Source organism: Falco punctatus (assembly GCF_963210335.1).
Source record: "Falco punctatus genome assembly, contig: scaffold_63, whole genome shotgun sequence".
NCBI classification, from domain to species: Eukaryota; Metazoa; Chordata; class Aves; order Falconiformes; family Falconidae; genus Falco; species Falco punctatus.
Window position 1 is genome coordinate 203,883 of NW_027660083.1, and position 72,089 is coordinate 275,971.

Genomic DNA, 72,089 nt, shown 5'->3' on the forward strand with positions numbered 1-72,089 from the left:
CCAACCGGGCGGCTGCAGTACCCAAGTATATTTCGCTAGATGGCAGCAGCGCTCACCCAACCGGGCCGCCTGCAGTACCCAAGTATATTTCGCTAGATGGCAGCAGCGCTCCACCAACAGCGCCGGCCGCAGTACCCTAATATATTTCGCTAGATGGCAGCAGCGCTCCACCAACAGGGCCGGCTGCAGTACCCAAATATATTTCGCTAGATGGCAGCAGCGCTCCACCAACAGAGCCGGCTGCAGTACCCAAATGTATTTCGCTAGATGGCAGCAGCGCTCCACCAAAAGGGGCCGGCTGCAGTACCCAAATATATTTCGCTAGATGGCAGCAGCGCTCCACCAACAGAGCCGGCTGCAGTACCCAAATATATTTCGCTAGATGGCAGCAGCGCTCCACCAACAGCGCCGGCTGCAGTACCCAAGTATATTTCGCTAGATGGCAGCAGCGCTCCACCAAAAGGGCGGCTGCAGTACCCAATTACATTTCGCTAGATGGCAGCTGCGCTCCACCAAAAGGGCGGCTGCAGTACCCAATTACATTTCGCTAGATGGCAGCAGCGCTCCACCAAAAGGGCGGCTGCAGTACCCAACTACATTTCGCTAGATGGCAGCAGCGCTCCACCAACAGGGCCGGCTGCAGTACCCAATTATATTTCGCTAGATTGCAGCAGCGCACCACCAACAGGGCCGGCTGCAGTACCCAATTATATTTCGCTAGATGGCAGCAGCGCTCCACAAACCGGGCGGCTGCAGTACCCAAATATATTTCGCTAGATGGCAGCAGCGCTCCACCAACAGGGCGGCTGCAGTACCCAAATATATTTCGCTAGATGGCAGCAGCGCTCCACCAACCGAGCGGCTGCAGTACCCAATTACATTTCGCTAGATGGCAGCAGCGCTCCACCAAAAGGGCGGCTGCAGTACCCAAATATATTTCGCTAGATGGCAGCAGAGCTCCACCAACAGGGCCGGCTGCAGTACCCAAATATATAGTACTGAGTCTAACCCTAACCCTAAGAGCCTGAGTCTAACCCTAACCCTAAGAGCCTGAGTCTAACCCTCACCCTAAGAGCCTGAGTCTAACCCTAACCCTAAGAGCCTCAGTCTAACCCTAACCCTAAGAGCCTCAGTTTAACCCTAACCCTAAGAGCCTGAGTCTAACCCTAACCCTAAGAGCCTGAGTCTAACCCTAACCCTAAGAGCCTAAATCTAACCCTAACCCTAAGAGACTAACCCTAACCCTAACCCTAAGAGTCTAACCCTAACCCTGAGTCTAACGCTAACCCTAACCCTAACCCTTAGAGTCTAACCCTAACCCTAACCCTAACCCTAACCCTAACCCTAAGAGTCTAACCCTAACCCTAACCCTAACCCTAAGAGTCTAACCCTACCCCTGAGTCTAACCCTAACCCTAACCCTAAGAGTCTAACCCTAACCCTAAGAGTCTAACCCTAACCCTAATCCTAAGAGTCTAACCCTAACCCTAACTCTAACCCTAACAGTCTAACCCTAACCCTAAGAGTCTAACCTTAACCCTAACCCTAACCCTAAGAGTCTAACCCTAACCCTAAGAGTCTAACCCTAACCCTAACCCTAACCCTAAGAGTCTAACCCTAACCCTAAGAGTCTAACCTTAACCCTAACCCTAACCCTAAGAGTCTAACCCTAACCCTAACCCTAACCCTAACCCTGACCCTAACCCTAAGAGTCTAACCCTAACCCTAACGCTAACCCTAACCCTAAGAGTCTAACCCTAACCCTACCCTAACCCTAAGAGTCTAACCCTAACCCTAAGAGTCTAACCCTAACCCTAACCCTAACCCTAAGAGTCTAACCCTAACCCTAAGAGTCTAACCCTAACCCTAAGAGTCTAACCCTAACCCTAAGAATCTAACCCTAAGAGTCTAACCCTAACCCTAACCCTAACCCTAACAGTCTAACCCTAACCCTAACCCTAACCCCGGCTGAAGAACCCAAGTATATTTCGCTAGATGGCAGCAGCGCTCCACCAACAGCGCCGGCTGCAGTACCCAAATATATTTCGCTAGATGGCAGCAGCGCTCCACCAAAAGGGCGGCTGCAGTACCCAATTACATTTCGCTAGATAGCAGCAGCGCTCCACCAACCGGGCGGCTGCAGTACCCAATTACATTTCGCTAGATGGCAGCAGCGCTCCACCAAAAGGGCGGCTGCAGTACCCAAATATATTTCGCTAGACGGCAGCAGCGCTCCACCAAAAGGGCGGCTGCAGTACCCAAGTATATTTCGCTAGATGGCAGCAGCGCTCCACCAACCGGGCGGCTGCAGTACCCAATTACATTTCGCTAGATGGCAGCAGCGCTCCACCAACCGGGCGGCTGCAGTACCCAAATATATTTCGCTAGATGGCAGCAGCGCTCCACCAACAGCGCCGGCTGCAGTACCCAAATATATTTCGCTAGATGGCAGCAGCGCTCCACCAACCGGGCGGCTACAGTACCCAAGTGTATTTCGCTAGATGGCAGCAGCGCTCACCCAACCGGGCCGCCTGCAGTACCCAAGTATATTTCGCTAGATGGCAGCAGCGCTCCACCAAAAGGGCGGCTGCAGTACCCAATTACATTTCGCTAGATGGCAGCAGCGCTCCACCAACCGAGCGGCTGCAGTACCCAATTACATTTCGCTAGATGGCAGCAGCGCTCCACCAAAAGGGCGGCTGCAGTACCCAACTACATTTCGCTAGATGGCAGCAGCGCTCCACCAACAGGGCCGGCTGCAGTACCCAATTATATTTCGCTAGATGGCAGCAGCGCTCCACCAACAGGGCCGGCTGCAGTACCCAAATATATTTCGCTAGATGGCAGCAGCGCTCCACAAACCGGGCGGCTGCAGTACCCAAATATATTTCGCTAGATGGCAGCAGCGCTCCACCAACAGCGCCGGCTGCAGTACCCAAGTATATTTCGCTAGATGGCAGCAGCGCTCCACCAACGGGGCCGCCTGCAGTACCCAATTACATTTCGCTAGATGGCAGCAGCGCTCCACAAACCGGGCGGCTGCAGTACCCAAATATATTTCGCTAGATGGCAGCAGCGCTCCACCAACAGGGCCGGCTGCAGTACCCAAATATATTTCGCTAGATGGCAGCAGCGCTCCACCAACAGCGCCGGCTGCAGTACCCAAGTATATTTCGCTAGATGGCAGCAGCGCTCCACCAAAAGGGCGGCTGCAGTACCCAAATATATAGTACTGAGTCTAACCCTAACCCTAAGAGCCTGAGTCTAACCCTAACCCTAAGAGCCTGAGTCTAACCCTCACCATAAGAGCCTGAGTCTAACCCTAACTCTAAGAGCCTCAGTCTAACCCTAACCCTAAGAGCCTGAGTCTAACCCTAACCCTAAGAGCCTCAGTCTAACCCTAACCCTAAGAGGCTAACTCTAACCCTAACCCTAAGAGACTAACCCTAACCCTAACCCTAAGAGCCTAAGTCTAACACTAACCCTAGGAGTCTAACCCTAACCCTAACCCTAACCCTAAGAGTCTAACCCTAACCCTAACCCTAACCCTAACCCTAAGAGTCTAACCCTAACCCTGAGTCTAACCCTAACCCTAACCCTAACCCTAAGAGTCTAACCCTAACCCTAAGAGTCTAACCCTAACCCTAACCCTAATCCTAAGAGTCTAACCCTAACCCTAACTCTAACCCTAACAGTCTAAGCCTAACCCTAAGAGTCTAACCCTAAGAGTCTAACCCTAACCCTAACCCTAAGAGTCTAACCCTAACCCTAACCCTAACCCTAACCCTAAGAGTCTAACCCTAACCCTAAGAGTCTAACCCTAACCCTAAAAGTCTAACCTTAACCCTAACCCTAACCCTAAGAGTCTAACCCTAACCCTAACCCTAACCCTAACCCTGACCCTAACCCTAAGAGTCTAACCCTAACCCTAACGCTAACCCTAACCCTAAGAGTCTAACCCTAACCCTACCCTAACCCTAAGAGTCTAACCCTAACCCTAAGAGTCTAACCCTAACCCTAACCCTAACCCTAAGAGTCTAACCCTAACCCTAAGAGTCTAACCCTAACCCTAACCCTAACCCTAACCCTAAGAGTCTAACCCTAACCCTAAGAATCTAACCCTAAGAGTCTAACCCTAACTCTAACCCTAACCCTAACAGTCTAACCCTAACCCTAACCCTACCCCGGCTGAAGAACCCAAGTATATTTCGCTAGATGGCAGCAGCGCTCCACCAATAGCGCCGGCTGCAGTACCCAAATATATTTCGCTAGATGGCAGCAGCGCTCCACCAAAAGGGCGGCTGCAGTACCCAATTACATTTCGCTAGATGGCAGCAGCGCTCCACCAACCGGGCAGCTGCAGTACCCAAGTATATTTCGCTAGATGGCAGCAGCGCTCCACCAAAAGGGCGGCTGCAGTACCCAATTACATTTCGCTAGATGGCAGCAGCGCTCCACCAACCGGGCGGCTGCAGTACCCAACTACATTTCGCTAGATGGCAGCAGCGCTCCACCAAAAGGGCGGCTGCAGTACCCAATTACATTTCGCTAGATGGCAGCAGCGCTCCACCAACAGCGCCGGCTGCAGTACCCAATTATATTTCGCTAGATGGCAGCAGCGCTCCACCAACCGGGCGGCCGCAGTACCAAAGTATATTTCGCTAGATGGCAGCAGCGCTCCACCAACAGCGCCGGCTGCAGTACCCAAGTATATGTCGCTAGATAGCAGCAGGACTCCACCAAAAGGGCGGCTGCAGTACCCAATTACATTTCGCTAGATGGCAGCAGCGCTCCACCAACAGGGCCGGCTGCAGTACCCAATTACATTTCGCTAGATGGCAGCAGCGCTCCACCAAAAGCGCCGGCTGTAATACCCAAATGTATTTCGCTAGATGGCAGTAGCGCTCCACCAACGGGGCCGCCTGCAGTACCCAAATATATTTCGCTAGATGGCAGCAGCGCTCCACCAACAGCGCCGGCTGCAGTACCCAAATATATTTCGCTAGATGGCAGCAGCGCTCCACAAACCGGGCGGCTGCAGTACCCAAGAATATTTCGCTAGATGGCAGCAGCGCTCCACCAACAGCGCCGGCTGCAGTACCCAAGTATATTTCGCTAGATGGCAGCAGCGCTCCACCAAAAGGGCGGCTGCAGTACCCAATTATATTTCGCTAGATGGCAGCAGCGCTCCACCAAAAGGGCGGCTGCAGTACCCAAATATATTTCGCTAGATGGCAGAAGAGCTCCACCAACAGGGCCGGCTGCAGTACCCAAATATATTTCGCTAGATGGCAGCAGCGCTCCACCAAAAGGGCGGCTGCAGTACCCAAATATATTTCGCTAGACGGCAGCAGCGCTCCACCAACAGGGCCGGCTGCAGTACCCAAATATATTTCGCTAGATGGCAGCAGCGCTCCACCAACAGCGCCGGCTGCAGTACCCAAGTATATTTCGCTAGATGACAGCAGCGATCCACCAAATGGGCGGCTGTAGTACCCAAATATATAGTACTGAGTCTAACCCTAACCCTAAGAGCCTGAGTCTAACCCTAACCCTAAGAGCCTGAGTCTAACCCTCACCCTAAGAGCCTGAGTCTAACCCTAACCCTAAGAGCCTGAGTCTAACCCTAAGAGCCTGAGTCTAACTCTCACCCTAAGAGCCTGAGTCTAACCCTAACCCTAAGAGCCTGAGTCTAACCCTAACCCTAAGAGCCTAAGTCTAACACTAACCCTAGGAGTCTAACCCTAACCCTAACCCTAACCCTAACCCTAAGAGTCTAACCCTAACCCTGAGTCTAACGCTAACCCTAACCCTAACCCTAAGAGTCTAACCCTAACCCTAAGAGTCTAACCCTAACCCTAAGAGTCTAACCCTAACCCTAACCCTAACCCTAAGAGTCTAACCCTAACCCTACCCTAACCCTAAGAGTCTAACACTAACCCTAAGAGTCTAACCCTAACCCTAACCCTAACCTTAAGAGTCTAACCCTAACCCTAAGAGTCTAACCCTAACCCTAACACTAACCCTAACCCTAAGAGTCTAACCCTAACCCTAAGAGTCTAACCCTAAGAGTCTAACCCTAACCCTAACCCTAACCCTAACAGTCTAACCCTAACCCTAACCCTAACCCCGGCTGAAGTACCCAAGTATTTTTCGCTAGATGGCAGCAGCGCTCCACCAACAGCGCCGGCTGCAGTACCCAAATATATGTCGCTAGATGGCAGCAGCGCTCCACCAACAGCGCCGGCTGCAGTACCCAAATATATTTCGCTAGATGGCAGCAGCGCTCCACCAAAAGGGCCGGCTGCAGTACCCAAATATATTTCGCTAGATGGCAGCAGCGCTCCACAAACCGGGCGGCTGCAGTACCCAAGTATATTTCGCTAGATGGCAGCAGCGCTCCACCAACAGGGCCGGCTGCAGTACCCAAGTATATTTCGCTAGATGGCAGCAGCGCTCCACCAACCGGGCGGCTGCAGTACCCAAGTATATTTCGCTAGATGGCAGCAGCGCTCCACCAACAGCGCCGGCTGCAGTACCCAAGTATATTTCGCTAGATGGCAGCAGCGCTCCACCAACAGGGCCGGCTGCAGTACCCAAATATATTTCGCTAGATGGCAGCAGCGCTCCACCAAAAGGGCGGCTGCAGTACCCAATTACATTTCGCTAGATGGCAGCAGCTCTCCACCAAAAGGGCGGCTGCAGTACCCAATTACATTTCGCTAGATGGCAGCAGCGCTCCACCAAAAGGGCGGCTGCAGTACCCAACTATATTTCGCTAGATGGCAGCAGCGCTCCACCAAAAGGGCGGCTGCAGTACCCAATTATATTTCGCTAGATGGCAGCAGCGCTCCACCAAAAGGGCGGCTGCAGTACCCAATTACATTTCGCTAGATGGCAGCAGCGCTCCACCAACAGGGCCGGCTGCAGTACCCAACTACATTTCGCTAGATGGCAGCAGCGCTCCACCAAAAGGGCGGCTGCAGTACCCAATTACATTTCGCTAGATGGCAGCAGCGCTCCACCAACCGGGCGGCTGCAGTACCCAAGTATATTTCGCTAGATGGCAGCAGCGCTCCACCAACAGGGCCGGCTGCAGTACCCAAGTATATTTCGCTAGATGGCAGCAGCGCTCCACCAAAAGGGCGGCTGCAGTACCCAATTACATTTCGCTAGATGGCAGCAGCGCTCCACCAACAGGGCCGGCTGCAGTACCCAATTATATTTCGCTAGATGGCAGCAGCGCTCCACCAACAGGGCGGCCGCAGTACCCAAATATATTTCGCTAGATGGCAGCAGCGCTCTACCAACAGCGCCGGCTGCAGTACCCAAGTATATGTCGCTAGATGGCAGCAGCGCTCCACCAAAAGGGCGGCTGCAGTACCCAATACATTTCGCTAGATGGCAGCAGCGCTCCACAAACCGGGCGGCTGCAGTACCCAAATATATTTCGCTAGATGGCAGCAGAGCTCCACCAACAGGGCCGGCTGCAGTACCCAAATATATTTCGCTAGATGGCAGCAGCGCTCCACCAACAGCGCCGGCTGCAGTACCCAAGTATATTTCGCTAGATGGCAGCAGCGCTCCACCAAAAGGGCGGCTGCAGTACCCAAATATATAGTACTGAGTCTAACCCTAACCCTAAGAGCCTGAGTCTAACCCTAACCCTAAGAGCCTGAGTCTAACCCTCACCCTAAGAGCCTGAGTCTAACCCTAACCCTAAGAGCCTCAGTCTAACCCTAACCCTAAGAGCCTCAGTCTAACCCTAACACTAAGAGCCTGAGTCTAACCCTAACCCTAAGAGCCTGAGTCTAACCCTCACCATAAGAGCCTAACTCTAACCCTAACCCTAAGAGACTAACCCTAACCCTAACCCTAAGAGTCTAACCCTAACTCTGAGTCTAACGCTAACCCTAACCCTAACCCTAACCCTAACCCTAACCCTAACCCTAACCCTAACCCTAACCCTAACCCTAACCCTAACCCTAAGAGTCTAACCCTAACCCTAACCCTAACCCTAAGAGTCTAACCCTAACCCTGAGTCTAACCCTAACCCTAACCCTAACCCTAAGAGTCTAACCCTAACCCTAAGAGTCTAACCCTAACCCTAACCCTAATCCTAAGAGTCTAACCCTAACCCTAACTCTAACCCTAACAGTCTAACCCTAACCCTAAGTGTCTAACCCTAACAGTCTAACCCTAACCCTAACCCTAACAGTCTAACCCTAACCCTAACCCTAACCCTAACCCTAAGAGTCTAACCCTAACCCTAACCCTAAGAGTCTAACCCTAACCCTAAGAGTCTAACCTTAACCCTAACCCTAACCCTAAGAGTCTAACCCTAACCCTAACCCTAACCCTAACCCTGACCCTAACCCTAAGAGTCTAACCCTAACCCTAACGCTAACCCTAACCCTAAGAGTCTAACCCTAACCCTACCCTAACCCTAAGAGTCTAACCCTAACCCTAAGAGTCTAACCCTAACCCTAACCCTAACCCTAAGAGTCTAACCCTAACCCTAAGAGTCTAACCCTAACCCTAAGAGTCTAACCCTAACCCTAAGAGTCTAACCCTAAGAGTCTAACCCTAACCCTAACCCTAACAGTCTAACCCTAACCCTAACCCTAACCCCGGCTGAAGAACCCAAGTATATTTCGCTAGATGGCAGCAGCGCTCCACCAACAGCGCCGGCTGCAGTACCCAAATATATTTCGCTAGATGGCAGCAGCGCTCCACCAAAAGGGCGGCTGCAGTACCCAATTACATTTCGCTAGATAGCAGCAGCGCTCCACCAACCGGGCGGCTGCAGTACCCAATTACATTTCGCTAGATGGCAGCAGCGCTCCACCAACAGCGCCGGCTGCAGTACCCAAATATATTTCGCTAGACGGCAGCAGCGCTCCACCAAAAGGGCGGCTGCAGTACCCAAGTATATTTCGCTAGATGGCAGCAGCGCTCCACCAACAGGGCCGGCTGCAGTACCCAAGTATATTTCGCTAGATGGCAGCAGCGCTCACCCAACCGGGCCGCCTGCAGTACCCAAGTATATTTCGCTAGATGGCAGCAGCGCTCCACCAAAAGGGCGGCTGCAGTACCCAATTACATTTCGCTAGATGGCAGCAGCGCTCCACCAAAAGGGCGGCTGCAGTACCCAATTACATTTCGCTAGATGGCAGCAGCGCTCCACCAAAAGGGCGGCTGCAGTACCCAACTACATTTCGCTAGATGGCAGCAGCGCTCCACCAACAGGGCCGGCTGCAGTACCCAATTATATTTCGCTAGATGGCAGCAGCGCTCCACCAACAGGGCCGGCTGCAGTACCCAAATATATTTCGCTAGATGGCAGCAGCGCTCCACAAACCGGGCGGCTGCAGTACCCAAATATATTTCGCTAGATGGCAGCAGCGCTCCACCAACAGCGCCGGCTGCAGTACCCAAATATATTTCGCTAGATGGCAGCAGCGCTCCACCAACCGGGCGGCTGCAGTACCCAAGTATATTTCGCTAGATGGCAGCAGCGCTCCACCAACAGGGCCGGCTGCAGTACCCAAGTATATTTCGCTAGATGGCAGCAGCGCTCCACCAAAAGGGCGGCTGCAGTACCCAATTACATTTCGCTAGATGGCAGCAGCGCTCCACCAAAAGGGCGGCTGCAGTACCCAATTACATTTCGCTAGATGGCAGCAGCGCTCCACCAAAAGGGCGGCTGCAGTACCCAACTACATTTCGCTAGATGGCAGCAGCGCTCCACCAACAGGGCCGGCTGCAGTACCCAATTATATTTCGCTAGATGGCAGCAGCGCTCCACCAACAGGGCCGGCTGCAGTACCCAATTATATTTCGCTAGATGGCAGCAGCGCTCCACCAAAAGGGCCGGCTGCAGTACCCAAATATATTTCGCTAGATGGCAGCAGCGCTCCACAAACCGGGCGGCTGCAGTACCCAAATATATTTCGCTAGATGGCAGCAGCGCTCCACCAACAGCGCCGGCTGCAGTACCCAAGTATATTTCGCTAGATGGCAGCAGCGCTCCACCAACGGGGCCGCCTGCAGTACCCAATTACATTTCGCTAGATGGCAGCAGCGCTCCACAAACCGGGCGGCTGCAGTACCCAAATATATTTCGCTAGATGGCAGCAGAGCTCCACCAACAGGGCCGGCTGCAGTACCCAAATATATTTCGCTAGATGGCAGCAGCGCTCCACCAACAGCGCCGGCTGCAGTACCCAAGTATATTTCGCTAGATGGCAGCAGCGCTCCACCAAAAGGGCGGCTGCAGTACCCAAATATATAGTACTGAGTCTAACCCTAACCCTAAGAGCCTGAGTCTAACCCTAACCCTAAGAGCCTGAGTCTAACCCTCACCATAAGAGCCTGAGTCTAACCCTAACCCTAAGAGCCTCAGTCTAACCCTAACCCTAAGAGCCTGAGTCTAACCCTAACCCTAAGAGCCTCAGTCTAACCCTAACCCTAAGAGGCTAACTCTAACCCTAACCCTAAGAGACTAACCCTAACCCTAACCCTAAGAGCCTAAGTCTAACACTAACCCTAGGAGTCTAACCCTAACCCTAACCCTAACCCTAAGAGTCTAACCCTAACCCTAACCCTAACCCTAACCCTAAGAGTCTAACCCTAACCCTGAGTCTAACCCTAACCCTAACCCTAACCCTAACCCTAAGAGTCTAACCCTAACCCTAAGAGTCTAACCCTAACCCTAACCCTAATCCTAAGAGTCTAACCCTAACCCTAACCCTAACCCTTAGAGTCTAACCCTAACCCTAACCCTAACCCTAACCCTAACCCTAAGAGTCTAACCCTAACCCTAACCCTAACCCTAAGAGTCTAACCCTAACCCTGAGTCTAACCCTAACCCTAACCCTAACCCTAAGAGTCTAACCCTAACCCTAAGAGTCTAACCCTAACCCTAACCCTAACCCTAAGAGTCTAACCCTAACCCTAACTCTAACCCTAACAGTCTAACCCTAACCCTAAGAGTCTAACCCTAAGAGTCTAACCCTAACCCTACCCTAACCCTAACAGTCTAACCCTAACCCTAACCCTAACCCTAACCCTAAGAGTCTAACCCTAACCCTAACCCTAACCCTAAGAGTCTAACCCTAACCCTAAGAGTCTAACCTTAACCCTAACCCTAACCCTAAGAGTCTAACCCTAACCCTAACCCTAACCCTAACCCTGACCCTAACCCTAAGAGTCTAACCCTAACACTACCCTAACCCTAAGAGTCTAACCCTAACCCTAAGAGTCTAACCCTAACCCTAACCCTAACCCTAAGAGTCTAACCCTAACCCTAAGAGTCTAACCCTAACCCTAACCCTAACCCTAAGAGTCTAACCCTAACCCTAAGAATCTAACCCTAAGAGTCTAACCCTAACCCTAACAGTCTAACCCTAACCCTAACCCCGGCTGAAGTACCCAAGTATATTTCGCTAGATGGCAGCAGCGCTCCACCAACAGCGCCGGCTGCAGTACCCAAATATATTTCGCTAGATGGCAGCAGCGCTCCACCAACAGGGCGGCTGCAGTACCCAATTACATTTCGCTAGATGGCAGCAGCGCTCCACCAACCGGGCGGCTGCAGTACCCAATTATATTTCGCTAGATGGCAGCAGCGCTCCACCAACAGCGCCGGCTGCAGTACCCAACTACATTTCGCTAGATGGCAGCAGCGCTCCACCAAAAAAGCCGGCTGCAGTACCCAAATATATTTCGCTAGATGGCAGCAGCGCTCCACCAACAGGGCCGGCTGCACTACCCAAGTATATTTCGCTAGATGGCAGCAGCGCTCCACCAACAGGGCCGGCTGCACTACACAAGTATATTTCGCTAGATGGCAGCAGCGCTCCACCAAAAGGGCGGCTGCAGTACCCAAGTATATTTCGCTAGATGGCAGCAGCGCTCCACCAACAGGGCCGGCTGCAGTACCCAATTATATTTCGCTAGATGGCAGCAGCGCTCCACCAACCGGGCGGCTGCAGTACCCAAGTATATTTCGCTAGATGGCAGCAGCGCTCACCCAACCGGGCCGCCTGCAGTACCCAAGTATATTTCGCTAGATGGCAGCAGCGCTCCACCAACAGCGCCGGCCGCAGTACCCTAATATATTTCGCTAGATGGCAGCAGCGCTCCACCAACAGCGCCGGCTGCAGTACCCAAATATATTTCGCTAGATGGCAGCAGCGCTCCACCAACAGAGCCGGCTGCAGTACCCAAATGTATTTCGCTAGATGGCAGCAGCGCTCCACCAAAAGGGGCCGGCTGCAGTACCCAAATATATTTCGCTAGATGGCAGCAGCGCTCCACCAACAGAGCCGGCTGCAGTACCCAAATATATTTCGCTAGATGGCAGCAGCGCTCCACCAACAGCGCCGGCTGCAGTACCCAAGTATATTTCGCTAGATGGCAGCAGCGCTCCACCAAAAGGGCGGCTGCAGTACCCAATTACATTTCGCTAGATGGCAGCAGCGCTCCACCAAAAGGGCGGCTGCAGTACCCAATTACATTTCGCTAGATGGCAGCAGCGCTCCACCAAAAGGGCGGCTGCAGTACCCAACTACATTTCGCTAGATGGCAGCAGCGCTCCACCAACAGGGCCGGCTGCAGTACCCAATTATATTTCGCTAGATGGCAGCAGCGCACCACCAACAGGGCCGGCTGCAGTACCCAAATATATTTCGCTAGATGGCAGCAGCGCTCCACAAACCGGGCGGCTGCAGTACCCAAATATATTTCGCTAGATGGCAGCAGCGCTCCACCAACAGGGCGGCTGCAGTACCCAAATATATTTCGCTAGATGGCAGCAGCGCTCCACCAACCGAGCGGCTGCAGTACCCAATTACATTTCGCTAGATGGCAGCAGCGCTCCACCAAAAGGGCGGCTGCAGTACCCAAATATATTTCGCTAGATGGCAGCAGAGCTCCACCAACAGGGCCGGCTGCAGTACCCAAATATATTTCGCTAGATGGCAGCAGCGCTCCACCAACAGCGCCGGCTGCAGTACCCAAGTATATTTCGCTAGATGGCAGCAGCGCTCCACCAAAAGGGCGGCTGCAGTACCCAAATATATAGTACTGAGTCTAACCCTAACCCTAAGAGCCTGAGTCTAACCCTAACCCTAAGAGCCTGAGTCTAACCCTCACCCTAAGAGCCTGAGTCTAACCCTAACCCTAAGAGCCTCAGTCTAACCCTAACCCTAAGAGCCTCAGTCTAACCCTAACCCTAAGAGCCTGAGTCTAACCCTAACCCTAAGAGCCTAACTCTAACCCTAACCCTAAGAGACTAACCCTAACCCTAACCCTAAGAGTCTAACCCTAACCCTGAGTCTAACGCTAACCCTAACCCTAACCCTAACCCTAACCCTAACCCTAACCCTAACCCTAACCATAACCCTAAGTGTCTAACCCTAACCCTAACCCTAACCCTAAGAGTCTAACCCTAACCCTAAGAGTCTAACCCTAACCCTAACCCTAATCCTAAGAGTCTAACCCTAACCCTAACCCTAACCCTTAGAGTCTAACCCTAACCCTAACCCTAACCCTAACCCTAACCCTAAGAGTCTAACCCTAACCCTAACCCTAACCCTAAGAGTCTAACCCTAACCCTAAGAGTCTAACCCTAACCCTAACCCTAACCCTAACCCTAACCCTAACAGTCTAACCCTAACCCTAACCCTAACCCCGGCTGAAGAACCCAAGTATATTTCGCTAGATGGCAGCAGCGCTCCACCAACAGCGCCGGCTGCAGTACCCAAATATATTTCGCTAGATGGCAGCAGCGCTCCACCAAAAGGGCGGCTGCAGTACCCAATTACATTTCGCTAGATAGCAGCAGCGCTCCACCAACCGGCCGGCTGCAGTACCCAATTACATTTCGCTAGATGGCAGCAGCGCTCCACCAAAAGGGCGGCTGCAGTACCCAAATATATTTCGCTAGATGGCAGCAGCGCTCCACCAACAGCGCCGGCTGCAGTACCCAAGTATATTTCGCTAGATGGCAGCAGCGCTCCACCAACCGAGCGGCTGCAGTACCCAATTACATTTCGCTAGATGGCAGCAGAGCTCCACCAACAGGGCCGGCTGCAGTACCCAAATATATTTCGCTAGATGGCAGCAGCGCTCCACCAACAGCGCCGGCTGCAGTACCCAAGTATATTTCGCTAGATGGCAGCAGCGCTCCACCAAAAGGGCGGCTGCAGTACCCAAATATATAGTACTGAGTCTAACCCTAACCCTAAGAGCCTGAGTCTAACCCTAACCCTAAGAGCCTGAGTCTAACCCTCACCATAAGAGCCTGAGTCTAACCCTAACCCTAAGAGCCTCAGTCTAACCCTAACCCTAAGAGCCTGAGTCTAACCCTAACCCTAAGAGCCTCAGTCTAACCCTAACCCTAAGAGGCTAACTCTAACCCTAACCCTAAGAGACTAACCCTAACCCTAACCCTAAGAGCCTAAGTCTAACACTAACCCTAGGAGTCTAACCCTAACCCTAACCCTAACCCTAAGAGTCTAACCCTAACCCTAACCCTAACCCTAACCCTAAGAGTCTAACCCTAACCCTGAGTCTAACCCTAACCCTAACCCTAACCCTAAGAGTCTAACCCTAACCCTAAGAGTCTAACCCTAACCCTAACCCTAATCCTAAGAGTCTAACCCTAACCCTAACCCTAACCCTTAGAGTCTAACCCTAACCCTAACCCTAACCCTAACCCTAACCCTAAGAGTCTAACCCTAACCCTAACCCTAACCCTAACCCTAAGAGTCTAACCCTAACCCTGAGTCTAACCCTAACCCTAACCCTAACCCTAAGAGTCTAACCCTAACCCTAAGAGTCTAACCCTAACCCTAACCCTAACCCTAAGAGTCTAACCCTAACCCTAACTCTAACCCTAACAGTCTAACTCTAACCCTAAGAGTCTAACCCTAAGAGTCTAACCCTAACCCTACCCTAACCCTAACAGTCTAACCCTAACCCTAACCCTAACCCTAACCCTAAGAGTCTAACCCTAACCCTAACCCTAACCCTAAGAGTCTAACCCTAACCCTAAGAGTCTAACCTTAACCCTAACCCTAACCCTAAGAGTCTAACCCTAACCCTAACCCTAACCCTAACCCTGACCCTAACCCTAAGAGTCTAACCTTAACCCTAACCCTAACCCTAAGAGTCTAACCCTAACACTACCCTAACCCTAAGAGTCTAACCCTAACCCTAAGAGTCTAACCCTAACCCTAACGCTAACCCTAACCCTAAGAGTCTAACCCTAACCCTACCCTAACCCTAAGAGTCTAACCCTAACCCTAAGAGTCTAACCCTAACCCTAACCCTAACCCTAAGAGTCTAACCCTAACCCTAAGAGTCTAACCCTAACCCTAAGAGTCTAACCCTAACCCTAAGAGTCTAACCCTAAGAGTCTAACCCTAACCCTAACCCTAACAGTCTAACCCTAACCCTAACCCTAACCCCGGCTGAAGAACCCAAGTATATTTCGCTAGATGGCAGCAGCGCTCCACCAACAGCGCCGGCTGCAGTACCCAAATATATTTCGCTAGATGGCAGCAGCGCTCCACCAAAAGGGCGGCTGCAGTACCCAATTACATTTCGCTAGATAGCAGCAGCGCTCCACCAACCGGCCGGCTGCAGTACCCAATTACATTTCGCTAGATGGCAGCAGCGCTCCACCAAAAGGGCGGCTGCAGTACCCAAATATATTTCGCTAGACGGCAGCAGCGCTCCACCAAAAGGGCGGCTGCAGTACCCAAGTATATTTCGCTAGATGGCAGCAGCGCTCCACCAACCGGGCGGCTGCAGTACCCAATTACATTTCGCTAGATGGCAGCAGCGCTCCATCAACCGGGCGGCTGCAGTACCCAAATATATTTCGCTAGATGGCAGCAGCGCTCCACCAACAGCGCCGGCTGCAGTACCCAAATATATTTCGCTAGATGGCAGCAGCGCTCCACCAACCGGGCGGCTGCAGTACCCAAGTATATTTCGCTAGATGGCAGCAGCGCTCCACCAAAAGGGCGGCTGCAGTACCCAAATATATAGTACTGAGTCTAACCCTAACCCTAAGAGCCTGAGTCTAACCCTAACCCTAAGAGCCTGAGTCTAACCCTCACCATAAGAGCCTGAGTCTAACCCTAACCCTAAGAGCCTCAGTCTAACCCTAACCCTAAGAGCCTGAGTCTAACCCTAACCCTAAGAGCCTCAGTCTAACCCTAACCCTAAGAGGCTAACTCTAACCCTAACCCTAAGAGACTAACCCTAACCCTAACCCTAAGAGCCTAAGTCTAACACTAACCCTAGGAGTCTAACCCTAACCCTAACCCTAACCCTAAGAGTCTAACCCTAACCCTAACCCTAACCCTAACCCTAAGAGTCTAACCCTAACCCTGAGTCTAACCCTAACCCTAACCCTAACCCTAAGAGTCTAACCCTAACCCTAAGAGTCTAACCCTAACCCTAACCCTAATCCTAAGAGTCTAACCCTAACCCTAACCCTAACCCTTAGAGTCTAACCCTAACCCTAACCCTAACCCTAACCCTAACCCTAAGAGTCTAACCCTAACCCTAACCCTAACCCTAACCCTAAGAGTCTAACCCTAACCCTGAGTCTAACCCTAACCCTAACCCTAACCCTAAGAGTCTAACCCTAACCCTAAGAGTCTAACCCTAACCCTAACCCTAACCCTAAGAGTCTAACCCTAACCCTAACTCTAACCCTAACAGTCTAACTCTAACCCTAAGAGTCTAACCCTAAGAGTCTAACCCTAACCCTACCCTAACCCTAACAGTCTAACCCTAACCCTAACCCTAACCCTAACCCTAAGAGTCTAACCCTAACCCTAACCCTAACCCTAAGAGTCTAACCCTAACCCTAAGAGTCTAACCTTAACCCTAACCCTAACCCTAAGAGTCTAACCCTAACCCTAACCCTAACCCTAACCCTGACCCTAACCCTAAGAGTCTAACCCTAACCCTAACCCTAACCCTAAGAGTCTAACCCTAACACTACCCTAACCCTAAGAGTCTAACCCTAACCCTAAGAGTCTAACCCTAACCCTAACGCTAACCCTAACCCTAAGAGTCTAACCCTAACCCTACCCTAACCCTAAGAGTCTAACCCTAACCCTAAGAGTCTAACCCTAACCCTAACCCTAACCCTAAGAGTCTAACCCTAACCCTAAGAGTCTAACCCTAACCCTAAGAGTCTAACCCTAACCCTAAGAGTCTAACCCTAAGAGTCTAACCCTAACCCTAACCCTAACAGTCTAACCCTAACCCTAACCCTAACCCCGGCTGAAGAACCCAAGTATATTTCGCTAGATGGCAGCAGCGCTCCACCAACAGCGCCGGCTGCAGTACCCAAATATATTTCGCTAGATGGCAGCAGCGCTCCACCAAAAGGGCGGCTGCAGTACCCAATTACATTTCGCTAGATAGCAGCAGCGCTCCACCAACCGGCCGGCTGCAGTACCCAATTACATTTCGCTAGATGGCAGCAGCGCTCCACCAAAAGGGCGGCTGCAGTACCCAAATATATTTCGCTAGACGGCAGCAGCGCTCCACCAAAAGGGCGGCTGCAGTACCCAAGTATATTTCGCTAGATGGCAGCAGCGCTCCACCAACCGGGCGGCTGCAGTACCCAATTACATTTCGCTAGATGGCAGCAGCGCTCCATCAACCGGGCGGCTGCAGTACCCAAATATATTTCGCTAGATGGCAGCAGCGCTCCACCAACAGCGCCGGCTGCAGTACCCAAATATATTTCGCTAGATGGCAGCAGCGCTCCACCAACCGGGCGGCTGCAGTACCCAAGTATATTTCGCTAGATGGCAGCAGCGCTCACCCAACCGGGCCGCCTGCAGTACCCAAGTATATTTCGCTAGATGGCAGCAGCGCTCCACCAAAAGGGCGGCTGCAGTACCCAATTACATTTCGCTAGATGGCAGCAGCGCTCCACCAAAAGGGCGGCTGCAGTACCCAATTACATTTCGCTAGATGGCAGCAGCGCTCCACCAAAAGGGCGGCTGCAGTACCCAACTACATTTCGCTAGATGGCAGCAGCGCTCCACCAACAGGGCCGGCTGCAGTACCCAAGTATATTTCGCTAGATGGCAGCAGCGCACCACCAACAGGGCCGGCTGCAGTACCCAAATATATTTCGCTAGATGGCAGCAGCGCTCCACAAACCGGGCGGCTGCAGTACCCAAATATATTTCGCTAGATGGCAGCAGCGCTCCACCAACAGCGCCGGCTGCAGTACCCAAGTATATTTCGCTAGATGGCAGCAGCGCTCCACCAACCGAGCGGCTGCAGTACCCAATTACATTTCGCTAGATGGCAGCAGCGCTCCACAAACCGGGCGGCTGCAGTACCCAAATATATTTCGCTAGATGGCAGCAGAGCTCCACCAACAGGGCCGGCTGCAGTACCCAAATATATTTCGCTAGATGGCAGCAGCGCTCCACCAACAGCGCCGGCTGCAGTACCCAAGTATATTTCGCTAGATGGCAGCAGCGCTCCACCAAAAGGGCGGCTGCAGTACCCAAATATATCGTACTGAGTCTAACCCTAACCCTAAGAGCCTGAGTCTAACCCTAACCCTAAGAGCCTGAGTCTAACCCTCACCATAAGAGCCTGAGTCTAACCCTAACCCTAAGAGCCTCAGTCTAACCCTAACCCTAAGAGCCTGAGTCTAACCCTAACCCTAAGAGCCTCAGTCTAACCCTAACCCTAAGAGGCTAACTCTAACCCTAACCCTAAGAGACTAACCCTAACCCTAACCCTAAGAGCCTAAGTCTAACACTAACCCTAGGAGTCTAACCCTAACCCTAACCCTAACCCTAAGAGTCTAACCCTAACCCTAACCCTAACCCTAAGAGTCTAACCCTAACCCTGAGTCTAACCCTAACCCTAACCCTAACCCTAAGAGTCTAACCCTAACCCTAAGAGTCTAACCCTAACCCTAACCCTAATCCTAAGAGTCTAACCCTAACCCTAACCCTAACCCTTAGAGTCTAACCCTAACCCTAACCCTAACCCTAACCCTAACCCTAAGAGTCTAACCCTAACCCTAACCCTAACCCTAAGAGTCTAACCCTAACCCTAAGAGTCTAACCCTAACCCTAACCCTAACCCTAACCCTAACCCTAACAGTCTAACCCTAACCCTAACCCTAACCCCGGCTGAAGAACCCAAGTATATTTCGCTAGATGGCAGCAGCGCTCCACCAACAGCGCCGGCTGCAGTACCCAAATATATTTCGCTAGATGGCAGCAGCGCTCCACCAAAAGGGCGGCTGCAGTACCCAATTACATTTCGCTAGATAGCAGCAGCGCTCCACCAACCGGCCGGCTGCAGTACCCAATTACATTTCGCTAGATGGCAGCAGCGCTCCACCAAAAGGGCGGCTGCAGTACCCAAATATATTTCGCTAGATGGCAGCAGCGCTCCACCAACAGCGCCGGCTGCAGTACCCAAGTATATTTCGCTAGATGGCAGCAGCGCTCCACCAACCGAGCGGCTGCAGTACCCAATTACATTTCGCTAGATGGCAGCAGAGCTCCACCAACAGGGCCGGCTGCAGTACCCAAATATATTTCGCTAGATGGCAGCAGCGCTCCACCAACAGCGCCGGCTGCAGTACCCAAGTATATTTCGCTAGATGGCAGCAGCGCTCCACCAAAAGGGCGGCTGCAGTACCCAATTACATTTCGCTAGATGGCAGCAGCGCTCCACCAACCGGGCGGCTGCAGTACCCAACTACATTTCGCTAGATGGCAGCAGCGCTCCACCAAAAGGGCGGCTGCAGTACCCAATTACATTTCGCTAGATGGCAGCAGCGCTCCACCAACAGCGCCGGCTGCAGTACCCAATTATATTTCGCTAGATGGCAGCAGCGCTCCACCAACCGGGCGGCCGCAGTACCAAAGTATATTTCGCTAGATGGCAGCAGCGCTCCACCAACAGCGCCGGCTGCAGTACCCAAGTATATGTCGCTAGATAGCAGCAGGACTCCACCAAAAGGGCGGCTGCAGTACCCAATTACATTTCGCTAGATGGCAGCAGCGCTCCACCAACAGGGCCGGCTGCAGTACCCAATTACATTTCGCTAGATGGCAGCAGCGCTCCACCAAAAGCGCCGGCTGTAATACCCAAATGTATTTCGCTAGATGGCAGTAGCGCTCCACCAACGGGGCCGCCTGCAGTACCCAAATATATTTCGCTAGATGGCAGCAGCGCTCCACCAACAGCGCCGGCTGCAGTACCCAAATATATTTCGCTAGATGGCAGCAGCGCTCCACAAACCGGGCGGCTGCAGTACCCAAGAATATTTCGCTAGATGGCAGCAGCGCTCCACCAACAGCGCCGGCTGCAGTACCCAAGTATATTTCGCTAGATGGCAGCAGCGCTCCACCAAAAGGGCGGCTGCAGTACCCAATTATATTTCGCTAGATGGCAGCAGCGCTCCACCAAAAGGGCGGCTGCAGTACCCAAATATATTTCGCTAGATGGCAGAAGAGCTCCACCAACAGGGCCGGCTGCAGTACCCAAATATATTTCGCTAGATGGCAGCAGCGCTCCACCAAAAGGGCGGCTGCAGTACCCAAATATATTTCGCTAGACGGCAGCAGCGCTCCACCAACAGGGCCGGCTGCAGTACCCAAATATATTTCGCTAGATGGCAGCAGCGCTCCACCAACAGCGCCGGCTGCAGTACCCAAGTATATTTCGCTAGATGACAGCAGCGATCCACCAAATGGGCGGCTGTAGTACCCAAATATATAGTACTGAGTCTAACCCTAACCCTAAGAGCCTGAGTCTAACCCTAACCCTAAGAGCCTGAGTCTAACCCTCACCCTAAGAGCCTGAGTCTAACCCTAACCCTAAGAGCCTGAGTCTAACCCTAAGAGCCTGAGTCTAACTCTCACCCTAAGAGCCTGAGTCTAACCCTAACCCTAAGAGCCTGAGTCTAACCCTAACCCTAAGAGCCTAAGTCTAACACTAACCCTAGGAGTCTAACCCTAACCCTAACCCTAACCCTAACCCTAAGAGTCTAACCCTAACCCTGAGTCTAACGCTAACCCTAACCCTAACCCTAAGAGTCTAACCCTAACCCTAAGAGTCTAACCCTAACCCTAAGAGTCTAACCCTAACCCTAACCCTAACCCTAAGAGTCTAACCCTAACCCTACCCTAACCCTAAGAGTCTAACACTAACCCTAAGAGTCTAACCCTAACCCTAACCCTAACCTTAAGAGTCTAACCCTAACCCTAAGAGTCTAACCCTAACCCTAACACTAACCCTAACCCTAAGAGTCTAACCCTAACCCTAAGAGTCTAACCCTAAGAGTCTAACCCTAACCCTAACCCTAACCCTAACAGTCTAACCCTAACCCTAACCCTAACCCCGGCTGAAGTACCCAAGTATTTTTCGCTAGATGGCAGCAGCGCTCCACCAACAGCGCCGGCTGCAGTACCCAATTATATTTGGCTAGATGGCAGCAGCGCTCCACCAACAGCGCCGGCTGCAGTACCCAAATATATTTCGCTAGATGGCAGCAGCGCTCCACCAAAAGGGCCGGCTGCAGTACCCAAATATATTTCGCTAGATGGCAGCAGCGCTCCACAAACCGGGCGGCTGCAGTACCCAAGTATATTTCGCTAGATGGCAGCAGCGCTCCACCAACAGGGCCGGCTGCAGTACCCAAGTATATTTCGCTAGATGGCAGCAGCGCTCCACCAACCGGGCGGCTGCAGTACCCAAGTATATTTCGCTAGATGGCAGCAGCGCTCCACCAACAGCGCCGGCTGCAGTACCCAAGTATATTTCGCTAGATGGCAGCAGCGCTCCACCAACAGGGCCGGCTGCAGTACCCAAATATATTTCGCTAGATGGCAGCAGCGCTCCACCAAAAGGGCGGCTGCAGTACCCAATTACATTTCGCTAGATGGCAGCAGCGCTCCACCAAAAGGGCGGCTGCAGTACCCAATTACATTTCGCTAGATGGCAGCAGCGCTCCACCAAAAGGGCGGCTGCAGTACCCAACTATATTTCGCTAGATGGCAGCAGCGCTCCACCAAAAGGGCGGCTGCAGTACCCAATTATATTTCGCTAGATGGCAGCAGCGCTCCACCAAAAGGGCGGCTGCAGTACCCAATTACATTTCGCTAGATGGCAGCAGCGCTCCACCAACAGGGCCGGCTGCAGTACCCAACTACATTTCGCTAGATGGCAGCAGCGCTCCACCAAAAGGGCGGCTGCAGTACCCAATTACATTTCGCTAGATGGCAGCAGCGCTCCACCAACCGGGCGGCTGCAGTACCCAAGTATATTTCGCTAGATGGCAGCAGCGCTCCACCAACAGGGCCGGCTGCAGTACCCAAGTATATTTCGCTAGATGGCAGCAGCGCTCCACCAAAAGGGCGGCTGCAGTACCCAATTACATTTCGCTAGATGGCAGCAGCGCTCCACCAACAGGGCCGGCTGCAGTACCCAATTATATTTCGCTAGATGGCAGCAGCGCTCCACCAACAGGGCGGCCGCAGTACCCAAATATATTTCGCTAGATGGCAGCAGCGCTCTACCAACAGCGCCGGCTGCAGTACCCAAGTATATGTCGCTAGATGGCAGCAGCGCTCCACCAAAAGGGCGGCTGCAGTACCCAATACATTTCGCTAGATGGCAGCAGCGCTCCACAAACCGGGCGGCTGCAGTACCCAAATATATTTCGCTAGATGGCAGCAGAGCTCCACCAACAGGGCCGGCTGCAGTACCCAAATATATTTCGCTAGATGGCAGCAGCGCTCCACCAACAGCGCCGGCTGCAGTACCCAAGTATATTTCGCTAGATGGCAGCAGCGCTCCACCAAAAGGGCGGCTGCAGTACCCAAATATATAGTACTGAGTCTAACCCTAACCCTAAGAGCCTGAGTCTAACCCTAACCCTAAGAGCCTGAGTCTAACCCTCACCCTAAGAGCCTGAGTCTAACCCTAACCCTAAGAGCCTCAGTCTAACCCTAACCCTAAGAGCCTCAGTCTAACCCTAACACTAAGAGCCTGAGTCTAACCCTAACCCTAAGAGCCTGAGTCTAACCCTCACCATAAGAGCCTAACTCTAACCCTAACCCTAAGAGACTAACCCTAACCCTAACCCTAAGAGTCTAACCCTAACTCTGAGTCTAACGCTAACCCTAACCCTAACCCTAACCCTAACCCTAACCCTAACCCTAACCCTAACCCTAACCCTAACCCTAACCCTAACCCTAAGAGTCTAACCCTAACCCTAACCCTAACCCTAAGAGTCTAACCCTAACCCTGAGTCTAACCCTAACCCTAACCCTAACCCTAAGAGTCTAACCCTAACCCTAAGAGTCTAACCCTAACCCTAACCCTAATCCTAAGAGTCTAACCCTAACCCTAACTCTAACCCTAACAGTCTAACCCTAACCCTAAGTGTCTAACCCTAACAGTCTAACCCTAACCCTAACCCTAACAGTCTAACCCTAACCCTAACCCTAACCCTAACCCTAAGAGTCTAACCCTAACCCTAACCCTAAGAGTCTAACCCTAACCCTAAGAGTCTAACCTTAACCCTAACCCTAACCCTAAGAGTCTAACCCTAACCCTAACCCTAACCCTAACCCTGACCCTAACCCTAAGAGTCTAACCCTAACCCTAACGCTAACCCTAACCCTAAGAGTCTAACCCTAACCCTACCCTAACCCTAAGAGTCTAACCCTAACCCTAAGAGTCTAACCCTAACCCTAACCCTAACCCTAAGAGTCTAACCCTAACCCTAAGAGTCTAACCCTAACCCTAAGAGTCTAACCCTAACCCTAAGAGTCTAACCCTAAGAGTCTAACCCTAACCCTAACCCTAACAGTCTAACCCTAACCCTAACCCTAACCCCGGCTGAAGAACCCAAGTATATTTCGCTAGATGGCAGCAGCGCTCCACCAACAGCGCCGGCTGCAGTACCCAAATATATTTCGCTAGATGGCAGCAGCGCTCCACCAAAAGGGCGGCTGCAGTACCCAATTACATTTCGCTAGATAGCAGCAGCGCTCCACCAACCGGGCGGCTGCAGTACCCAATTACATTTCGCTAGATGGCAGCAGCGCTCCACCAACAGCGCCGGCTGCAGTACCCAAATATATTTCGCTAGACGGCAGCAGCGCTCCACCAAAAGGGCGGCTGCAGTACCCAAGTATATTTCGCTAGATGGCAGCAGCGCTCCACCAACAGGGCCGGCTGCAGTACCCAAGTATATTTCGCTAGATGGCAGCAGCGCTCACCCAACCGGGCCGCCTGCAGTACCCAAGTATATTTCGCTAGATGGCAGCAGCGCTCCACCAAAAGGGCGGCTGCAGTACCCAATTACATTTCGCTAGATGGCAGCAGCGCTCCACCAAAAGGGCGGCTGCAGTACCCAATTACATTTCGCTAGATGGCAGCAGCGCTCCACCAAAAGGGCGGCTGCAGTACCCAACTACATTTCGCTAGATGGCAGCAGCGCTCCACCAACAGGGCCGGCTGCAGTACCCAATTATATTTCGCTAGATGGCAGCAGCGCTCCACCAACAGGGCCGGCTGCAGTACCCAAATATATTTCGCTAGATGGCAGCAGCGCTCCACAAACCGGGCGGCTGCAGTACCCAAATATATTTCGCTAGATGGCAGCAGCGCTCCACCAACAGCGCCGGCTGCAGTACCCAAATATATTTCGCTAGATGGCAGCAGCGCTCCACCAACCGGGCGGCTGCAGTACCCAAGTATATTTCGCTAGATGGCAGCAGCGCTCCACCAACAGGGCCGGCTGCAGTACCCAAGTATATTTCGCTAGATGGCAGCAGCGCTCCACCAAAAGGGCGGCTGCAGTACCCAATTACATTTCGCTAGATGGCAGCAGCGCTCCACCAAAAGGGCGGCTGCAGTACCCAATTACATTTCGCTAGATGGCAGCAGCGCTCCACCAAAAGGGCGGCTGCAGTACCCAACTACATTTCGCTAGATGGCAGCAGCGCTCCACCAACAGGGCCGGCTGCAGTACCCAATTATATTTCGCTAGATGGCAGCAGCGCTCCACCAACAGGGCCGGCTGCAGTACCCAATTATATTTCGCTAGATGGCAGCAGCGCTCCACCAAAAGGGCCGGCTGCAGTACCCAAATATATTTCGCTAGATGGCAGCAGCGCTCCACAAACCGGGCGGCTGCAGTACCCAAATATATTTCGCTAGATGGCAGCAGCGCTCCACCAACAGCGCCGGCTGCAGTACCCAAGTATATTTCGCTAGATGGCAGCAGCGCTCCACCAACGGGGCCGCCTGCAGTACCCAATTACATTTCGCTAGATGGCAGCAGCGCTCCACAAACCGGGCGGCTGCAGTACCCAAATATATTTCGCTAGATGGCAGCAGAGCTCCACCAACAGGGCCGGCTGCAGTACCCAAATATATTTCGCTAGATGGCAGCAGCGCTCCACCAACAGCGCCGGCTGCAGTACCCAAGTATATTTCGCTAGATGGCAGCAGCGCTCCACCAAAAGGGCGGCTGCAGTACCCAAATATATAGTACTGAGTCTAACCCTAACCCTAAGAGCCTGAGTCTAACCCTAACCCTAAGAGCCTGAGTCTAACCCTCACCATAAGAGCCTGAGTCTAACCCTAACCCTAAGAGCCTCAGTCTAACCCTAACCCTAAGAGCCTGAGTCTAACCCTAACCCTAAGAGCCTCAGTCTAACCCTAACCCTAAGAGGCTAACTCTAACCCTAACCCTAAGAGACTAACCCTAACCCTAACCCTAAGAGCCTAAGTCTAACACTAACCCTAGGAGTCTAACCCTAACCCTAACCCTAACCCTAAGAGTCTAACCCTAACCCTAACCCTAACCCTAACCCTAAGAGTCTAACCCTAACCCTGAGTCTAACCCTAACCCTAACCCTAACCCTAACCCTAAGAGTCTAACCCTAACCCTAAGAGTCTAACCCTAACCCTAACCCTAATCCTAAGAGTCTAACCCTAACCCTAACCCTAACCCTTAGAGTCTAACCCTAACCCTAACCCTAACCCTAACCCTAACCCTAAGAGTCTAACCCTAACCCTAACCCTAACCCTAAGAGTCTAACCCTAACCCTGAGTCTAACCCTAACCCTAACCCTAACCCTAAGAGTCTAACCCTAACCCTAAGAGTCTAACCCTAACCCTAACCCTAACCCTAAGAGTCTAACCCTAACCCTAACTCTAACCCTAACAGTCTAACCCTAACCCTAAGAGTCTAACCCTAAGAGTCTAACCCTAACCCTACCCTAACCCTAACAGTCTAACCCTAACCCTAACCCTAACCCTAACCCTAAGAGTCTAACCCTAACCCTAACCCTAACCCTAAGAGTCTAACCCTAACCCTAAGAGTCTAACCTTAACCCTAACCCTAACCCTAAGAGTCTAACCCTAACCCTAACCCTAACCCTAACCCTGACCCTAACCCTAAGAGTCTAACCCTAACACTACCCTAACCCTAAGAGTCTAACCCTAACCCTAAGAGTCTAACCCTAACCCTAACCCTAACCCTAAGAGTCTAACCCTAACCCTAAGAGTCTAACCCTAACCCTAACCCTAACCCTAAGAGTCTAACCCTAACCCTAAGAATCTAACCCTAAGAGTCTAACCCTAACCCTAACAGTCTAACCCTAACCCTAACCCCGGCTGAAGTACCCAAGTATATTTCGCTAGATGGCAGCAGCGCTCCACCAACAGCGCCGGCTGCAGTACCCAAATATATTTCGCTAGATGGCAGCAGCGCTCCACCAACAGGGCGGCTGCAGTACCCAATTACATTTCGCTAGATGGCAGCAGCGCTCCACCAACCGGGCGGCTGCAGTACCCAATTATATTTCGCTAGATGGCAGCAGCGCTCCACCAACAGCGCCGGCTGCAGTACCCAACTACATTTCGCTAGATGGCAGCAGCGCTCCACCAAAAAAGCCGGCTGCAGTACCCAAATATATTTCGCTAGATGGCAGCAGCGCTCCACCAACAGGGCCGGCTGCACTACCCAAGTATATTTCGCTAGATGGCAGCAGCGCTCCACCAACAGGGCCGGCTGCACTACACAAGTATATTTCGCTAGATGGCAGCAGCGCTCCACCAAAAGGGCGGCTGCAGTACCCAAGTATATTTCGCTAGATGGCAGCAGCGCTCCACCAACAGGGCCGGCTGCAGTACCCAATTATATTTCGCTAGATGGCAGCAGCGCTCCACCAACCGGGCGGCTGCAGTACCCAAGTATATTTCGCTAGATGGCAGCAGCGCTCACCCAACCGGGCCGCCTGCAGTACCCAAGTATATTTCGCTAGATGGCAGCAGCGCTCCACCAACAGCGCCGGCCGCAGTACCCTAATATATTTCGCTAGATGGCAGCAGCGCTCCACCAACAGCGCCGGCTGCAGTACCCAAATATATTTCGCTAGATGGCAGCAGCGCTCCACCAACAGAGCCGGCTGCAGTACCCAAATGTATTTCGCTAGATGGCAGCAGCGCTCCACCAAAAGGGGCCGGCTGCAGTACCCAAATATATTTCGCTAGATGGCAGCAGCGCTCCACCAACAGAGCCGGCTGCAGTACCCAAATATATTTCGCTAGATGGCAGCAGCGCTCCACCAACAGCGCCGGCTGCAGTACCCAAGTATATTTCGCTAGATGGCAGCAGCGCTCCACCAAAAGGGCGGCTGCAGTACCCAATTACATTTCGCTAGATGGCAGCAGCGCTCCACCAAAAGGGCGGCTGCAGTACCCAATTACATTTCGCTAGATGGCAGCAGCGCTCCACCAAAAGGGCGGCTGCAGTACCCAACTACATTTCGCTAGATGGCAGCAGCGCTCCACCAACAGGGCCGGCTGCAGTACCCAATTATATTTCGCTAGATGGCAGCAGCGCACCACCAACAGGGCCGGCTGCAGTACCCAAATATATTTCGCTAGATGGCAGCAGCGCTCCACAAACCGGGCGGCTGCAGTACCCAAATATATTTCGCTAGATGGCAGCAGCGCTCCACCAACAGGGCGGCTGCAGTACCCAAATATATTTCGCTAGATGGCAGCAGCGCTCCACCAACCGAGCGGCTGCAGTACCCAATTACATTTCGCTAGATGGCAGCAGCGCTCCACCAAAAGGGCGGCTGCAGTACCCAAATATATTTCGCTAGATGGCAGCAGAGCTCCACCAACAGGGCCGGCTGCAGTACCCAAATATATTTCGCTAGATGGCAGCAGCGCTCCACCAACAGCGCCGGCTGCAGTACCCAAGTATATTTCGCTAGATGGCAGCAGCGCTCCACCAAAAGGGCGGCTGCAGTACCCAAATATATAGTACTGAGTCTAACCCTAACCCTAAGAGCCTGAGTCTAACCCTAACCCTAAGAGCCTGAGTCTAACCCTCACCCTAAGAGCCTGAGTCTAACCCTAACCCTAAGAGCCTCAGTCTAACCCTAACCCTAAGAGCCTCAGTCTAACCCTAACCCTAAGAGCCTGAGTCTAACCCTAACCCTAAGAGCCTAACTCTAACCCTAACCCTAAGAGACTAACCCTAACCCTAACCCTAAGAGTCTAACCCTAACCCTGAGTCTAACGCTAACCCTAACCCTAACCCTAACCCTAACCCTAACCCTAACCCTAACCCTAACCATAACCCTAAGTGTCTAACCCTAACCCTAACCCTAACCCTAAGAGTCTAACCCTAACCCTAAGAGTCTAACCCTAACCCTAACCCTAATCCTAAGAGTCTAACCCAACCCTAACTCTAACCCTAACAGTCTAACCCTAACCCTAAGAGTCTAACCCTAACAGTCTAACCCTAACCCTAACCCTAACAGTCTAACCCTAACCCTAACCCTAACCCTAACCCTAAGAGTCTAACCCTAACCCTAACCCTAAGAGTCTAACCCTAACCCTAAGAGTCTAACCTTAACCCTAACCCTAACCCTAAGAGTCTAACCCTAACCCTAACCCTAACCCTAACCCTGACCCTAACCCTAAGAGTCTAACCCTAACCCTAACGCTAACCCTAACCCTAAGAGTCTAACCCTAACCCTACCCTAACCCTAAGAGTCTAACCCTAACCCTAAGAGTCTAACCCTAACCCTAACCCTAACCCTAAGAGTCTAACCCTAACCCTAAGAGTCTAACCCTAACCCTAAGAGTCTAACCCTAACCCTAAGAGTCTAACCCTAAGAGTCTAACCCTAACCCTAACCCTAACAGTCTAACCCTAACCCTAACCCTAACCCCGGCTGAAGAACCCAAGTATATTTCGCTAGATGGCAGCAGCGCTCCACCAACAGCGCCGGCTGCAGTACCCAAATATATTTCGCTAGATGGCAGCAGCGCTCCACCAAAAGGGCGGCTGCAGTACCCAATTACATTTCGCTAGATAGCAGCAGCGCTCCACCAACCGGGCGGCTGCAGTACCCAATTACATTTCGCTAGATGGCAGCAGCGCTCCACCAAAAGGGCGGCTGCAGTACCCAAATATATTTCGCTAGACGGCAGCAGCGCTCCACCAAAAGGGCGGCTGCAGTACCCAAGTATATTTCGCTAGATGGCAGCAGCGCTCCACCAACCGGGCGGCTGCAGTACCCAATTACATTTCGCTAGATGGCAGCAGCGCTCCATCAACCGGGCGGCTGCAGTACCCAAATATATTTCGCTAGATGGCAGCAGCGCTCCACCAACAGCGCCGGCTGCAGTACCCAAATATATTTCGCTAGATGGCAGCAGCGCTCCACCAACCGGGCGGCTGCAGTACCCAAGTATATTTCGCTAGATGGCAGCAGCGCTCACCCAACCGGGCCGCCTGCAGTACCCAAGTATATTTCGCTAGATGGCAGCAGCGCTCCACCAAAAGGGCGGCTGCAGTACCCAATTACATTTCGCTAGATGGCAGCAGCGCTCCACCAAAAGGGCGGCTGCAGTACCCAATTACATTTCGCTAGATGGCAGCAGCGCTCCACCAAAAGGGCGGCTGCAGTACCCAACTACATTTCGCTAGATGGCAGCAGCGCTCCACCAACAGGGCCGGCTGCAGTACCCAAGTATATTTCGCTAGATGGCAGCAGCGCTCCACCAACAGGGCCGGCTGCAGTACCCAAATATATTTCGCTAGATGGCAGCAGCGCTCCACAAACCGGGCGGCTGCAGTACCCAAATATATTTCGCTAGATGGCAGCAGCGCTCCACCAACAGCGCCGGCTGCAGTACCCAAGTATATTTCGCTAGATGGCAGCAGCGCTCCACCAACCGAGCGGCTGCAGTACCCAATTACATTTCGCTAGATGGCAGCAGCGCTCCACAAACCGGGCGGCTGCAGTACCCAAATATATTTCGCTAGATGGCAGCAGAGCTCCACCAACAGGGCCGGCTGCAGTACCCAAATATATTTCGCTAGATGGCAGCAGCGCTCCACCAACAGCGCCGGCTGCAGTACCCAAGTATATTTCGCTAGATGGCAGCAGCGCTCCACCAAAAGGGCGGCTGCAGTACCCAAATATATAGTACTGAGTCTAACCCTAACCCTAAGAGCCTGAGTCTAACCCTAACCCTAAGAGCCTGAGTCTAACCCTCACCATAAGAGCCTGAGTCTAACCCTAACCCTAAGAGCCTCAGTCTAACCCTAACCCTAAGAGCCTGAGTCTAACCCTAACCCTAAGAGCCTCAGTCTAACCCTAACCCTAAGAGGCTAACTCTAACCCTAACCCTAAGAGACTAACCCTAACCCTAACCCTAAGAGCCTAAGTCTAACACTAACCCTAGGAGTCTAACCCTAACCCTAACCCTAACCCTAAGAGTCTAACCCTAACCCTAACCCTAACCCTAAGAGTCTAACCCTAACCCTGAGTCTAACCCTAACCCTAACCCTAACCCTAAGAGTCTAACCCTAACCCTAAGAGTCTAACCCTAACCCTAACCCTAATCCTAAGAGTCTAACCCTAACCCTAACCCTAACCCTTAGAGTCTAACCCTAACCCTAACCCTAACCCTAACCCTAACCCTAAGAGTCTAACCCTAACCCTAAGAGTCTAACCTTAAGAGTCTAACCCTAACCCTAAGAGTCTAACCCTAACCCTAACCCTAACCCTAACCCTAACCCTAACAGTCTAACCCTAACCCTAACCCTAACCCCGGCTGAAGAACCCAAGTATATTTCGCTAGATGGCAGCAGCGCTCCACCAACAGCGCCGGCTGCAGTACCCAAATATATTTCGCTAGATGGCAGCAGCGCTCCACCAAAAGGGCGGCTGCAGTACCCAATTACATTTCGCTAGATAGCAGCAGCGCTCCACCAACCGGCCGGCTGCAGTACCCAATTACATTTCGCTAGATGGCAGCAGCGCTCCACCAAAAGGGCGGCTGCAGTACCCAAATATATTTCGCTAGATGGCAGCAGCGCTCCACCAACAGCGCCGGCTGCAGTACCCAAGTATATTTCGCTAGATGGCAGCAGCGCTCCACCAACCGAGCGGCTGCAGTACCCAATTACATTTCGCTAGATGGCAGCAGAGCTCCACCAACAGGGCCGGCTGCAGTACCCAAATATATTTCGCTAGATGGCAGCAGCGCTCCACCAACAGCGCCGGCTGCAGTACCCAAGTATATTTCGCTAGATGGCAGCAGCGCTCCACCAAAAGGGCGGCTGCAGTACCCAAATATATAGTACTGAGTCTAACCCTAACCCTAAGAGCCTGAGTCTAACCCTAACCCTAAGAGCCTGAGTCTAACCCTCACCATAAGAGCCTGAGTCTAACCCTAACCCTAAGAGCCTCAGTCTAACCCTAACCCTAAGAGCCTGAGTCTAACCCTAACCCTAAGAGCCTCAGTCTAACCCTAACCCTAAGAGGCTAACTCTAACCCTAACCCTAAGAGACTAACCCTAACCCTAACCCTAAGAGCCTAAGTCTAACACTAACCCTAGGAGTCTAACCCTAACCCTAACCCTAACCCTAAGAGTCTAACCCTAACCCTAACCCTAACCCTAACCCTAAGAGTCTAACCCTAACCCTGAGTCTAACCCTAACCCTAACCCTAACCCTAAGAGTCTAACCCTAACCCTAAGAGTCTAACCCTAACCCTAACCCTAATCCTAAGAGTCTAACCCTAACCCTAACCCTAACCCTTAGAGTCTAACCCTAACCCTAACCCTAACCCTAACCCTAACCCTAAGAGTCTAACCCTAACCCTAACCCTAACCCTAACCCTAAGAGTCTAACCCTAACCCTGAGTCTAACCCTAACCCTAACCCTAACCCTAAGAGTCTAACCCTAACCCTAAGAGTCTAACCCTAACCCTAACCCTAACCCTAAGAGTCTAACCCTAACCCTAACTCTAACCCTAACAGTCTAACTCTAACCCTAAGAGTCTAACCCTAAGAGTCTAACCCTAACCCTACCCTAACCCTAACAGTCTAACCCTAACCCTAACCCTAACCCTAACCCTAAGAGTCTAACCCTAACCCTAACCCTAACCCTAAGAGTCTAACCCTAACCCTAAGAGTCTAACCTTAACCCTAACCCTAACCCTAAGAGTCTAACCCTAACCCTAACCCTAACCCTAACCCTGACCCTAACCCTAAGAGTCTAACCTTAACCCTAACCCTAACCCTAAGAGTCTAACCCTAACACTACCCTAACCCTAAGAGTCTAACCCTAACCCTAAGAGTCTAACCCTAACCCTAACGCTAACCCTAACCCTAAGAGTCTAACCCTAACCCTACCCTAACCCTAAGAGTCTAACCCTAACCCTAAGAGTCTAACCCTAACCCTAACCCTAACCCTAAGAGTCTAACCCTAACCCTAAGAGTCTAACCCTAACCCTAAGAGTCTAACCCTAACCCTAAGAGTCTAACCCTAAGAGTCTAACCCTAACCCTAACCCTAACAGTCTAACCCTAACCCTAACCCTAACCCCGGCTGAAGAACCCAAGTATATTTCGCTAGATGGCAGCAGCGCTCCACCAACAGCGCCGGCTGCAGTACCCAAATATATTTCGCTAGATGGCAGCAGCGCTCCACCAAAAGGGCGGCTGCAGTACCCAATTACATTTCGCTAGATAGCAGCAGCGCTCCACCAACCGGCCGGCTGCAGTACCCAATTACATTTCGCTAGATGGCAGCAGCGCTCCACCAAAAGGGCGGCTGCAGTACCCAAATATATTTCGCTAGACGGCAGCAGCGCTCCACCAAAAGGGCGGCTGCAGTACCCAAGTATATTTCGCTAGATGGCAGCAGCGCTCCACCAACCGGGCGGCTGCAGTACCCAATTACATTTCGCTAGATGGCAGCAGCGCTCCATCAACCGGGCGGCTGCAGTACCCAAATATATTTCGCTAGATGGCAGCAGCGCTCCACCAACAGCGCCGGCTGCAGTACCCAAATATATTTCGCTAGATGGCAGCAGCGCTCCACCAACCGGGCGGCTGCAGTACCCAAGTATATTTCGCTAGATGGCAGCAGCGCTCCACCAAAAGGGCGGCTGCAGTACCCAAATATATAGTACTGAGTCTAACCCTAACCCTAAGAGCCTGAGTCTAACCCTAACCCTAAGAGCCTGAGTCTAACCCTCACCATAAGAGCCTGAGTCTAACCCTAACCCTAAGAGCCTCAGTCTAACCCTAACCCTAAGAGCCTGAGTCTAACCCTAACCCTAAGAGCCTCAGTCTAACCCTAACCCTAAGAGGCTAACTCTAACCCTAACCCTAAGAGACTAACCCTAACCCTAACCCTAAGAGCCTAAGTCTAACACTAACCCTAGGAGTCTAACCCTAACCCTAACCCTAACCCTAAGAGTCTAACCCTAACCCTAACCCTAACCCTAACCCTAAGAGTCTAACCCTAACCCTGAGTCTAACCCTAACCCTAACCCTAACCCTAAGAGTCTAACCCTAACCCTAAGAGTCTAACCCTAACCCTAACCCTAATCCTAAGAGTCTAACCCTAACCCTAACCCTAACCCTTAGAGTCTAACCCTAACCCTAACCCTAACCCTAACCCTAACCCTAAGAGTCTAACCCTAACCCTAACCCTAACCCTAACCCTAAGAGTCTAACCCTAACCCTGAGTCTAACCCTAACCCTAACCCTAACCCTAAGAGTCTAACCCTAACCCTAAGAGTCTAACCCTAACCCTAACCCTAACCCTAAGAGTCTAACCCTAACCCTAACTCTAACCCTAACAGTCTAACTCTAACCCTAAGAGTCTAACCCTAAGAGTCTAACCCTAACCCTACCCTAACCCTAACAGTCTAACCCTAACCCTAACCCTAACCCTAACCCTAAGAGTCTAACCCTAACCCTAACCCTAACCCTAAGAGTCTAACCCTAACCCTAAGAGTCTAACCTTAACCCTAACCCTAACCCTAAGAGTCTAACCCTAACCCTAACCCTAACCCTAACCCTGACCCTAACCCTAAGAGTCTAACCCTAACCCTAACCCTAACCCTAAGAGTCTAACCCTAACACTACCCTAACCCTAAGAGTCTAACCCTAACCCTAAGAGTCTAACCCTAACCCTAACGCTAACCCTAACCCTAAGAGTCTAACCCTAACCCTACCCTAACCCTAAGAGTCTAACCCTAACCCTAAGAGTCTAACCCTAACCCTAACCCTAACCCTAAGAGTCTAACCCTAACCCTAAGAGTCTAACCCTAACCCTAAGAGTCTAACCCTAACCCTAAGAGTCTAACCCTAAGAGTCTAACCCTAACCCTAACCCTAACAGTCTAACCCTAACCCTAACCCTAACCCCGGCTGAAGAACCCAAGTATATTTCGCTAGATGGCAGCAGCGCTCCACCAACAGCGCCGGCTGCAGTACCCAAATATATTTCGCTAGATGGCAGCAGCGCTCCACCAAAAGGGCGGCTGCAGTACCCAATTACATTTCGCTAGATAGCAGCAGCGCTCCACCAACCGGCCGGCTGCAGTACCCAATTACATTTCGCTAGATGGCAGCAGCGCTCCACCAAAAGGGCGGCTGCAGTACCCAAATATATTTCGCTAGACGGCAGCAGCGCTCCACCAAAAGGGCGGCTGCAGTACCCAAGTATATTTCGCTAGATGGCAGCAGCGCTCCACCAACCGGGCGGCTGCAGTACCCAATTACATTTCGCTAGATGGCAGCAGCGCTCCATCAACCGGGCGGCTGCAGTACCCAAATATATTTCGCTAGATGGCAGCAGCGCTCCACCAACAGCGCCGGCTGCAGTACCCAAATATATTTCGCTAGATGGCAGCAGCGCTCCACCAACCGGGCGGCTGCAGTACCCAAGTATATTTCGCTAGATGGCAGCAGCGCTCACCCAACCGGGCCGCCTGCAGTACCCAAGTATATTTCGCTAGATGGCAGCAGCGCTCCACCAAAAGGGCGGCTGCAGTACCCAATTACATTTCGCTAGATGGCAGCAGCGCTCCACCAAAAGGGCGGCTGCAGTACCCAATTACATTTCGCTAGATGGCAGCAGCGCTCCACCAAAAGGGCGGCTGCAGTACCCAACTACATTTCGCTAGATGGCAGCAGCGCTCCACCAACAGGGCCGGCTGCAGTACCCAAGTATATTTCGCTAGATGGCAGCAGCGCTCCACCAACAGGGCCGGCTGCAGTACCCAAATATATTTCGCTAGATGGCAGCAGCGCTCCACAAACCGGGCGGCTGCAGTACCCAAATATATTTCGCTAGATGGCAGCAGCGCTCCACCAACAGCGCCGGCTGCAGTACCCAAGTATATTTCGCTAGATGGCAGCAGCGCTCCACCAACCGAGCGGCTGCAGTACCCAATTACATTTCGCTAGATGGCAGCAGCGCTCCACAAACCGGGCGGCTGCAGTACCCAAATATATTTCGCTAGATGGCAGCAGAGCTCCACCAACAGGGCCGGCTGCAGTACCCAAATATATTTCGCTAGATGGCAGCAGCGCTCCACCAACAGCGCCGGCTGCAGTACCCAAGTATATTTCGCTAGATGGCAGCAGCGCTCCACCAAAAGGGCGGCTGCAGTACCCAAATATATAGTACTGAGTCTAACCCTAACCCTAAGAGCCTGAGTCTAACCCTAACCCTAAGAGCCTGAGTCTAACCCTCACCATAAGAGCCTGAGTCTAACCCTAACCCTAAGAGCCTCAGTCTAACCCTAACCCTAAGAGCCTGAGTCTAACCCTAACCCTAAGAGCCTCAGTCTAACCCTAACCCTAAGAGGCTAACTCTAACCCTAACCCTAAGAGACTAACCCTAACCCTAACCCTAAGAGCCTAAGTCTAACACTAACCCTAGGAGTCTAACCCTAACCCTAACCCTAACCCTAAGAGTCTAACCCTAACCCTAACCCTAACCCTAAGAGTCTAACCCTAACCCTGAGTCTAACCCTAACCCTAACCCTAACCCTAAGAGTCTAACCCTAACCCTAAGAGTCTAACCCTAACCCTAACCCTAATCCTAAGAGTCTAACCCTAACCCTAACCCTAACCCTTAGAGTCTAACCCTAACCCTAACCCTAACCCTAACCCTAACCCTAAGAGTCTAACCCTAACCCTAACCCTAACCCTAAGAGTCTAACCCTAACCCTAAGAGTCTAACCCTAACCCTAACCCTAACCCTAACCCTAACAGTCTAACCCTAACCCTAACCCCGGCTGAAGAACCCAAGTATATTTCGCTAGATGGCAGCAGCGCTCCACCAACAGCGCCGGCTGCAGTACCCAAATATATTTCGCTAGATGGCAGCAGCGCTCCACCAAAAGGGCGGCTGCAGTACCCAATTACATTTCGCTAGATAGCAGCAGCGCTCCACCAAAAGGGCGGCTGCAGTACCCAATTACATTTCGCTAGATGGCAGCAGCGCTCCACCAAAAGGGCGGCTGCAGTACCCAAATATATTTCGCTAGACGGCAGCAGCGCTCCACCAAAAGGGCGGCTGCAGTACCCAAGTATATTTCGCTAGATGGCAGCAGCGCTCCACCAACCGGGCGGCTGCAGTACCCAATTACATTTCGCTAGATGGCAGCAGCGCTCCATCAACCGGGCGGCTGCAGTACCCAAATATATTTCGCTAGATGGCAGCAGCGCTCCACCAACAGCGCCGGCTGCAGTACCCAAATATATTTCGCTAGATGGCAGCAGCGCTCCACCAACCGGGCGGCTGCAGTACCCAAGTATATTTCGCTAGATGGCAGCAGCGCTCACCCAACCGGGCCGCCTGCAGTACCCAAGTATATTTCGCTAGATGGCAGCAGCGCTCCACCAAAAGGGCGGCTGCAGTACCCAATTACATTTCGCTAGATGGCAGCAGCGCTCCACCAAAAGGGCGGCTGCAGTACCCAATTACATTTCGCTAGATGGCAGCAGCGCTCCACCAAAAGGGCGGCTGCAGTACCCAACTACATTTCGCTAGATGGCAGCAGCGCTCCACCAACAGGGCCGGCTGCAGTACCCAAGTATATTTCGCTAGATGGCAGCAGCGCTCCACCAACAGGGCCGGCTGCAGTACCCAAATATATTTCGCTAGATGGCAGCAGCGCTCCACAAACCGGGCGGCTGCAGTACCCAAATATATTTCGCTAGATGGCAGCAGCGCTCCACCAACAGCGCCGGCTGCAGTACCCAAGTATATTTCGCTAGATGGCAGCAGCGCTCCACCAACCGAGCGGCTGCAGTACCCAATTACATTTCGCTAGATGGCAGCAGAGCTCCACCAACAGGGCCGGCTGCAGTACCCAAATATATTTCGCTAGATGGCAGCAGCGCTCCACCAACAGCGCCGGCTGCAGTACCCAAGTATATTTCGCTAGATGGCAGCAGCGCTCCACCAAAAGGGCGGCTGCAGTACCCAAATATATAGTACTGAGTCTAACCCTAACCCTAAGAGCCTGAGTCTAACCCTAACCCTAAGAGCCTGAGTCTAACCCTCACCATAAGAGCCTGAGTCTAACCCTAACCCTAAGAGCCTCAGTCTAACCCTAACCCTAAGAGCCTGAGTCTAACCCTAACCCTAAGAGCCTCAGTCTAACCCTAACCCTAAGAGGCTAACTCTAACCCTAACCCTAAGAGACTAACCCTAACCCTAACCCTAAGAGCCTAAGTCTAACACTAACCCTAGGAGTCTAACCCTAACCCTAACCCTAACCCTAAGAGTCTAACCCTAACCCTAACCCTAACCCTAACCCTAAGAGTCTAACCCTAACCCTGAGTCTAACCCTAACCCTAACCCTAACCCTAAGAGTCTAACCCTAACCCTAAGAGTCTAACCCTAACCCTAACCCTAATCCTAAGAGTCTAACCCTAACCCTAACCCTAACCCTTAGAGTCTAACCCTAACCCTAACCCTAACCCTAACCCTAACCCTAAGAGTCTAACCCTAACCCTAACCCTAACCCTAACCCTAAGAGTCTAACCCTAACCCTGAGTCTAACCCTAACCCTAACCCTAACCCTAAGAGTCTAACCCTAACCCTAAGAGTCTAACCCTAACCCTAACCCTAACCCTAAGAGTCTAACCCTAACCCTAACTCTAACCCTAACAGTCTAACCCTAACCCTAAGAGTCTAACCCTAAGAGTCTAACCCTAACCCTACCCTAACCCTAACAGTCTAACCCTAACCCTAACCCTAACCCTAACCCTAAGAGTCTAACCCTAACCCTAACCCTAACCCTAAGAGTCTAACCCTAACCCTAAGAGTCTAACCTTAACCCTAACCCTAACCCTAAGAGTCTAACCCTAACCCTAACCCTAACCCTAACCCTAACCCTGACCCTAACCCTAAGAGTCTAACCCTAACCCTAACCCTAACCAAAAGAGTCTAACCCTAACACTACCCTAACCCTAAGAGTCTAACCCTAACCCTAAGAGTCTAACCCTAACCCTAACGCTAACCCTAACCCTAAGAGTCTAACCCTAACCCTACCCTAACCCTAAGAGTCTAACCCTAACCCTAAGAGTCTAACCCTAACCCTAACCCTAACCCTAAGAGTCTAACCCTAACCCTAAGAGTCTAACCCTAACCCTAAGAGTCTAACCCTAACCCTAAGAGTCTAACCCTAAGAGTCTAACCCTAACCCTAACCCTAACAGTCTAACCCTAACCCTAACCCTAACCCCGGCTGAAGAACCCAAGTATATTTCGCTAGATGGCAGCAGCGCTCCACCAACAGCGCCGGCTGCAGTACCCAAATATATTTCGCTAGATGGCAGCAGCGCTCCACCAACCGGGCGGCTGCAGTACCCAAGTATATTTCGCTAGATGGCAGCAGCGCTCACCCAACCGGGCCGCCTGCAGTACCCAAGTATATTTCGCTAGATGGCAGCAGCGCTCCACCAAAAGGGCGGCTGCAGTACCCAATTACATTTCGCTAGATGGCAGCAGCGCTCCACCAAAAGGGCGGCTGCAGTACCCAATTACATTTCGCTAGATGGCAGCAGCGCTCCACCAAAAGGGCGGCTGCAGTACCCAACTACATTTCGCTAGATGGCAGCAGCGCTCCACCAACAGGGCCGGCTGCAGTACCCAAGTATATTTCGCTAGATGGCAGCAGCGCTCCACCAACAGCGCCGGCTGCAGTACCCAAATATATTTCGCTAGATGGCAGCAGCGCTCCACAAACCGGGCGGCTGCAGTACCCAAATATATTTCGCTAGATGGCAGCAGCGCTCCACCAACAGCGCCGGCTGCAGTACCCAAGTATATTTCGCTAGATGGCAGCAGCGCTCCACCAACCGAGCGGCTGCAGTACCCAATTACATTTCGCTAGATGGCAGCAGAGCTCCACCAACAGGGCCGGCTGCAGTACCCAAATATATTTCGCTAGATGGCAGCAGCGCTCCACCAACAGCGCCGGCTGCAGTACCCAAGTATATTTCGCTAGATGGCAGCAGCGCTCCACCAAAAGGGCGGCTGCAGTACCCAAATATATAGTACTGAGTCTAACCCTAACCCTAAGAGCCTGAGTCTAACCCTAACCCTAAGAGCCTGAGTCTAACCCTCACCCTAAGAGCCTGAGTCTAACCCTAACCCTAAGAGCCTCAGTCTAACCCTAACCCTAAGAGCCTGAGTCTAACCCTAACCCTAAGAGCCTCAGTCTAACCCTAACCCTAAGAGGCTAACTCTAACCCTAACCCTAAGAGACTAACCCTAACCCTAACCCTAAGAGCCTAAGTCTAACACTAACCCTAGGAGTCTAACCCTAACCCTAACCCTAACCCTAAGAGTCTAACCCTAACCCTAACCCTAACCCTAACCCTAAGAGTCTAACCCTAACCCTGAGTCTAACCCTAACCCTAACCCTAACCCTAAGAGTCTAACCCTAACCCTAAGAGTCTAACCCTAACCCTAACCCTAATCCTAAGAGTCTAACCCTAACCCTAACCCTAACCCTTAGAGTCTAACCCTAACCCTAACCCTAACCCTAACCCTAACCCTAAGAGTCTAACCCTAACCCTAACCCTAACCCTAACCCTAAGAGTCTAACCCTAACCCTGAGTCTAACCCTAACCCTAACCCTAACCCTAAGAGTCTAACCCTAACCCTAAGAGTCTAACCCTAACCCTAACCCTAACCCTAAGAGTCTAACCCTAACCCTAACTCTAACCCTAACAGTCTAACCCTAACCCTAAGAGTCTAACCCTAAGAGTCTAACCCTAACCCTACCCTAACCCTAACAGTCTAACCCTAACCCTAACCCTAACCCTAACCCTAAGAGTCTAACCCTAACCCTAACCCTAACCCTAAGAGTCTAACCCTAACCCTAAGAGTCTAACCTTAACCCTAACCCTAACCCTAAGAGTCTAACCCTAACCCTAACCCTAACCCTAACCCTGACCCTAACCCTAAGAGTCTAACCCTAACCCTAACCCTAACCCTAAGAGTCTAACCCTAACACTACCCTAACCCTAAGAGTCTAACCCTAACCCTAAGAGTCTAACCCTAACCCTAACCCTAACCCTAAGAGTCTAACCCTAACCCTAAGAGTCTAACCCTAACCCTAACCCTAAGAATCTAACCCTAAGAGTCTAACCCTAACCCTAACAGTCTAACCCTAACCCTAACCCCGGCTGAAGTACCCAAGTATATTTCGCTAGATGGCAGCAGCGCTCCACCAACAGCGCCGGCTGCAGTACCCCAATATATTTCGCTAGATGGCAGCAGCGCTCCACCAACAGGGCGGCTGCAGTACCCAATTACATTTCGCTAGATGGCAGCAGCGCTCCACCAACCGGGCGGCTGCAGTACCCAATTATATTTCGCTAGATGGCAGCAGCGCTCAACCAACAGCGCCGGCTGCAGTACCCAACTACATTTCGCTAGATGGCAGCAGCGCTCCACCAAAAAAGCCGGCTGCAGTACCCAAATATATTTCGCTAGATGGCAGCAGCGCTCCACCAACAGGGCCGGCTGCACTACCCAAGTATATTTCGCTAGATGGCAGCAGCGCTCCACCAAAAGGGCGGCTGCAGTACCCAAGTATATTTCGCTAGATGGCAGCAGCGCTCCACCAACAGGGCCGGCTGCAGTACCCAATTATATTTCGCTAGATGGCAGCAGCGCTCCACCAACCGGGCGGCTGCAGTACCCAAGTATATTTCGCTAGATGGCAGCAGCGCTCACCCAACAGGGCCGCCTGCAGTACCCAAGTATATTTCGCTAGATGGCAGCAGCGCTCCACCAACAGCGCCGGCCGCAGTACCCTAATATATTTCGCTAGATGGCAGCAGCGCTCCACCAACAGCGCCGGCTGCAGTACCCAAATATATTTCGCTAGATGGCAGCAGCGCTCCACCAACAGAGCCGGCTGCAGTACCCAAATGTATTTCGCTAGATGGCAGCAGCGCTCCACCAAAAGGGGCCGGCTGCAGTACCCAAATATATTTCGCTAGATGGCAGCAGCGCTCCACCAACAGAGCCGGCTGCAGTACCCAAATATATTTCGCTAGATGGCAGCAGCGCTCCACCAACAGCGCCGGCTGCAGTACCCAAGTATATTTCGCTAGATGGCAGCAGCGCTCCACCAAAAGGGCGGCTGCAGTACCCAATTACATTTCGCTAGATGGCAGCAGCGCTCCACCAAAAGGGCGGCTGCAGTACCCAATTACATTTCGCTAGATGGCAGCAGCGCTCCACCAAAAGGGCGGCTGCAGTACCCAACTACATTTCGCTAGATGGCAGCAGCGCTCCACCAACAGGGCCGGCTGCAGTACCCAAATATATTTCGCTAGATGGCAGCAGCGCACCACCAACAGGGCCGGCTGCAGTACCCAAATATATTTCGCTAGATGGCAGCAGCGCTCCACCAACAGGGCGGCTGCAGTACCCAAATATATTTCGCTAGATGGCAGCAGCGCTCCACCAACCGAGCGGCTGCAGTACCCAATTACATTTCGCTAGATGGCAGCAGCGCTCCACCAAAAGGGCGGCTGCAGTACCCAAATATATTTCGCTAGATGGCAGCAGAGCTCCACCAACAGGGCCGGCTGCAGTACCCAAATATATTTCGCTAGATGGCAGCAGCGCTCCACCAACAGCGCCGGCTGCAGTACCCAAGTATATTTCGCTAGATGGCAGCAACGCTCCACCAAAAGGGAGGCTGCAGTACCCAAATATATAGTACTGAGTCTAACCCTAACCCTAAGAGCCTGAGTCTAACCCTAACCCTAAGAGCCTGAGTCTAACCCTCATCCTAAGAGCCTGAGTCTAACCCTAACCCTAAGAGCCTCAGTCTAACCCTAACCCTAAGAGCCTCAGTCTAACCCTAACCCTAAGAGCCTGAGTCTAACCCTAACCCTAAGAGCCTGAGTCTAACCCTCACCATAAGAGCCTAACTCTAACCCTAACCCTAAGAGACTAACCCTAACCCTAACCCTAAGAGTCTAACCCTAACCCTGAGTCTAACGCTAACCCTAACCCTAACCCTAACCCTAACCCTAACCCTAACCCTAACCCTAACCCTAAGAGTCTAACCCTAACCCTAACCCTAACCCTAAGAGTCTAACCCTAACCCTGAGTCTAACCCTAACCCTAACCCTAACCCTAAGAGTCTAACCCTAACCCTAAGAGTCTAACCCTAACCCTAACCCTAATCCTAAGAGTCTAACCCTAACCCTAACTCTAACCCTAACAGTCTAACCCTAACCCTAAGAGTCTAACCCTAAGAGTCTAACCCTAACCCTACCCTAACCCTAACAGTCTAACCCTAACCCTAACCCTAACCCTAAGAGTCTAACCCTAACCCTAACCCTAACCCTAAGAGTCTAACCCTAACCCTAAGAGTCTAACCTTAACCCTAACCCTAACCCTAAGAGTCTAACCCTAACCCTAACCCTAACCCTAACCCTGACCCTAACCCTAAGAGTCTAACCCTAACCCTAACCCTAACCCTAAGAGTCTAACCCTAACACTACCCTAACCCTAAGAGTCTAACCCTAACCCTAAGAGTCTAACCCTAACCCTAACCCTAACCCTAAGAGTCTAACCCTAACCCTAAGAGTCTAACCCTAACCCTAACCCTAACCCTAAGAGTCTAACCCTAACCCTAAGAATCTAACCCTAAGAGTCTAACCCTAACCCTAACAGTCTAACCCTAACCCTAACCCCGGCTGAAGTACCCAAGTATATTTCGCTAGATGGCAGCAGCGCTCCACCAACAGCGCCGGCTGCAGTACCGAAATATATTTCGCTAGATGGCAGCAGCGCTCCACCAACAGGGCGGCTGCAGTACCCAATTACATTTCGCTAGATGGCAGCAGCGCTCCACCAACCGGGCGGCTGCAGTACCCAATTATATTTCGCTAGATGGCAGCAGCGCTCCACCAACAGCGCCGGCTGCAGTACCCAACTACATTTCGCTAGATGGCAGCAGCGCTCCACCAAAAAAGCCGGCTGCAGTACCCAAATATATTTCGCTAGATGGCAGCAGCGCTCCACCAACAGGGCCGGCTGCACTACCCAAGTATATTTCGCTAGATGGCAGCAGCGCTCCACCAAAAGGGCGGCTGCAGTACCCAAGTATATTTCGCTAGATGGCAGCAGCGCTCCACCAACAGGGCCGGCTGCAGTACCCAATTATATTTCGCTAGATGGCAGCAGCGCTCCACCAACCGGGCGGCTGCAGTACCCAAGTATATTTCGCTAGATGGCAGCAGCGCTCACCCAACCGGGCCGCCTGCAGTACCCAAGTATATTTCGCTAGATGGCAGCAGCGCTCCACCAACAGCGCCGGCCGCAGTACCCTAATATATTTCGCTAGATGGCAGCAGCGCTCCACCAACAGCGCCGGCTGCAGTACCCAAATATATTTCGCTAGATGGCAGCAGCGCTCCACCAACAGAGCCGGCTGCAGTACCCAAATGTATTTCGCTAGATGGCAGCAGCGCTCCACCAAAAGGGGCCGGCTGCAGTACCCAAATATATTTCGCTAGATGGCAGCAGCGCTCCACCAACAGAGCCGGCTGCAGTACCCAAATATATTTCGCTAGATGGCAGCAGAGCTCCACCAACAGGGCCGGCTGCAGTACCCAAGTATATTTCGCTAGATGGCAGCAGCGCTCCACCAAAAGGGCGGCTGCAGTACCCAATTACATTTCGCTAGATGGCAGCAGCGCTCCACCAAAAGGGCGGCTGCAGTACCCAATTACATTTCGCTAGATGGCAGCAGCGCTCCACCAAAAGGGCGGCTGCAGTACCCAACTACATTTCGCTAGATGGCAGCAGCGCTCCACCAACAGGGCCGGCTGCAGTACCCAATTATATTTCGCTAGATGGCAGCAGCGCACCACCAACAGGGCCGGCTGCAGTACCCAAATATATTTCGCTAGATGGCAGCAGCGCTCCACAAACCGGGCGGCTGCAGTACCCAAATATATTTCGCTAGATGGCAGCAGCGCTCCACCAACAGGGCGGCTGCAGTACCCAAATATATTTCGCTAGATGGCAGCAGCGCTCCACCAAAAGGGCGGCTGCAGTACCCAATTACATTTCGCTAGATGGCAGCAGCGCTCCACCAAAAGGGCGGCTGCAGTACCCAAATATATTTCGCTAGATGGCAGCAGAGCTCCACCAACAGGGCCGGCTGCAGTACCCAAATATATTTCGCTAGATGGCAGCAGCGCTCCACCAACAGCGCCGGCTGCAGTACCCAAGTATATTTCGCTAGATGGCAGCAGCGCTCCACCAAAAGGGCGGCTGCAGTACCCAAATATATAGTACTGAGTCTAACCCTAACCCTAAGAGCCTGAGTCTAACCCTAACCCTAAGAGCCTGAGTCTAACCCTCACCCTAAGAGCCTGAGTCTAACCCTAACCCTAAGAGCCTCAGTCTAACCCTAACCCTAAGAGCCTCAGTCTAACCCTAACCCTAAGAGCCTGAGTCTAACCCTAACCCTAAGAGCCTGAGTCTAACCCTCACCATAAGAGCCTAACTCTAACCCTAACCCTAAGAGCCTAACCCTAACCCTAACCCTAAGAGTCTAACCCTAACCCTGAGTCTAACGCTAACCCTAACCCTAACCCTAACCCTAACCCTAACCCTAACCCTAACCCTAACCCTAACCCTAACCCTAACCCTAACCCTAAGAGTCTAACCCTAACCCTAACCCTAACCCTAAGAGTCTAACCCTAACCCTGAGTCTAACCCTAACCCTAACCCTAACCCTAAGAGTCTAACCCTAACCCTAAGAGTCTAACCCTAACCCTAACCCTAATCCTAAGAGTCTAACCCTAACCCTAACTCTAACCCTAACAGTCTAACCCTAACCCTAAGAGTCTAACCCTAAGAGTCTAACCCTAACCCTAACCCTAACAGTCTATCCCTAACCCTAACCCTAACCCTAAGAGTCTAACCCTAACCCTAACCCTAAGAGTCTAACCCTAACCCTAAGAGTCTAACCTTAACCCTAACCCTAACCCTAAGAGTCTAACCCTAACCCTAACCCTAACCCTAACCCTGACCCTAACCCTAAGAGTCTAACCCTAACCCTAACGCTAACCCTAACCCTAAGAGTCTAACCCTAACCCTACCCTAACCCTAAGAGTCTAACCCTAACCCTAAGAGTCTAACCCTAACCCTAACCCTAACCCTAAGAGTCTAACCCTAACCCTAAGAGTCTAACCCTAACCCTAAGAGTCTAACACTAAGAGTCTAACCCTAACCCTAACCCTAACCCTAACAGTCTAACCCTAACCCTAAGAGGCTAACTCTAACCCTAACCCTAAGAGACTAACCCTAACCCTAACCCTAAGAGCCTAAGTCTAACACTAACCCTAGGAGTCTAACCCTAACCCTAACCCTAACCCTAAGAGTCTAACCCTAACCCTAACCCTAACCCTAAGAGTCTAACCCTAACCCTGAGTCTAACCCTAACCCTAACCCTAACCCTAAGAGTCTAACCCTAACCCTAAGAGTCTAACCCTAACCCTAACCCTAACCCTAAGAGTCTAACCCTAACCCTAACCCTAACCCTAATAGTCTAACCCTAACCCTAAGAGTCTAACCCTAACCCTAACCCTAACCCTAAGAGTCTAACCCTAACCCTAAGAGTCTAACCTTAACCCTAACCCTAACCCTAAGAGTCTAACCCTAACCCTAACCCTAACCCTAACCCTGACCCTAACCCCAAGAGTCTAACCCTAACCCTAACCCTAACCCTAAGAGTCTAACCCTAACACTACCCTAACCCTAAGAGTCTAACCCTAACCCTAAGAGTCTAACCCTAACCCTAACCCTAACCCTAAGAGTCTAACCCTAACCCTAAGAGTCTAACCCTAACCCTAACCCTAACCCTAACCCTAAGAGTCTAACCCTAACCCTAACCCTAACCCTAACAGTCTAACCCTAACCCTAACCCTAACCCCGGCTGAAGAACCCAAGTATATTTCGCTAGATGGCAGCAGCGCTCCACCAACAGCGCCGGCTGCAGTACCCAAATATATTTCGCTAGATGGCAGCAGCGCTCCACCAAAAGGGCGGCTGCAGTACCCAATTACATTTCGCTAGATAGCAGCAGCGCTCCACCAACCGGGCGGCTGCAGTACCCAATTACATTTCGCTAGATGGCAGCAGCGCTCCACCAAAAGGGCGGCTGCAGTACACAAATATATTTCGCTAGACGGCAGCAGCGCTCCACCAAAAGGGCGGCTGCAGTACCCAAGTATATTTCGCTAGATGGCAGCAGCGCTCCACCAACCGGGCGGCTGCAGTACCCAATTACATTTCGCTAGATGGCAGCAGCGCTCCATCAACCGGGCGGCTGCAGTACCCAAATATATTTCGCTAGATGGCAGCAGCGCTCCACCAACAGCGCCGGCTGCAGTACCCAAATATATTTCGCTAGATGGCAGCAGCGCTCCACCAACAGGGCGGCTGCAGTACCCAAGTATATTTCGCTAGATGGCAGCAGCGCTCACCCAACCGGGCCGCCTGCAGTACCCAAGTATATTTCGCTAGATGGCAGCAGCGCTCCACCAACCGGGCGGCTGCAGTACCCAATTACATTTCGCTAGATGGCAGCAGCGCTCCACCAAAAGGGCGGCTGCAGTACCCAATTACATTTCGCTAGATGGCAGCAGCGCTCCACCAAAAGGGCGGCTGCAGTACCCAACTACATTTCGCTAGATGGCAGCAGCGCTCCACCAACAGGGCCGGCTGCAGTACCCAAGTATATTTCGCTAGATGGCAGCAGCGCTCCACCAACAGGGCCGGCTGCAGTACCCAAATATATTTCGCTAGATGGCAGCAGCGCTCCACCAACAGCGCCGGCTGCAGTACCCAAGTATATTTCGCTAGATGGCAGCAGCGCTCCACCAACCGAGCGGCTGCAGTACCCAATTACATTTCGCTAGATGGCAGCAGCGCTCCACAAACCGGGCGGCTGCAGTACCCAAATATATTTCGCTAGATGGCAGCAGAGCTCCACCAACAGGGCCGGCTGCAGTACCCAAATATATTTCGCTAGATGGCAGCAGCGCTCCACCAACAGCGCCGGCTGCAGTACCCAAGTATATTTCGCTAGATGGCAGCAGCGCTCCACCAAAAGGGCGGCTGCAGTACCCAAATATATAGTACTGAGTCTAACCCTAACCCTAAGAGCCTGAGTCTAACCCTAACCCTAAGAGCCTGAGTCTAACCCTCACCATAAGAGCCTGAGTCTAACCCTAACCCTAAGAGCCTGAGTCTAACCCTAACCCTAAGAGCCTGAGTCTAACCCTAACCCTAAGAGCCTCAGTCTAACCCTAACCCTAAGAGGCTAACTCTAACCCTAACCCTAAGAGACTAACCCTAACCCTAACCCTAAGAGCCTAAGTCTAACACTAACCCTAGGAGTCTAACCCTAACCCTAACCCTAACCCTAAGAGTCTAACCCTAACCCTAACCCTAACCCTAACCCTAAGAGTCTAACCCTAACCCTGAGTCTAACCCTAACCCTAACCCTAACCCTAAGAGTCTAACCCTAACCCTAAGAGTCTAACCCTAACCCTAATCCTAAGAGTCTAACCCTAACCCTAACCCTAACCCTTAGAGTCTAACCCTAACCCTAACCCTAACCCTAACCCTAAGAGTCTAACCCTAACCCTAACCCTAACCCTAACTCTAAGAGTCTAACCCTAACCCTGAGTCTAACCCTAACCCTAACCCTAACCCTAAGAGTCTAACCCTAACCCTAAGAGTCTAACCCTAACCCTAACCCTAACCCTAAGAGTCTAACCCTAACCCTAACTCTAACCCTAACCCTGACCCTAACCCTAAGAGTCTAACCCTAACCCTAACCCTAACCCTAAGAGTCTAACCCTAACACTACCCTAACCCTAAGAGTCTAACCCTAACCCTAAGAGTCTAACCCTAACCCTAACCCTAACCCTAAGAGTCTAACCCTAACCCTAAGAGTCTAACCCTAACCCTAACCCTAACCCTAAGAGTCTAACCCTAACCCTAAGAATCTAACCCTAAGAGTCTAACCCTAACCCTAACAGTCTAACCCTAACCCTAACCCCGGCTGAAGTACCCAAGTATATTTCGCTAGATGGCAGCAGCGCTCCACCAACAGCGCCGGCTGCAGTACCCCAATATATTTCGCTAGATGGCAGCAGCGCTCCACCAACAGGGCGGCTGCAGTACCCAATTACATTTCGCTAGATGGCAGCAGCGCTCCACCAACCGGGCGGCTGCAGTACCCAATTATATTTCGCTAGATGGCAGCAGCGCTCAACCAACAGCGCCGGCTGCAGTACCCAACTACATTTCGCTAGATGGCAGCAGCGCTCCACCAAAAAAGCCGGCTGCAGTACCCAAATATATTTCGCTAGATGGCAGCAGCGCTCCACCAACAGGGCCGGCTGCACTACCCAAGTATATTTCGCTAAATGGCAGCAGCGCTCCACCAAAAGGGCGGCTGCAGTACCCAAGTATATTTCGCTAGATGGCAGCAGCGCTCCACCAACAGGGCCGGCTGCAGTACCCAATTATATTTCGCTAGATGGCAGCAGCGCTCCACCAACCGGGCGGCTGCAGTACCCAAGTATATTTCGCTAGATGGCAGCAGCGCTCACCCAACCGGGCCGCCTGCAGTACCCAAGTATATTTCGCTAGATGGCAGCAGCGCTCCACCAACAGCGCCGGCCGCAGTACCCTAATATATTTCGCTAGATGGCAGCAGCGCTCCACCAACAGCGCCGGCTGCAGTACCCAAATATATTTCGCTAGATGGCAGCAGCGCTCCACCAACAGAGCCGGCTGCAGTACCCAAATGTATTTCGCTAGATGGCAGCAGCGCTCCACCAAAAGGGGCCGGCTGCAGTACCCAAATATATTTCGCTAGATGGCAGCAGCGCTCCACCAACAGAGCCGGCTGCAGTACCCAAATATATTTCGCTAGATGGCAGCAGCGCTCCACCAACAGCGCCGGCTGCAGTACCCAAGTATATTTCGCTAGATGGCAGCAGCGCTCCACCAAAAGGGCGGCTGCAGTACCCAATTACATTTCGCTAGATGGCAGCAGCGCTCCACCAAAAGGGCGACTGCAGTACCCAATTACATTTCGCTAGATGGCAGCAGCGCTCCACCAAAAGGGCGGCTGCAGTACCCAACTACATTTCGCTAGATGGCAGCAGCGCTCCACCAACAGGGCCGGCTGCAGTACCCAAATATATTTCGCTAGATGGCAGCAGCGCACCACCAACAGGGCCGGCTGCAGTACCCAAATATATTTCGCTAGATGGCAGCAGCGCTCCACCAACAGGGCGGCTGCAGTACCCAAATATATTTCGCTAGATGGCAGCAGCGCTCCACCAACCGAGCGGCTGCAGTACCCAATTACATTTCGCTAGATGGCAGCAGCGCTCCACCAAAAGGGCGGCTGCAGTACCCAAATATATTTCGCTAGATGGCAGCAGAGCTCCACCAACAGGGCCGGCTGCAGTACCCAAATATATTTCGCTAGATGGCAGCAGCGCTCCACCAACAGCGCCGGCTGCAGTACCCAAGTATATTTCGCTAGATGGCAGCAGCGCTCCACCAAAAGGGCGGCTGCAGTACCCAAATATATAGTACTGAGTCTAACCCTAACCCTAAGAGCCTGAGTCTAACCCTAACCCTAAGAGCCTGAGTCTAACCCTCACCCTAAGAGCCTGAGTCTAACCCTAACCCTAAGAGCCTCAGTCTAACCCTAACCCTAAGAGCCTCAGTCTAACCCTAACCCTAAGAGCCTGAGTCTAACCCTAACCCTAAGAGCCTGAGTCTAACCCTCACCATAAGAGCCTAACTCTAACCCTAACCCTAACCCTAACCCTAACCCTAACCCTAAGAGTCTAACCCTAACCCTAACCCTAACCCTAAGAGTCTAACCCTAACCCTGAGTCTAACCCTAACCCTAACCCTAACCCTAAGAGTCTAACCCTAACCCTAAGAGTCTAACCCTAACCCTAACCCTAATCCTAAGAGTCTAACCCTAACCCTAACTCTAACCCTAACAGTCTAACCCTAACCCTAAGAGTCTAACCCTAAGAGTCTAACCCTAACCCTACCCTAACCCTAACAGTCTAACCCTAACCCTAACCCTAACCCTAACCCTAAGAGTCTAACCCTAACCCTAACCCTAACCCTAAGAGTCTAACCCTAACCCTAAGAGTCTAACCTTAACCCTAACCCTAACACTAAGAGTCTAACCCTAACCCTAACCCTAACGCTAACCCTGACCCTAACCCTAAGAGTCTAACCCTAACCCTAACCCTAACCCTAAGAGTCTAACCCTAACACTACCCTAACCCTAAGAGTCTAACCCTAACCCTAAGAGTCTAACCCTAACCCTAAGAGTCTAACCCTAACCCTAACCCTAACCCTAAGAGTCTAACCCTAACCCTAAGAGTCTAACCCTAACCCTAAGAGTCTAACCCTAACCCTAAGAATCTAACCCTAAGAGTCTAACCCTAACCCTAACAGTCTAACCCTAACCCTAACCCCGGCTGAAGTACCCAAGTATATTTCGCTAGATGGCAGCAGCGCTCCACCAACAGCGCCGGCTGCAGTACCCAAATATATTTCGCTAGATGGCAGCAGCGCTCCACCAACAGGGCGGCTGCAGTACCCAATTACATTTCGCTAGATGGCAGCAGCGCTCCACCAACCGGGCGGCTGCAGTACCCAATTATATTTCGCTAGATGGCAGCAGCGCTCCACCAACAGCGCCGGCTGCAGTACCCAACTACATTTCGCTAGATGGCAGCAGCGCTCCACCAAAAAAGCCGGCTGCAGTACCCAAATATATTTCGCTAGATGGCAGCAGCGCTCCACCAACAGGGCCGGCTGCACTACCCAAGTATATTTCGCTAGATGGCAGCAGCGCTCCACCAAAAGGGCCGGCTGCAGTACCCAAGTATATTTCGCTAGATGGCAGCAGCGCTCCACCAACAGGGCCGGCTGCAGTACCCAATTATATTTCGCTAGATGGCAGCAGCGCTCCACCAACCGGGCGGCTGCAGTACCCAAGTATATTTCGCTAGATGGCAGCAGCGCTCACCCAACCGGGCCGCCTGCAGTACCCAAGTATATTTCGCTAGATGGCAGCAGCGCTCCACCAACAGCGCCGGCCGCAGTACCCTAATATATTTCGCTAGATGGCAGCAGCGCTCCACCAACAGCGCCGGCTGCAGTACCCAAATATATTTCGCTAGATGGCAGCAGCGCTCCACCAACAGAGCCGGCTGCAGTACCCAAATGTATTTCGCTAGATGGCAGCAGCGCTCCACCAAAAGGGCGGCTGCAGTACCCAATTACATTTCGCTAGATGGCAGCAGAGCTCCACCAACAGGGCCGGCTGCAGTACCCAACTACATTTCGCTAGATGGCAGCAGCGCTCCACCAACAGGGCCGGCTGCAGTACCCAATTATATTTCGCTAGATGGCAGCAGCGCACCACCAACAGGGCCGGCTGCAGTACCCAAATATATTTCGCTAGATGGCAGCAGCGCTCCACAAACCGGGCGGCTGCAGTACCCAAATATATTTCGCTAGATGGCAGCAGCGCTCCACCAACAGGGCGGCTGCAGTACCCAAATATATTTCGCTAGATGGCAGCAGCGCTCCACCAACCGAGCGGCTGCAGTACCCAATTACATTTCGCTAGATGGCAGCAGCGCTCCACCAAAAGGGCGGCTGCAGTACCCAAATATATTTCGCTAGATGGCAGCAGAGCTCCACCAACAGGGCCGGCTGCAGTACCCAAATATATTTCGCTAGATGGCAGCAGCGCTCCACCAACAGCGCCGGCTGCAGTACCCAAGTATATTTCGCTAGATGGCAGCAGCGCTCCACCAAAAGGGCGGCTGCAGTACCCAAATATATAGTACTGAGTCTAACCCTAACCCTAAGAGCCTGAGTCTAACCCTAACCCTAAGAGCCTGAGTCTAACCCTCATCCTAAGAGCCTGAGTCTAACCCTAACCCTAAGAGCCTCAGTCTAACCCTAACCCTAAGAGCCTCAGTCTAACCCTAACCCTAAGAGCCTGAGTCTAACCCTAACCCTAAGAGCCTGAGTCTAACCCTCACCATAAGAGCCTAACTCTAACCCTAACCCTAAGAGACTAACCCTAACCCTAACCCTAAGAGTCTAACCCTAACCCTGAGTCTAACGCTAACCCTAACCCTAACCCTAACCCTAACCCTAACCCTAACCCTAACCCTAACCCTAACCCTAACCCTAACCCTAAGAGTCTAACCCTAACCCTAAGAGTCTAACCCTAACCCTGAGTCTAACCCTAACCCTAACCCTAACCCTAAGACTCTAACCCTAACCCTAAGAGTCTAACCCTAACCCTAACCCTAACCCTAAGAGTCTAACCCTAACCCTAACTCTAACCCTAACAGTCTAACCCTAACCCTAAGAGTCTAACCCTAAGAGTCTAACCCTAACCCTAACCCTAACAGTCTAACCCTAACCCTAACCCTAACCCTAAGAGTCTAACCCTAACCCTACCCTAACCCTAAGAGTCTAACCCTAACCCTAAGAGTCTAACCCTAACCCTAACCCTAACCCTAAGAGTCTAACCCTAACCCTAAGAGTCTAACCCTAACCCTAAGAGTCTAACCCTAACCCTAAGAGTCTAACACTAAGAGTCTAACCCTAACCCTAACCCTAACCCTAACAGTCTAACCCTAACCCTAACCCTAACCCCGGCTGAAGAACCCAAGTATATTTCGCTAGATGGCAGCAGCGCTCCACCAACAGCGCCGGCTGCAGTACCCAAATATATTTCGCTAGATGGCAGCAGCGCTCCACCAAAAGGGCGGCTGCAGTACCCAATTACATTTCGCTAGATAGCAGCAGCGCTCCACCAAAAGGGCGGCTGCAGTACCCAATTACATTTCGCTAGATGGCAGCAGCGCTCCACCAAAAGGGCGGCTGCAGTACCCAAATATATTTCGCTAGATGGCAGCAGAGCTCCACCAACAGGGCCGGCTGCAGTACCCAAATATATTTCGCTAGATGGCAGCAGCGCTCCACCAACAGCGCCGGCTGCAGTACCCAAGTATATTTCGCTAGATGGCAGCAGCGCTCACCCAACCGGGCCGCCTGCAGTACCCAAGTATATTTCGCTAGATGGCAGCAGCGCTCCACCAAAAGGGCGGCTGCAGTACCCAATTACATTTCGCTAGATGGCAGCAGCGCTCCACCAAAAGGGCGGCTGCAGTACCCAATTACATTTCGCTAGATGGCAGCAGCGCTCCACCAAAAGGGCGGCTGCAGTACCCAACTACATTTCGCTAGATGGCAGCAGCGCTCCACCAACAGGGCCGGCTGCAGTACCCAATTATATTTCGCTAGATGGCAGCAGCGCTCCACCAACAGGGCCGGCTGCAGTACCCAAATATATTTCGCTAGATGGCAGCAGCGCTCCACAAACCGGGCGGCTGCAGTACCCAAATATATTTCGCTAGATGGCAGCAGCGCTCCACCAACAGCGCCGGCTGCAGTACCCAAATATATTTCGCTAGATGGCAGCAGCGCTCCACCAACCGGGCGGCTGCAGTACCCAAGTATATTTCGCTAGATGGCAGCAGCGCTCCACCAACAGGGCCGGCTGCAGTACCCAAGTATATTTCGCTAGATGGCAGCAGCGCTCCACCAACAGGGCGGCTGCAGTACCCAATTACATTTCGCTAGATGGCAGCAGCGCTCCACCAAAAGGGCCGGCTGCAGTACCCAAATATATTTCGCTAGATGGCAGCAGCGCTCCACAAACCGGGCGGCTGCAGTACCCAAATATATTTCGCTAGATGGCAGCAGCGCTCCACCAACAGCGCCGGCTGCAGTACCCAAGTATATTTCGCTAGATGGCAGCAGCGCTCCACCAACGGGGCCGCCTGCAGTACCCAATTACATTTCGCTAGATGGCAGCAGCGCTCCACCAACCGGGCGGCTGCAGTACCCAAATATATTTCGCTAGATGGCAGCAGAGCTCCACCAACAGGGCCGGCTGCAGTACCCAAATATATTTCGCTAGATGGCAGCAGCGCTCCACCAACAGCGCCGGCTGCAGTACCCAAGTATATTTCGCTAGATGGCAGCAGCGCTCCACCAAAAGGGCGGCTGCAGTACCCAAATATATAGTACTGAGTCTAACCCTAACCCTAAGAGCCTGAGTCTAACCCTAACCCTAAGAGCCTGAGTCTAACCCTCACCATAAGAGCCTGAGTCTAACCCTAACCCTAAGAGCCTCAGTCTAACCCTAACCCTAAGAGCCTGAGTCTAACCCTAACCCTAAGAGCCTCAGTCTAACCCTAACCCTAAGAGGCTAACTCTAACCCTAACCCTAAGAGACTAACCCTAACCCTAACCCTAAGAGCCTAAGTCTAACACTAACCCTAGGAGTCTAACCCTAACCCTAACCCTAACCCTAAGAGTCTAACCCTAACCCTAACCATAACCCTAACCCTAAGAGTCTAACCCTAACCCTGAGTCTAACCCTAACCCTAACCCTAACCCTAAGAGTCTAACCCTAACCCTAAGAGACTAACCCTAACCCTAACCCTAATCCTAAGAGTCTAACCCTAACCCTAACTCTAACCCTAACAGTCTAACCCTAACCCTAAGAGTCTAACCCTAAGAGTCTAACCCTAACCCTAACTCTAACCCTAACAGTCTAACCCTAACCCTAAGAGTCTAACCCTAAGAGTCTAACCCTAACCCTACCCTAACCCTAACAGTCTAACCCTAACCCTAACCCTAACCCTAACCATAAGAGTCTAACCCTAACCCTAACCCTAACCCTAAGAGTCTAACCCTAACCCTAAGAGTCTAACCTTAACCCTAACCCTAACCCTAAGAGTCTAACCCTAACCCTAACCCTAACCCTAACCCTGACCCTAACCCTAAGAGTCTAACCCTAACCCTAACCCTAACCCTAAGAGTCTAACCCTAACACTACCCTAACCCTAAGAGTCTAACCCTAACCCTAAGAGTCTAACCCTAACCCTAACCCTAACCCTAAGAGTCTAACCCTAACCCTAAGAGTCTAACCCTAACCCTAACCCTAACCCTAACCCTAAGAGTCTAACCCTAACCCTAAGAATCTAACCCTAAGAGTCTAACCCTAACCCTAACAGTCTAACCCTAACCCTAACCCCGGCTGAAGTACCCAAGTATATTTCGCTAGATGGCAGCAGCGCTCCACCAACAGCGCCGGCTGCAGTACCCAAATATATTTCGCTAGATGGCAGCAGCGCTCCACCAACAGGGCGGCTGCAGTACCCAATTACATTTCGCTAGATGGCAGCAGCGCTCCACCAACCGGGCGGCTGCAGTACCCAATTATATTTCGCTAGATGGCAGCAGCGCTCAACCAACAGCGCCGGCTGCAGTACCCAACTACATTTCGCTAGATGGCAGCAGCGCTCCACCAAAAAAGCCGGCTGCAGTACCCAAATATATTTCGCTAGATGGCAGCAGCGCTCCACCAACAGGGCCGGCTGCACTACCCAAGTATATTTCGCTAGATGGCAGCAGCGCTCCACCAAAAGGGCGGCTGCAGTACCCAAGTATATTTCGCTAGATGGCAGCAGCGCTCCACCAACAGGGCCGGCTGCAGTACCCAATTATATTTCGCTAGATGGCAGCAGCGCTCCACCAACCGGGCGGCTGCAGTACCCAAGTATATTTCGCTAGATGGCAGCAGCGCTCACCCAACCGGGCCGCCTGCAGTACCCAAGTATATTTCGCTAGATGGCAGCAGCGCTCCACCAACAGCGCCGGCCGCAGTACCCTAATATATTTCGCTAGATGGCAGCAGCGCTCCACCAACAGCGCCGGCTGCAGTACCCAAATATATTTCGCTAGATGGCAGCAGCGCTCCACCAACAGAGCCGGCTGCAGTACCCAAATGTATTTCGCTAGATGGCAGCAGCGCTCCACCAACAGGGCCGGCTGCAGTACCCAAATATATTTCGCTAGATGGCAGCAGCGCAACACCAACAGAGCCGGCTGCAGTACCCAAATATATTTCGCTAGATGGCAGCAGCGCTCCACCAACAGCGCCGGCTGCAGTACCCAAGTATATTTCGCTAGATGGCAGCAGCGCTCCACCAAAAGGGCGGCTGCAGTACCCAATTACATTTCGCTAGATGGCAGCAGCGCTCCACCAAAAGGGCGGCTGCAGTACCCAATTACATTTCGCTAGATGGCAGCAGCGCTCCACCAACAGGGCGGCTGCAGTACCCAAATATATTTCGCTAGATGGCAGCAGCGCTCCACCAACCGAGCGGCTGCAGTACCCAATTACATTTCGCTAGATGGCAGCAGCGCTCCACCAAAAGGGCGGCTGCAGTACCCAAATATATTTCGCTAGATGGCAGCAGAGCTCCACCAACAGGGCCGGCTGCAGTACCCAAATATATTTCGCTAGATGGCAGCAGCGCTCCACCAACAGCGCCGGCTGCAGTACCCAAGTATATTTCGCTAGATGGCAGCAGCGCTCCACCAAAAGGCCGGCTGCAGTACCCAAATATATAGTACTGAGTCTAACCCTAACCCTAAGAGCCTGAGTCTAACCCTAACCCTAAGAGCCTGAGTCTAACCCTCACCCTAAGAGCCTGAGTCTAACCCTAACCCTAAGAGCCTCAGTCTAACCCTAACCCTAAGAGCCTCAGTCTAACCCTAACCCTAAGAGCCTGAGTCTAACCCTAACCCTAAGAGCCTAACTCTAACCCTAACCCTAAGAGACTAACCCTAACCCTAACCCTAAGAGTCTAACCCTAACCCTGAGTCTAACGCTAACCCTAACCCTAACCCTAACCCTAACCCTAACCCTAACCCTAACCCTAACCCTAACCCTAACCCTAACCCTAAGAGTCTAACCCTAACCCTAACCCTAACCCTAAGAGTCTAACCCTAACCCTGAGTCTAACCCTAACCCTAACCCTAACCCTAAGAGTCTAACCCTAACCCTAAGAGTCTAACCCTAACCCTAACCCTAATCCTAAGAGTCTAACCCAACCCTAACTCTAACCCTAACAGTCTAACCCTAACCCTAAGAGTCTAACCCTAACAGTCTAACCCTAACCCTAACCCTAACAGTCTAACCCTAACCCTAACCCTAACCCTAACCCTAAGAGTCTAACCCTAACCCTAACCCTAAGAGTCTAACCCTAACCCTAAGAGTCTAACCTTAACCCTAACCCTAACCCTAAGAGTCTAACCCTAACCCTAACCCTAACCCTAACCCTGACCCTAACCCTAAGAGTCTAACCCTAACCCTAACGCTAACCCTAACCCTAAGAGTCTAACCCTAACCCTACCCTAACCCTAAGAGTCTAACCCTAACCCTAAGAGTCTAACCCTAACCCTAACCCTAACCCTAAGAGTCTAACCCTAACCCTAAGAGTCTAACCCTAACCCTAAGAGTCTAACCCTAACCCTAAGAGTCTAACCCTAAGAGTCTAACCCTAACCCTAACCCTAACAGTCTAACCCTAACCCTAACCCTAACCCCGGCTGAAGAACCCAAGTATATTTCGCTAGATGGCAGCAGCGCTCCACCAACAGCGCCGGCTGCAGTACCCAAATATATTTCGCTAGATGGCAGCAGCGCTCCACCAAAAGGGCGGCTGCAGTACCCAATTACATTTCGCTAGATAGCAGCAGCGCTCCACCAACCGGCCGGCTGCAGTACCCAATTACATTTCGCTAGATGGCAGCAGCGCTCCACCAAAAGGGCGGCTGCAGTACCCAAATATATTTCGCTAGACGGCAGCAGCGCTCCACCAAAAGGGCGGCTGCAGTACCCAAGTATATTTCGCTAGATGGCAGCAGCGCTCCACCAAAAGGGCGGCTGCAGTACCCAATTACATTTCGCTAGATGGCAGCAGCGCTCCACCAAAAGGGGCCGGCTGCAGTACCCAAATATATTTCGCTAGATGGCAGCAGCGCTCCACCAACAGCGCCGGCTGCAGTACCCAAATATATTTCGCTAGATGGCAGCAGCGCTCCACCAACCGGGCGGCTGCAGTACCCAAGTATATTTCGCTAGATGGCAGCAGCGCTCACCCAACCGGGCCGCCTGCAGTACCCAAGTATATTTCGCTAGATGGCAGCAGCGCTCCACCAAAAGGGCGGCTGCAGTACCCAATTACATTTCGCTAGATGGCAGCAGCGCTCCACCAAAAGGGCGGCTGCAGTACCCAATTACATTTCGCTAGATGGCAGCAGCGCTCCACCAAAAGGGCGGCTGCAGTACCCAACTACATTTCGCTAGATGGCAGCAGCGCTCCACCAACAGGGCCGGCTGCAGTACCCAAGTATATTTCGCTAGATGGCAGCAGCGCACCACCAACAGGGCCGGCTGCAGTACCCAAATATATTTCGCTAGATGGCAGCAGCGCTCCACAAACCGGGCGGCTGCAGTACCCAAATATATTTCGCTAGATGGCAGCAGCGCTCCACCAACAGCGCCGGCTGCAGTACCCAAGTATATTTCGCTAGATGGCAGCAGCGCTCCACCAACCGAGCGGCTGCAGTACCCAATTACATTTCGCTAGATGGCAGCAGCGCTCCACAAACCGGGCGGCTGCAGTACCCAAATATATTTCGCTAGATGGCAGCAGAGCTCCACCAACAGGGCCGGCTGCAGTACCCAAATATATTTCGCTAGATGGCAGCAGCGCTCCACCAACAGCGCCGGCTGCAGTACCCAAGTATATTTCGCTAGATGGCAGCAGCGCTCCACCAAAAGGGCGGCTGCAGTACCCAAATATATAGTACTGAGTCTAACCCTAACCCTAAGAGCCTGAGTCTAACCCTAACCCTAAGAGCCTGAGTCTAACCCTCACCATAAGAGCCTGAGTCTAACCCTAACCCTAAGAGCCTCAGTCTAACCCTAACCCTAAGAGCCTGAGTCTAACCCTAACCCTAAGAGCCTCAGTCTAACCCTAACCCTAAGAGGCTAACTCTAACCCTAACCCTAAGAGACTAACCCTAACCCTAACCCTAAGAGCCTAAGTCTAACACTAACCCTAGGAGTCTAACCCTAACCCTAACCCTAACCCTAAGAGTCTAACCCTAACCCTAACCCTAACCCTAAGAGTCTAACCCTAACCCTGAGTCTAACCCTAACCCTAACCCTAACCCTAAGAGTCTAACCCTAACCCTAAGAGTCTAACCCTAACCCTAACCCTAATCCTAAGAGTCTAACCCTAACCCTAACCCTAACCCTTAGAGTCTAACCCTAACCCTAACCCTAACCCTAACCCTAACCCTAAGAGTCTAACCCTAACCCTAACCCTAACCCTAAGAGTCTAACCCTAACCCTAAGAGTCTAACCCTAACCCTAACCCTAACCCTAACCCTAACCCTAACAGTCTAACCCTAACCCTAACCCTAACCCCGGCTGAAGAACCCAAGTATATTTCGCTAGATGGCAGCAGCGCTCCACCAACAGCGCCGGCTGCAGTACCCAAATATATTTCGCTAGATGGCAGCAGCGCTCCACCAAAAGGGCGGCTGCAGTACCCAATTACATTTCGCTAGATAGCAGCAGCGCTCCACCAACCGGCCGGCTGCAGTACCCAATTACATTTCGCTAGATGGCAGCAGCGCTCCACCAAAAGGGCGGCTGCAGTACCCAAATATATTTCGCTAGACGGCAGCAGCGCTCCACCAAAAGGGCGGCTGCAGTACCCAAGTATATTTCGCTAGATGGCAGCAGCGCTCCACCAACCGGGCGGCTGCAGTACCCAATTACATTTCGCTAGATGGCAGCAGCGCTCCATCAACCGGGCGGCTGCAGTACCCAAATATATTTCGCTAGATGGCAGCAGCGCTCCACCAACAGCGCCGGCTGCAGTACCCAAATATATTTCGCTAGATGGCAGCAGCGCTCCACCAACCGGGCGGCTGCAGTACCCAAGTATATTTCGCTAGATGGCAGCAGCGCTCACCCAACCGGGCCGCCTGCAGTACCCAAGTATATTTCGCTAGATGGCAGCAGCGCTCCACCAAAAGGGCGGCTGCAGTACCCAATTACATTTCGCTAGATGGCAGCAGCGCTCCACCAAAAGGGCGGCTGCAGTACCCAATTACATTTCGCTAGATGGCAGCAGCGCTCCACCAAAAGGGCGGCTGCAGTACCCAATTACATTTCGCTAGATGGCAGCAGCGCTCCACCAACAGCGCCGGCTGCAGTACCCAAATATATTTCGCTAGATGGCAGCAGCGCTCCACAAACCGGGCGGCTGCAGTACCCAAATATATTTCGCTAGATGGCAGCAGCGCTCCACCAACAGCGCCGGCTGCAGTACCCAAGTATATTTCGCTAGATGGCAGCAGCGCTCCACCAACCGAGCGGCTGCAGTACCCAATTACATTTCGCTAGATGGCAGCAGAGCTCCACCAACAGGGCCGGCTGCAGTACCCAAATATATTTCGCTAGATGGCAGCAGCGCTCCACCAACAGCGCCGGCTGCAGTACCCAAGTATATTTCGCTAGATGGCAGCAGCGCTCCACCAAAAGGGCGGCTGCAGTACCCAAATATATAGTACTGAGTCTAACCCTAACCCTAAGAGCCTGAGTCTAACCCTAACCCTAAGAGCCTGAGTCTAACCCTCACCCTAAGAGCCTGAGTCTAACCCTAACCCTAAGAGCCTCAGTCTAACCCTAACCCTAAGAGCCTCAGTCTAACCCTAACCCTAAGAGCCTCAGTCTAACCCTAACCCTAAGAGGCTAACTCTAACCCTAACCCTAAGAGACTAACCCTAACCCTAACCCTAAGAGCCTAAGTCTAACACTAACCCTAGGAGTCTAACCCTAACCCTAACCCTAACCCTAAGAGTCTAACCCTAACCCTAACCCTAACCCTAACCCTAAGAGTCTAACCCTAACCCTGAGTCTAACCCTAACCCTAACCCTAACCCTAAGAGTCTAACCCTAACCCTAAGAGTCTAACCCTAACCCTAACCCTAATCCTAAGAGTCTAACCCTAACCCTAACCCTAACCCTTAGAGTCTAACCCTAACCCTAACCCTAACCCTAACCCTAACCCTAACCCTAAGAGTCTAACCCTAACCCTAACCCTAACCCTAACCCTAAGAGTCTAACCCTAACCCTGAGTCTAACCCTAACCCTAACCCTAACCCTAAGAGTCTAACCCTAACCCTAACAGTCTAACCCTAACCCTAAGAGTCTAACCCTAAGAGTCTAACCCTAACCCTAAGAGTCTAACCCTAACCCTAACCCTAACCCTAAGAGTCTAACCCTAACCCTACCCTAACCCTAACAGTCTAACCCTAACCCTAACCCTAACCCTAAGAGTCTAACCCTAACCCTAACCCTAACCCTAAGAGTCTAACCCTAACCCTAAGAGTCTAACCTTAACCCTAACCCTAACCCTAAGAGTCTAACCCTAACCCTAACCCTAACCCTAACCCTGACCCTAACCCTAAGAGTCTAACCCTAACCCTAACCCTAACCCTAAGAGTCTAACCCTAACACTACCCTAACCCTAAGAGTCTAACCCTAACCCTAAGAGTCTAACCCTAACCCTAACCCTAACCCTAAGAGTCTAACCCTAACCCTAAGAGTCTAACCCTAACCCTAACCCTTACCCTAAGAGTCTAACCCTAACCCTAAGAATCTAACCCTAAGAGTCTAACCCTAACCCTAACAGTCTAACCCTAACCCTAACCCCGGCTGAAGTACCCAAGTATATTTCGCTAGATGGCAGCAGCGCTCCACCAACAGCGCCGGCTGCAGTACCCCAATATATTTCGCTAGATGGCAGCAGCGCTCCACCAACAGGGCGGCTGCAGTACCCAATTACATTTCGCTAGATGGCAGCAGCGCTCCACCAACCGGGCGGCTGCAGTACCCAATTATATTTCGCTAGATGGCAGCAGCGCTCAACCAACAGCGCCGGCTGCAGTACCCAACTACATTTCGCTAGATGGCAGCAGCGCTCCACCAAAAAAGCCGGCTGCAGTACCCAAATATATTTCGCTAGATGGCAGCAGCGCTCCACCAACAGGGCCGGCTGCACTACCCAAGTATATTTCGCTAGATGGCAGCAGCGCTCCACCAAAAGGGCGGCTGCAGTACCCAAGTATATTTCGCTAGATGGCAGCAGCGCTCCACCAACAGGGCCGGCTGCAGTACCCAATTATATTTCGCTAGATGGCAGCAGCGCTCCACCAACCGGGCGGCTGCAGTACCCAAGTATATTTCGCTAGATGGCAGCAGCGCTCACCCAACCGGGCCGCCTGCAGTACCCAAGTATATTTCGCTAGATGGCAGCAGCGCTCCACCAACAGCGCCGGCCGCAGTACCCTAATATATTTCGCTAGATGGCAGCAGCGCTCCACCAACAGCGCCGGCTGCAGTACCCAAATATATTTCGCTAGATGGCAGCAGCGCTCCACCAACAGAGCCGGCTGCAGTACCCAAATGTATTTCGCTAGATGGCAGCAGCGCTCCACCAAAAGGGGCCGGCTGCAGTACCCAAATATATTTCGCTAGATGGCAGCAGCGCTCCACCAACAGAGCCGGCTGCAGTACCCAAATATATTTCGCTAGATGGCAGCAGCGCTCCACCAACAGCGCCGGCTGCAGTACCCAAGTATATTTCGCTAGATGGCAGCAGCGCTCCACCAAAAGGGCGGCTGCAGTACCCAATTACATTTCGCTAGATGGCAGCAGCGCTCCACCAAAAGGGCGGCTGCAGTACCCAATTACATTTCGCTAGATGGCAGCAGCGCTCCACCAAAAGGGCGGCTGCAGTACCCAACTACATTTCGCTAGATGGCAGCAGCGCTCCACCAACAGGGCCGGCTGCAGTACCCAAATATATTTCGCTAGATGGCAGCAGCGCACCACCAACAGGGCCGGCTGCAGTACCCAAATATATTTCGCTAGATGGCAGCAGCGCTCCACCAACAGGGCGGCTGCAGTACCCAAATATATTTCGCTAGATGGCAGCAGCGCTCCACCAACCGAGCGGCTGCAGTACCCAATTACATTTCGCTAGATGGCAGCAGCGCTCCACCAAAAGGGCGGCTGCAGTACCCAAATATATTTCGCTAGATGGCAGCAGAGCTCCACCAACAGGGCCGGCTGCAGTACCCAAATATATTTCGCTAGATGGCAGCAGCGCTCCACCAACAGCGCCGGCTGCAGTACCCAAGTATATTTCGCTAGATGGCAGCAGCGCTCCACCAAAAGGGCGGCTGCAGTACCCAAATATATAGTACTGAGTCTAACCCTAACCCTAAGAGCCTGAGTCTAACCCTAACCCTAAGAGCCTGAGTCTAACCCTCACCCTAAGAGCCTGAGTCTAACCCTAACCCTAAGAGCCTCAGTCTAACCCTAACCCTAAGAGCCTCAGTCTAACCCTAACCCTAAGAGCCTGAGTCTAACCCTAACCCTAAGAGCCTGAGTCTAACCCTCACCATAAGAGCCTAACTCTAACCCTAACCCTAAGAGACTAACCCTAACCCTAACCCTAAGAGTCTAACCCTAACCCTGAGTCTAACGCTAACCCTAACCCTAACCCTAACCCTAACCCTAACCCTAACCCTAACCCTAAGAGTCTAACCCTAACCCTAACCCTAACCCTAAGAGTCTAACCCTAACCCTGAGTCTAACCCTAACCCTAACCCTAACCCTAAGAGTCTAACCCTAACCCTAAGAGTCTAACCCTAACCCTAACCCTAATCCTAAGAGTCTAACCCTAACCCTAACTCTAACCCTAACAGTCTAACCCTAACCCTAAGAGTCTAACCCTAAGAGTCTAACCCTAACCCTACCCTAACCCTAACAGTCTAACCCTAACCCTAACCCTAACCCTAAGAGTCTAACCCTAACCCTAACCCTAACCCTAAGAGTCTAACCCTAACCCTAAGAGTCTAACCTTAACCCTAACCCTAACCCTAAGAGTCTAACCCTAACCCTAACCCTAACCCTAACCCTGACCCTAACCCTAAGAGTCTAACCCTAACCCTAACCCTAACCCTAAGAGTCTAACCCTAACACTACCCTAACCCTAAGAGTCTAACCCTAACCCTAAGAGTCTAACCCTAACCCTAACCCTAACCCTAAGAGTCTAACCCTAACCCTAAGAGTCTAACCCTAACCCTAACCCTAACCCTAAGAGTCTAACCCTAACCCTAAGAATCTAACCCTAAGAGTCTAACCCTAACCCTAACAGTCTAACCCTAACCCTAACCCCGGCTGAAGTACCCAAGTATATTTCGCTAGATGGCAGCAGCGCTCCACCAACAGCGCCGGCTGCAGTACCCAAATATATTTCGCTAGATGGCAGCAGCGCTCCACCAACAGGGCGGCTGCAGTACCCAATTACATTTCGCTAGATGGCAGCAGCGCTCCACCAACCGGGCGGCTGCAGTACCCAATTATATTTCGCTAGATGGCAGCAGCGCTCCACCAACAGCGCCGGCTGCAGTACCCAACTACATTTCGCTAGATGGCAGCAGCGCTCCACCAAAAAAGCCGGCTGCAGTACCCAAATATATTTCGCTAGATGGCAGCAGCGCTCCACCAACAGGGCCGGCTGCACTACCCAAGTATATTTCGCTAGATGGCAGCAGCGCTCCACCAAAAGGGCGGCTGCAGTACCCAAGTATATTTCGCTAGATGGCAGCAGCGCTCCACCAACAGGGCCGGCTGCAGTACCCAATTATATTTCGCTAGATGGCAGCAGCGCTCCACCAACCGGGCGGCTGCAGTACCCAAGTATATTTCGCTAGATGGCAGCAGCGCTCACCCAACCGGGCCGCCTGCAGTACCCAAGTATATTTCGCTAGATGGCAGCAGCGCTCCACCAACAGCGCCGGCCGCAGTACCCTAATATATTTCGCTAGATGGCAGCAGCGCTCCACCAACAGCGCCGGCTGCAGTACCCAAATATATTTCGCTAGATGGCAGCAGCGCTCCACCAACAGAGCCGGCTGCAGTACCCAAATGTATTTCGCTAGATGGCAGCAGCGCTCCACCAAAAGGGGCCGGCTGCAGTACCCAAATATATTTCGCTAGATGGCAGCAGCGCAACACCAACAGAGCCGGCTGCAGTACCCAAATATATTTCGCTAGATGGCAGCAGCGCTCCACCAACAGGGCCGGCTGCAGTACCCAAGTATATTTCGCTAGATGGCAGCAGCGCTCCACCAAAAGGGCGGCTGCAGTACCCAATTACATTTCGCTAGATGGCAGCAGCGCTCCACCAAAAGGGCGGCTGCAGTACCCAATTACATTTCGCTAGATGGCAGCAGCGCTCCACCAAAAGGGCGGCTGCAGTACCCAACTACATTTCGCTAGATGGCAGCAGCGCTCCACCAACAGGGCCGGCTGCAGTACCCAATTATATTTCGCTAGATGGCAGCAGCGCACCACCAACAGGGCCGGCTGCAGTACCCAAATATATTTCGCTAGATGGCAGCAGCGCTCCACAAACCGGGCGGCTGCAGTACCCAAATATATTTCGCTAGATGGCAGCAGCGCTCCACCAACAGGGCGGCTGCAGTACCCAAATATATTTCGCTAGATGGCAGCAGCGCTCCACCAACCGAGCGGCTGCAGTACCCAATTACATTTCGCTAGATGGCAGCAGCGCTCCACCAAAAGGGCGGCTGCAGTACCCAAATATATTTCGCTAGATGGCAGCAGAGCTCCACCAACAGGGCCGGCTGCAGTACCCAAATATATTTCGCTAGATGGCAGCAGCGCTCCACCAACAGCGCCGGCTGCAGTACCCAAGTATATTTCGCTAGATGGCAGCAGCGCTCCACCAAAAGGGCGGCTGCAGTACCCAAATATATAGTACTGAGTCTAACCCTAACCCTAAGAGCCTGAGTCTAACCCTAACCCTAAGAGCCTGAGTCTAACCCTCACCCTAAGAGCCTGAGTCTAACCCTAACCCTAGGAGCCTCAGTCTAACCCTAACCCTAAGAGCCTCAGTCTAACCCTAACCCTAAGAGCCTGAGTCTAACCCTAACCCTAAGAGCCTGAGTCTAACCCTCACCATAAGAGCCTAACTCTAACCCTAACCCTAAGAGACTAACCCTAACCCTAACCCTAAGAGTCTAACCCTAACCCTGAGTCTAACGCTAACCCTAACCCTAACCCTTACCATAACCCTAACCCTAACCCTAACCCTAACCCTAACCCTAACCCTAACCCTAAGAGTCTAACCCTAACACTACCCTAACCCTAAGAGTCTAACCCTAACCCTAAGAGTCTAACCCTAACCCTAACCCTAACCCTAAGAGTCTAACCCTAACCCTAAGAGTCTAACCCTAACCCTAACCCTAACCCTAACCCTAACAGTCTAACCCTAACCCTAACCCTAACCCTAACAGTCTAACCCTAACCCGAACCCTAACCCCGGCTGAAGAACCCAAGTATATTTCGCTAGATGGCAGCAGCGCTCCACCAACAGCGCCGGCTGCAGTACCCAAATATATTTCGCTAGATGGCAGCAGCGCTCCACCAAAAGGGCGGCTGCAGTACCCAATTACATTTCGCTAGATAGCAGCAGCGCTCCACCAACCGGGCGGCTGCAGTACCCAATTACATTTCGCTAGATGGCAGCAGCGCTCCACCAAAAGGGCGGCTGCAGTACCCAAATATATTTCGCTAGACGGCAGCAGCGCTCCACCAAAAGGGCGGCTGCAGTACCCAAGTATATTTCGCTAGATGGCAGCAGCGCTCCACCAACCGGGCGGCTGCAGTACCCAATTACATTTCGCTAGATGGCAGCAGCGCTCCATCAACCGGGCGGCTGCAGTACCCAAATATATTTCGCTAGATGGCAGCAGCGCTCCACCAACAGCGCCGGCTGCAGTACCCAAATATATTTCGCTAGATGGCAGCAGCGCTCCACCAACCGGGCGGCTGCAGTACCCAAGTATATTTCGCTAGATGGCAGCAGCGCTCACCCAACCGGGCCGCCTGCAGTACCCAAGTATATTTCGCTAGATGGCAGCAGCGCTCCACCAAAAGGGCGGCTGCAGTACCCAATTACATTTCGCTAGATGGCAGCAGCGCTCCACCAAAAGGGCGGCTGCAGTACCCAATTACATTTCGCTAGATGGCAGCAGCGCTCCACCAAAAGGGCGGCTGCAGTACCCAACTACATTTCGCTAGATGGCAGCAGCGCTCCACCAACAGGGCCGGCTGCAGTACCCAAGTATATTTCGCTAGATGGCAGCAGCGCTCCACCAACAGGGCCGGCTGCAGTACCCAAATATATTTCGCTAGATGGCAGCAGCGCTCCACCAACAGCGCCGGCTGCAGTACCCAAGTATATTTCGCTAGATGGCAGCAGCGCTCCACCAACCGAGCGGCTGCAGTACCCAATTACATTTCGCTAGATGGCAGCAGCGCTCCACAAACCGGGCGGCTGCAGTACCCAAATATATTTCGCTAGATGGCAGCAGAGCTCCACCAACAGGGCCGGCTGCAGTACCCAAATATATTTCGCTAGATGGCAGCAGCGCTCCACCAACAGCGCAGGCTGCAGTACCCAAGTATATTTCGCTAGATGGCAGCAGCGCTCCACCAAAAGGGCGGCTGCAGTACCCAAATATATAGTACTGAGTCTAACCCTAACCCTAAGAGCCTGAGTCTAACCCTAACCCTAAGAGCCTGAGTCTAACCCTCACCATAAGAGCCTGAGTCTAACCCTAACCCTAAGAGCCTCAGTCTAACCCTAACCCTAAGAGCCTGAGTCTAACCCTAACCCTAAGAGCCTCAGTCTAACCCTAACCCTAAGAGGCTAACTCTAACCCTAACCCTAAGAGACTAACCCTAACCCTAACCCTAAGAGCCTAAGTCTAACACTAACCCTAGGAGTCTAACCCTAACCCTAACCCTAACCCTAAGAGTCTAACCCTAACCCTAACCCTAACCCTAACCCTAAGAGTCTAACCCTAACCCTGAGTCTAACCCTAACCCTAACCCTAACCCTAAGAGTCTAACCCTAACCCTAAGAGTCTAACCCTAACCCTAACCCTAATCCTAAGAGTCTAACCCTAACCCTAACCCTAACCCTTAGAGTCTAACCCTAACCCTAACCCTAACCCTAACCCTAAGAGTCTAACCCTAACCCTAACCCTAACCCTAACCCTAAGAGTCTAACCCTAACCCTGAGTCTAACCCTAACCCTAACCCTAACCCTAAGAGTCTAACCCTAACCCTAAGAGTCTAACCCTAACCCTAACCCTAACCCTAAGAGTCTAACCCTAACCCTAACTCTAACCCTAACAGTCTAACCCTAACCCTAAGAGTCTAACCCTAAGAGTCTAACCCTAACCCTACCCTAACCCTAACAGTCTAACCCTAACCCTAACCCTAACCCTAACCCTAAGAGTCTAACCCTAACCCTAACCCTAACCCTAAGAGTCTAACCCTAACCCTAAGAGTCTAACCTTAACCCTAACCCTAACCCTAAGAGTCTAACCCTAACCCTAACCCTAACCCTAACCCTGACCCTAACCCTAAGAGTCTAACCCTAACCCTAACCCTAACCCTAAGAGTCTAACCCTAACACTACCCTAACCCTAAGAGTCTAACCCTAACCCTAAGAGTCTAACCCTAACCCTAACCCTAACCCTAAGAGTCTAACCCTAACCCTAAGAGTCTAACCCTAACCCTAACCCTAACCCTAAGAGTCTAACCCTAACCCTAAGAATCTAACCCTAAGAGTCTAACCCTAACCCTAACAGTCTAACCCTAACCCTAACCCCGGCTGAAGTACCCAAGTATATTTCGCTAGATGGCAGCAGCGCTCCACCAACAGCGCCGGCTGCAGTACCCCAATATATTTCGCTAGATGGCAGCAGCGCTCCACCAACAGGGCGGCTGCAGTACCCAATTACATTTCGCTAGATGGCAGCAGCGCTCCACCAACCGGGCGGCTGCAGTACCCAATTATATTTCGCTAGATGGCAGCAGCGCTCAACCAACAGCGCCGGCTGCAGTACCCAACTACATTTCGCTAGATGGCAGCAGCGCTCCACCAAAAAAGCCGGCTGCAGTACCCAAATATATTTCGCTAGATGGCAGCAGCGCTCCACCAACAGGGCCGGCTGCACTACCCAAGTATATTTCGCTAGATGGCAGCAGCGCTCCACCAAAAGGGCGGCTGCAGTACCCAAGTATATTTCGCTAGATGGCAGCAGCGCTCCACCAACAGGGCCGGCTGCAGTACCCAATTATATTTCGCTAGATGGCAGCAGCGCTCCACCAACCGGGCGGCTGCAGTACCCAAGTATATTTCGCTAGATGGCAGCAGCGCTCACCCAACCGGGCCGCCTGCAGTACCCAAGTATATTTCGCTAGATGGCAGCAGCGCTCCACCAACAGCGCCGGCCGCAGTACCCTAATATATTTCGCTAGATGGCAGCAGCGCTCCACCAACAGCGCCGGCTGCAGTACCCAAATATATTTCGCTAGATGGCAGCAGCGCTCCACCAACAGAGCCGGCTGCAGTACCCAAATGTATTTCGCTAGATGGCAGCAGCGCTCCACCAAAAGGGGCCGGCTGCAGTACCCAAATATATTTCGCTAGATGGCAGCAGCGCTCCACCAACAGAGCCGGCTGCAGTACCCAAATATATTTCGCTAGATGGCAGCAGCGCTCCACCAACAGCGCCGGCTGCAGTACCCAAGTATATTTCGCTAGATGGCAGCAGCGCTCCACCAAAAGGGCGGCTGCAGTACCCAATTACATTTCGCTAGATGGCAGCAGCGCTCCACCAAAAGGGCGGCTGCAGTACCCAATTACATTTCGCTAGATGGCAGCAGCGCTCCACCAAAAGGGCGGCTGCAGTACCCAACTACATTTCGCTAGATGGCAGCAGCGCTCCACCAACAGGGCCGGCTGCAGTACCCAAATATATTTCGCTAGATGGCAGCAGCGCACCACCAACAGGGCCGGCTGCAGTACCCAAATATATTTCGCTAGATGGCAGCAGCGCTCCACCAACAGGGCGGCTGCAGTACCCAAATATATTTCGCTAGATGGCAGCAGCGCTCCACCAACCGAGCGGCTGCAGTACCCAATTACATTTCGCTAGATGGCAGCAGCGCTCCACCAAAAGGGCGGCTGCAGTACCCAAATATATTTCGCTAGATGGCAGCAGAGCTCCACCAACAGGGCCGGCTGCAGTACCCAAATATATTTCGCTAGATGGCAGCAGCGCTCCACCAACAGCGCCGGCTGCAGTACCCAAGTATATTTCGCTAGATGGCAGCAGCGCTCCACCAAAAGGGCGGCTGCAGTACCCAAATATATAGTACTGAGTCTAACCCTAACCCTAAGAGCCTGAGTCTAACCCTAACCCTAAGAGCCTGAGTCTAACCCTCACCCTAAGAGCCTGAGTCTAACCCTAACCCTAAGAGCCTCAGTCTAACCCTAACCCTAAGAGCCTCAGTCTAACCCTAACCCTAAGAGCCTGAGTCTAACCCTAACCCTAAGAGCCTGAGTCTAACCCTCACCATAAGAGCCTAACTCTAACCCTAACCCTAAGAGTCTAACCCTAACCCTGAGTCTAACCCTAACCCTAACCCTAACCCTAAGAGTCTAACCCTAACCCTAAGAGTCTAACCCTAACCCTAACCCTAACCCTAACCCTAACCCTAACCCTAAGAGTCTAACCCTAACCCTAACCCTAACCCTAAGAGTCTAACCCTAACCCTGAGTCTAACCCTAACCCTAACCCTAACCCTAAGAGTCTAACCCTAACCCTAAGAGTCTAACCCTAACCCTAACCCTAATCCTAAGAGTCTAACCCTAACCCTAACTCTAACCCTAACAGTCTAACCCTAACCCTAAGAGTCTAACCCTAAGAGTCTAACCCTAACCCTACCCTAACCCTAACAGTCTAACCCTAACCCTAACCCTAACCCTAACCCTAAGAGTCTAACCCTAACCCTAACCCTAACCCTAAGAGTCTAAACCTAACCCTAAGAGTCTAACCTTAACCCTAACCCTAACCCTAAGAGTCTAACCCTAACCCTAACCCTAACCCTAACCCTGACCCTAACCCTAAGAGTCTAACCCTAACCCTAACCCT